General features: G+C 47.1%; 1 protein-coding gene across 1 annotated transcript; it reads left to right on the top strand.

Annotated features, from left to right (window-relative positions):
* Positions 1-21,425: 21,425 nt before the first annotated feature.
* Positions 21,426-36,599, top strand: LOC146194759 (monocarboxylate transporter 12-like). The gene is made up of 4 exons (XM_084596114.1): positions 21,426-21,606; positions 30,938-31,081; positions 35,325-36,161; positions 36,245-36,599. The coding sequence occupies exons 1-4, from the start codon at positions 21,435-21,437 to the stop codon at positions 36,436-36,438; spliced, it is 1,347 nt and encodes a 448-aa protein (XP_084452240.1). The 5' UTR covers positions 21,426-21,434; the 3' UTR covers positions 36,439-36,599.
* Positions 36,600-67,776: the final 31,177 nt, after the last annotated feature.

Genomic DNA, 67,776 nt, shown 5'->3' with positions numbered 1-67,776 from the left:
AGTGAGTTCAACGTGGAAGCTCGGCCGGCCTACGTCGTGGTGCAGCTGCAGAGTTATTCACGGACCGTGCCTGGAGAGTGACGTCTCTCCGCGCTTTGCGACGACGGTCGTTCGATGGCATACACAGGGTAAGCGGTTTTGGTTCTTTTCAAAGCATCGCGCTTCGATAAGCATAGGGAAGGTTCTTTGTTTTAAGTAAGGGTTGACCTTGGATTGCTTATTTGAGCATATCTAGTGCCCAGTGTGTATAAAATTGCTATGGAAAACAAAAATATAATCATGGGACGTCCAGTACTATACTTACCAGAACGCACCCGTTTCATTATTGATATGTGGTTTACGGAAAGCCAGGTGTAAGCAGCCACTTTCTTTCTAATCGACTGGGGCGAACTGAACAGCTGGCAGCGTTTATCGCGAACAGCTTCCAAATAGTCGCGTCTGGTACCGAAGTGGAAAATTAAAAACCGCAGCAGACACAGAAAAGAGGGGAGTGACGACACAGGGCAGCACGTGAAACGTTTGAGCTACCAGATTTCTTTGTGAAATTTGTTCGCAATTTTTATGCTTTAAAACAGGCAAGATGCTCTCTCTTCTGCCGGAGCCTTGTTGCCGGAGCCCGCTCTATTCACAAACCCTAGAAAATTAACGATTTCCACCGACGGTTACAAGCTGTACTTGGGAGAGTGCTGCAACAATGCCTCCACTTTTGCTACTGAGGCGTTACCGAGTAAAGTGACTGGGACAACGCCCACCTCATCCTTCTTGCCTTTACTAACGAGCTAATGATGTAGGCTATTTCAGGGTTATTCAGTCGACTGCTGCATTGTACGCCAAGGCCAAGGCATCCAACCAGACAATCCAAGACCGAAGCATTGAAAGCATACAATTAAAAGTCAGGCGCCGAAGAATCGCACTTGCCCCCTTCTGCTGCGAGGGTTGCGATTGCGCACGTGACCGATTTCTTTCATTGCAATGCCAGGGAAATGGTGCTAACACACGTCTTCCGCCTCGTGAATTTGAAATGCTAGTATCAATCAGTTGATGTTCCTTTTTTTTAGCTGGCCCGTGCATCAGAGATGTAGCATCATATACAGCGCCTGGCAGAATTACAGGAGCGCCACAAAATAATTCTTTTCAGCTAAACTGTGGGATCCTTGCAGCTTAAATTTTGCATAAAAATTGCGTTTAGTAGGCAGTTTTTTTATGACTATATTTGTTTGGGATGCTAGTCTGAATCAATTAGAAGACGAATAAATCTGATACTCCTATCGTATGCGGCGACTGGGAAGCAAGAAAAGCCGGTGTGCGTTGGCACTGGATAAGCCAACTTGTGTTATCTCCACGAGCTCTGTCAACGAAAAAGGACATGCTACTGAAGGTTGTTGCAAAAGGCATTAGATGGCGCCACATATGCCAGCGCAGGGGCAGCGGTTTTTCTCGCTTCGCCGCCGCCAGATATGATAAAAATATACAGCTTCTTCTGACTGAATAAGGCAAGTACCTCAAACAAATTTGGTGTTAAAAAATTCTGCCGATCTAATGCCATTGCAGTGCGAAATTAAAGATGTGAGGATTAAGCTATTTAGCGGAGAGCAGCTTTCTACGGCGTGCATGTAATTGTGCAACGCGTAATATTATGAAATAATATTTGCAACTTTTGCAGCATTTAATCCGTCCCCCCTCCCCTCCCCCCGGTCAGTAATGCAGCGGCCATTTACGATGCTCTCTTGTGCAGTCATTGACGCATCTTCCTTTTCTTCGCTTCCGCCATTGAGAGACGTAGCAGATCTAGTTTGTCAAGAGCTATGAACCGTACCCCGATACCCCCCTTTTGTGCCACTTTTCTGAGGCGGTGAAATAAACGGTAAATATACGGGGTCGAGATCGCCGCTCCTACCTTTATTCAAAATGTCTTAGCTTTGTCAGAATCAAGGCCGTCAGTGAATCCCCTTATCAATACTTCGACCACTGAAGTCATCGTTTTGCGGCCGTAGTCCACCTTGGTTAAGCAGCTTGCTTGCTCTAGCAGACAGAATTCCTTGTTATGCCGGCAAGATTTTCGCAAATCCACAAATGGGCGGTTCGTCACTGTGTCACACTTCCTTAACTTCTATACCCCTAAGAAAATGGTTCCATCGAGACATGACCAACTAACCCAATTAGAAATTTTAACGATACGCTTATTGTGCTCGCGCCTCTTCCTTGGAGCTTTCCTTGCTGACAGCACTACCGATTTCTAAACCGCTGTGGTCACGTATTGAGTTTCACCCAACTTTGAAACAGCGTGTACAAGCGTTAAGGCCTGGAAACCACTGAAGAATGCAATCGTACGCAGCGTATACTACCTGGCTAAACTTGCAGTTTTCTCAACAAATTTACTGAAACGAGGCTTGTCTTGGAAGGAGATCCGTCAGACACCTTTTTCACAAGCTAAGAAGTGTAAACCTTTCTAAATTCTATGGAAGCCTGCAGTCATTTCGATGCAGGAATCAGCCTTATATTTTAAATTGAGCTGTTGATGCAATTTCGAGCGGAAGTCTTAGGCATACGTATTCCACGTGGCCGGCTTTATAGTTCCCGCCGTAGTATTTGGTGTACCAGTTACCACAGCCACGTGTCTGCAGGTGGTAGGCCGTAGGGCCGCCTGCCACCTTTCTCAGTTGGCAGGTTGCGGAGTGGAGAAATGAATCCCTAATCATAATTAGAGAAGAGAACTGACGGCGACAAGCAATCGGTCTTTTTTATTAGCACGGCCGGTTTAGCGAATGCAGTCTTGAAGTGCAGCAAAGATGGGAAACGGCTGCATCGAAATGCCGTAAAAAGAAGCACTGCCCTCGGTCCCGAGACCAGGTAGTGACTGGGCGTGTGTAGCAGCATGTGTAGCACATAACGTCGGCGAGAACAAAAGAGTTCACTTGAGCAAGAGCAGCCGAAAGAAGCCACCAGAGCAAATACATTGGCTCCTTATCGGCGTTTAGTGCAGCTGAGAGTACGACTCTAGCAAGCATACGCCACATGCGGAAAGCCGCAATTCTTGTATGCAAAAAGCCAGCCTGGAGCAGCGCATACAGCGAATTCGGGCTCGATCCGCTTCGTTTTGTGCGCCAGTCGAACTTGAGAAATTGTAGCCAAATTACAGCTAAAGAGAATGGCACTGAATTTAAAATAGGCGTCAGCAGTGCAGATATCCTGGGGCTTATGACCTCCCAGTAGCCATACGCATAAAGGCAGCACAATACCGGCTCAGATCATCACCATTGCCCGGGAGAGAGCGAGCGAGCCGGTACCCCCAACTACACTACAATATGCACTCCGCATATTCGACAAGTTCTTCGCGAACAGAATGGAGAGCGCAGGCGTGTCCTCGCGCGGAGTCCAGTTAAGATACGAGCATGTGGCGCGCTGAGTGAGTTCACTGTGGCAACACGGCCGGCCTACGTCGTGGTTGTGGCGGCCAGGTTCAGCCGCAGAGTTATTCACGGACCGTGCCTGGACAGTGGCGTCCCGCCACGCTTTGTGGCAGCCGTCGTTCGATGCCTTACACGGAGTAACTAGTGTTGGTTCGTTTCAAGCATTTCGTTCGATAAGCCTAGGGAAGCGTAGCGAAGCATTCTTTGTTTTAAGCAAGTATTGGCGTTGCCCCTTGCATATCTGAATGGAGTGGCATGTCAAATTTCATGAGAACCAGTGGCTACTTGAAATCCGTCGACTTTAGGATAGCGCAATATATAGGCTGATGTGTATACTTACCTGCCTCGTAACGCTTGGCGCGCAGTTGCTAGAGGCATATTGACAAGTTGGCGATTTCCTACAAACTCGTCGCAAATACCAGCCGAGAAGATGCAGGGTGAAAACTGAAGCAAAAACAGCCGACCGTCTCTTATTTGCGTTTGGCCTCGTGTTCTCGTTTCCTGGCGCATTTTGCTTGATGCGTTGATCGTGCGTGCCGTCTTGATCTGGTGCAAGTACCGCATTGTTGGCCCCGCTTTTGTTGTGGTCTCCTCTTCATACGGCCATTGATGCCTGTAAGACCACAATGGCGGGAATCCTTTCTTGTTATTTGTTTTTTTTTATATACTCAATTTCAGTATTTTTATATTTATTACAGCTCTTCTTGAGCTGGCATATCAGTCGTGCCACAGTGTAGTTTTTGTCTCATACAACACAATTATAGCGGCGTTGGCAAAGTATGCGATTAGTATAATTTTTATGCCTCCATTGGCCCCAGCTGGGTACCGCATAGCTGGAGCTGCCTTCTCAGGGCCGAAAAAATTGCGCTTGTCTGATGTGACTAACCCTAGTGTAAAGAGCGACACTTGTTTCGCCTAGTTTATCTTGACAGATGTTAAGGACAGATGTTGGTATCCCCCCTCACCCCGATGTTGCTTTTTCCTCCGGTCCAAGTCGCTTCGCTTGGAATGGCGTATATCGGTCTCCGACAACTGCCCAGAAAGACCAGGATCGCAATCCGTTTAAAAGCAAAATAATTCACCCGCCTCATATTGCGAATTACTACGCTTAAACCGCATGACATACATCAACTCTAACGCCACAGGCATGTTTATTACGACAGGATCGAGTGATTTGTTTTGTCTGCCCTGTGTACTAAGCGAGCTGCAGCACGTTTAACGCCGAAAAATAAGTAAAAAATAATTTGCTCTACAGGACGAGCCTCTCATCTTAAACACCGTTCCGCAGCTGGCACGATATAATAATCATTGCAGGCATATGGTAGGAGCCATAGTATACAGTGTGGGTGTATGCACCGAAAATGAGGAATACATACAGCATACAAGCTTGCTCAGTTAACTGGTACAATAGAAGTCATAAGCAGTCTTGCCTTATTCAGGATTGCTTAAAAACTATCAGTAGGAAAACGTAAGCACGGAATTTGATTTGGCAGAAACCACCATAGCAACGTATGTCAGTGGCAGATAGCTTCAGACACCACATCATCCAAGCACTACGCATTAAAAAGTACAGTCTTGTGACTACAAGTCTGAAGGAAAGTTCTAACTAAATTATTGTAAATTGCCAACCAAATATAGACAAAGGCTGACTGAACACATGAGCTTATGTGCTAAGTGGACTGCACTGAACAAGAAGCGAGTGACCTCGTTCATAAATCAGGAATGAAAGCCGACACACTGCTGGGTTATTTTCGACGTCTAGCCCGAACCTACACTTCTGCGAAGTTCACGCCCCCAATAGTTCGCAGGAAGCGTTTTCATTATGCTATCACGCATGTTCCATAAAAAGTTTAAACATTCGTTGCCTTCATGTATATTTCATGCATTAGCGTGCAGCAAAACCATTCATATCAGGAAAAACAACTCACTTATTTGGATGACAATTCAGACTGACAAAGTATAACAGAGCCTATTGTCTTTAAGAGTACTTTATTATCATTGTTTAGTGGTTCCTTGCCATATCAAAGCATGTGCATACCTAGTAATGCCTTCTTAGCCATGCAGCTAACGTGGCTGTTCAAAGGAAGTTGTATAATTAGTTCTTGTTCTTATTTCAATATGAACACTGTCAGGGGGCTATATTTTTGCTAGAGACCTTTTTGCCGCAGTTAGCTTGAGCGAGGTGTGTGAGAATGATTTCGTAGGTAATGTTGTCGAATGCTCCCTTCAAATCCAAGGCGAGTACAACCTCGTCATTATGGGGGCATTCGACGGGATCGAGGACAGTGCGATGGAGTTGAAGCAAGACATCCTGTGCAGATCTGTGTGGGCGAAATCCGTACATGGTGTACGTGAAGATATGTTGGGATTCCATGAACTCGGACAACCTATCGCGTACCATCGTCTCCAATAAGTTTGCCCATACAGGAAGTCAGAGAGATGGGACGAAGGTTGTCCGTGTTGATGGCCTTGCCAGCTTTAGGAATGAAGGTGACCAGGACGGTCCTCCATTCGATGGGAAGTGGCAATTCTCCAAGCCATATTGAATTAATGTAATCCAATAAAGATACGTATGCAGGATCGGGAAGGTTGGCTAACAATATCACTAATTTTATCGCGACCCGGAGCAGTGCCATGTTTCATTTTCGCCAGGGCTGCCCTCAGGTCGTGGAGCCGGAACGGTTGATCCAGCTCAACATTCTGAGAACCTGCATAAGAGTACGCCGGCACGCTGGGGTTTTGGCTGGTGCACAAGTACTGGTCTCGGAGCTTGTGCGCCAACTCAGTTACGTTGCCCTGAAAGCTGTGTATTGCTCTTTGGAAGTGTGTTTGAGTTTCCGTTCGTGTTTGCGTAGGGCGCGGATGAGTCGCCAGGTGTTGCGACTAGACATATGCCGCGCGGCCGTATTGTATCGGCCCACCCAGTTGGAGTCGGCGAGTTGGGCCGCATAGTCGGCTGCTCGTTGGGTAAGCTCGGCGATGCGAGCTTTAAGCTTCCGGTTCTGCTTTTGCCGGCGCCACCGACGGATAAGGCCAACCTCCCACAGGTGGAGGAGGTGATTTTCCACATGTGAGGCCGCCTATGAGAACTGAATTTGAGTTTCGGAGGAGCGAAGGCTGGAGACTAACTGCTCGGACCAAGATTGGTAGCCTTGCTCATGTATGGGTGCCTCAGTCTTACATTTTTGCCTGAATTTGGTCCAAACTGGGAGTCGGGCTTGTGTTGTGGGTTGCGCGCAAAGACGGGTTCTAATCGTGGTGTTGAGGAGGCACTGGTCGCTGCTGAGGGTTTCCTCGGTGTTGACCCAGTCTGCATACGGAATGTTGCGGGTGAAGGTCAAGTTCGCACACGTATCCCGAGTCACGGAGTGGCCTATACGAGTTAGGTGGACTGGGTCACTGTGTAGAGTGAGGCCCAGCGTTGACGCAAGCTCCGCCAACTTTCGTCTCCGCTTCCCATCTCGACGGTAGCCCCACACCCGACTGGGAGCGTTGCAATCGCCCACAATCAGGAGGGAGTCGCCACCCGCAACTCTCAGCGCGTGGCTAAAAAGGTCTGCGAATGAAACGTTCGGCAATTTTGGAATGCAGTACACATTAGGTATGCGTAACGGTGGGTGCTGCCTGCGGAGCGGGAGGAGAGTCACCAATACGGAGTATTCAAGTTACAGGTCTAAGTCGACCTGGTTGGCTGTAAAATTTATATGGGCGCATAAACAAGTCGAGAGGTCCTGCTGCAACGTGGTATAATTTGTTAGCGTGGCGCCTCTCCCTGCCTCTTGGAGGGCGACCACAGCTGGCAAATGCTCGAAAGTTGAAAGGAGAAGCCGGGGGTGTGCCCACTTTAAACGGGACCAAAGCCTCCGACAGTTATATTGAGTAATCATAATGGGGAAAGCCGACCTGGAAGGGGGGAGCGCCTACACCGAGGGTGTCCCGCCATGCTCACACTTAGAGGTGACAGGTGCAAGTGCGGCTCCCTCCGAGCCAGTGTCCAGGGCCAGAAGCTCAGCGGCTCGATGAGGGCAGCTGTCGTCTTCATCGTCGATGTCAGTGCCTCGGCGGAAAAATTTGGAAAGGTGACCAGATACAGCCTTCAGGGGACCGGCTTTACGAGAACGACGAGGGTTATTCGCGACGTCTTGAGCGATCATAGAGGGGATAGCCTCCATGATTTGAGCGATGAGGCGTTCCATCGTTGTCCCAAGCAGGGCATCAAATCTGGCATTGAGACGGGATTCGATTTCGGCTAGGGAAGGTTCCGGTGCCGCTGCCGTCTCACTCTCCATAGCCTCCGCGGTAGAGGTACTAGGAGTAGGGAGAGTTGTCTTAGCCTCTAAGGCTTCAATTTTCGCTAGTAGCATCTCGTTTTGTGCCCGGAGAGAAGCTACAAGGTTGTGGAACTCAGCGTCAGCCGCCGAGCGAGGGGGAGGTGAGAAGGAGTGGCAGGAGGAGGCAACCTTGTCCGGACCGCTCACCTGTTTGCCATTTATGACTGTGTTGGCCCAGCCACCGGCCGCGCCATTCTTGTCTTGGAAGAGAGCTAGCATTTCCTGGCCGCACGCGGTCTGGAAAAACACAGTTCAACTTTTCGGCAGCGACCACTTTGTTCTGGCTCTCACCCTCAGCAAGGAAGTCAAAACGCGTCGCTTCAAAAATCCCGAAATCCCTCATTGGGACAGGTTTGGGAAAATCAAGGAAAGCAGCGAATCGGGAGACGAAATCCAAAACATAGACAAATGGCGGAGACACTTAAGAAAGAAGTTGAGAAAGCAACCCCTACCCTACGAGAGGACAATGCGCCGGTGACGGTTGACAGCAAAATCCTTCATATGTGGGAAGTGAATTGCGGCATGGAGAGGCGTCTCTGGTCGCAAATATGGAACAGGAACCTTAGGCGAAGGATAGCAAGATATAAAAAGATACTGAAGGTTACGAAGTAACACTTTGCGAACAAAACTGATGTAATAGGTGCGATGAGATGGAAGGGAGCATGAGCCTTGCCAATACGTGGAGCCTACTCAGACACCTACTTAATCCTGACAATTCGAAAACCAAATCCGGCGTAAGACTGACGAAATCCAGACACGCGTTCGAGGGCACGGCCGAGGAACTCATGGTGAAACCAGTTAACATGTACGTGGGCGACACAAACACCTTCCCCCTACCGAATTAGGAAGGGCCCTCAAACGAGGCCCTAGACGCGCCTATCACGAAGGCGGAGGTTTGCGCCGAAATATTAGGCCCAAAAAGAAAATCGGCTCCAGGCCCAGACGGAATCACAAACACGATTCTCAGGTATTTGGATGATAACTCCATCCGCACGCTCACGAAATACATGCGCGTCGTATGGGACAGAGACCACCTCCCAACGCAGTGGAAGACGGCAAACGTAATTTTGATACCGAAACCAGACAAACCCCCAAAACTAGAGAACTTACGCAATCTCTCTAACTTCATATATAGGGAAATTGATGAAACATGTTGTCCAAACGCGACTAACGCGTTTCATGAAGCTTAACGACCTGTGGCCGCACGAAATTGTTGGGTTCCGACCCGGCCTGTGCACACAGGACGTCACGCTCCGCTTGAGACACGACATCATAAAATGCGAACCCAGGGATGCGAGGGTACTACTAGGTCTGGACCTGACAAAAGCATTCGATAACGTAAAACACGCGGCGGTCCTTTCTGGCCTCCAAGAATTGCTGGTCGAAAAAAACACATACGACTACGTAAAAGACTTCCTGTGGGGTACAACGATAAAGATAAAGTTTCAAGACATTGAAACCTCCACCTTCAAACTAGGAAGGAGGGGTACAACGCAAGGTTCGGTGCTGTCCCCGTTACTCTTTAATGTTGCCATGCGAAATCTCTCGGCAGAACAGGGGAAGGCAAAAAACTTGAAATTCAGCATGTACGCGGACGACGTCAACCTCTGGGCCACCCAGGAAAGTGACGCAAGCATCGAGGAGCGCTTGTAGGCGGCGGCGGACACCGTGGTGTCCTACGCGGCCGAAAGGGGCCCCTCGTGCAAAAATCGGAACTGTTTATCTACAACCCGGAGTTGCTCAGGTGCAAACGCCAGATAAACATCAACTTAACAGTAGACGGCCAAACAGTGCCGAAAGTCGAACAAATTAGGATCCTGGGTCTGTTTCTACAAGCAGATGGGTACAGCAATACAGCGGTAAAAAAAACTGAACGAGTACGCCACGCAAGCCAAGGGTCTGTTCAGGAGAGTCACGCTCAAGGGTCGGGGCCTTAGAAGCCTCCTGAAACTAATGCAGGCTTACATCACTAGCCGAATATGTTACGCCATACTATTCCTATACATCAGATCAGACGAAAAGCAGAGAATAGACGCACTCATCAGATGATGTGGGAAGAGGGCTTTGGAACTACCCATCTGGACCTCGACTGAACGCCTCCTCAAAATGGGAGTGCACAACAATTGGACGGAGCTAGCGGAGGCTGTGCGCATGGTGTATCTAGAAAGATTGAGCAGAATCATCACAGGCAGAGCCATCCTCGGCTAGGTGGTACTGCAGTCAGATAAAGGACCAGGCGACAAAGTGGACATGCCAAGAAAACGCCGCGAATATATAATACGCCGCGAATATATAATAGTGCCTCCCCCCTCTACCTAAAAACATGCACCCTACGTACAACAAGGAGAGGAGACAAAAGAAGGCCGAGACACTCGCAAAGAAAGTGGGAATAATGAAGCCGAGGGAGGTCGCCTACGTGGATGCGGCTAGTGGCAGGCCAGGGCGGTGGTGGCTGCGGTCGTCAACGGCCGCAGCGTACCCACCGCCGCCGCATCCGTTAGAAGCCGAAATGTAGACACGACTGAAGAAGTTGCGGTAGCACTCGCTTGCGTTGGAACGGAAGTCAACATAGTTATAAATGAGAGTGAGAGAGTGAGTGAGTGAGAAGACTTTATTTACACCGACATGGACCTCGGGGCAGGGGCTCAGCCAGGGGAAGGTCTCCTTGCCAGCTCTCCTGCGCCATGGCCGCAGCGAAGGTCTTAGAGTAAGCCTCCACCGCCCGGCGTACGACATCTTTTATTCATCCACATTTTGGCTGTGGATGTAGGACTCCCAGGTAATTTGATCAAGGGGATCAGTTTCTTTAGCTCCCGGAGAATCGGGGTATTGCCAGATTATGTGATTTTGACTCAGAGGTAGGTTGCAGAGATTGCAAGCCTCTGGGTCCCCCGTCAACTCATTATGCAGAGTAACATGAGGAAAGAAACGATTGGTCAGAATATTTCTCCAGGCCCTGCATTTTGAGGGTATTAGGGACCTATCTGGTGGTGGATAGATCCTTCTGTTTAGTCTGGGAGTCTCATATCTCCTTGTAGGTGATAAGCGGTCTTTGTCTCCGGGTAGCGGGGTCTCTATGGCTGCTCGGGTGTATACATCTCGAGCGAGGCGATGGGCAGCCTCATTGCCTGGTAGACTCTCGTGAGCTGGAACCCAGATGACTGAAACCTCCCGGTTTAGCGGGTGCTTTCTCAGTAGACTGGCCGCCTGCTTGAAAATTAGGCCTTTGCCGGAGTTCCTAACAGCCGCCTTATTATCTGAAATGATAGTTCTGGCTTTAGTGCATGTACATGCTAGCACTATCGCAGCCTTTTCAGCAATAAAGCGTTACGAGTATTAATAGATCCAATTACTTTCTGGGAGTGGTTCCCATCTGACACTGCTATGACCGCGGCCTCTTCTAGCCCGCAGGCAGCATCGCAATAGGCTGATTCCTCAGGCGCGTTTTTGATTAGTTTGCTTTGAATAAATTTTGCTTTATGCTGTCTTCGTTCCTTGTCATGAATCGGGTGCATACTTTTAGAGATCGGTGAAATTTTGAATAGTTTCCGAGTCTGAAGCTCCAGGAGTTCAGCGGCTCACCTGACTGAAGCTGTAGTTCTAATGAGAGGAGGGGGAGGAGGAGGAAACAACTTTATTTAACGCATTCCATTAAGCGTTAAGAATGTCCTAGGCCAGGGTCACCAAGGCCAACTGATCTTGCAGCTGGTCAGACGCTAACCAAGCCCGCCACGTTGGGGGAGGAGGGTGTGGAAAGTGAGGAGATCGGAGGGCGACAGGGCATGGAAAGATGCAATGCTCCAAGTTTGCATAGTGTTCTGGGCAATTTGGGCATCCAGGGGAATGTATGAGTCTGCATAGAAAAGATCGGGCAGGAGTAGGCAGCGTATTTAGTGGTATGCGTCTAAGAATGCGGATTTGCGTGGTAGTGAGAGATTTATCAGGAAGAGGAAGTGTACGGAGAGTTTCTCTAATGTTGTCATAGTGAAGGTTGATTTCTTTTTTGTAGTGAAGAGTAGTGTCCCACGTTGGTGGATAAGGCCAGGGAATCCCAGGCGCCCGGTGTTGAAGTTCGCGGGCGAGGCGATGCACTACCTCATTGCCTGGTATTCCAGCGTGACCAGGAATCCACCTCAGTGTTACAGTGTGGGGACGTAGTTTGGTAAGAGCTCTGTGTAGATCATCGTGTAGTTCTTCAGGAATGCGACCCGTGTGAATGGCGCGTATAGCTTGTATTGAATCAGTGTATATGGTATATCCTAAAGGGTTAGGGGGTGCTTGTGCGAGGTCTTGAATACTGGTAACTATTGGTAGGGTCTCGAGAGTCGCTGTAGGAGGAGGATCTATGTAAGGACCGAGGGTATGCATCACTACATCGCTACAGCTCTGAATTGAGTAAGCAGCCGCTCCGACATTAGTTCATGGTGCATCTGTGTAGATGATCGTGGAATCTGTTGGGTGAACATGGTTGGAAACGCGAGCGGAACGTCTGCCTGTGTTAGTGTCGGGTGCAACGTTTTTTTGGAATGGGGATTATTCTGAGGTTATCCAGGAGCAAAAAAGGAAGGGTAATTATAGGGAGGTCTATAGGTTTGAGTGCAACCTGCTGTAGTATCCAATGTCCTTGTTTGGTGCTAGAAAGACGTGCCATTTGCCGGTCGCGATGGTGTTGTATGAGGTCTGCCAGGGGCAAGAACAGCCTCGTAGAGTATAGGCGCTCCGTGGACGTATGTACAGGGACGTTAAGGGCGGCCTTGTACAATATGTGAAGCGCAACCTCAATCTGATGTCTTTGGCGACAAGTTAGTGTAAGGTAGGGAATCGTATATAAAATTTTGCTAAGTGCTAATGCGTGGACAAGCTGCCTGACTTGACCCTCGCGTAGCCCGGCGTGCTTATTGACTATGCGGCGAACTAGATGCGTAAGCTGACTGCAAACTTTAACGGTTGTAGATACATTGGCCTGATTGGTTGACTCATGGATATGAAGTCCGAGGATCCGGCAGGATGATACACGAGGGATGGGGTGACCTGCCATTGTGAGATTGATCAGCTGGTTATGTTGGGGTTGATAGCGAGTTTTTGCAATGAGCAGCAATTCGGATTTTTCAGGTGCGGGAGATAGCCCTGCTTTATCAAGGTAACTAACGACTGCATCGATACCTTGCTGTAGGGTCTCCTCTACTGCTCCAGGAGACCCAGAAGTGCACCAAAGAGTAAGGTCGTCTGCATAGAATGTGTGTTTTAGGTTTGGGATAGACGCTAAAGTACGAGATAGGAGAGCCATTCCAAAGTTAAAAAGGGTGGGTGGCAGAATAGCGCCCTGACGAGTACCACGTGTGAGGGGGAAAGGATCAGATATCGAATCGGGGAGACGGAACTTGGCCGTACGGTCGCGGAGAATTGCTGTGAGGTAGCCATACATCTTTGGACCACAGCCAGTAGAGGCAAAGATGTTTAATAGAGGACCGTGGGCGAGGTTATCAAAAGCTTTTCGCACATCAAGGGCCACTATGGCTTGGATCTGGGAAGTGGGCGGAGGGTCAAATTTGTGCATGAGGAGAAAAAATAGGTCCTGAGTAGACACACCTTTTCGGAAGCCAATTTGTTGAGGGGGAAAGAAATCTATGGATTCAAGATGACTCTCGAGCCGATTGAGCTCCATGGTTTTTCCCAGGCATGATGTTAAAGAAACTGGGCGGAGGTTTTGAAGCGCAGTTTTTTTTGCCTGGCTTTGGAAGTAGGGCATAACAGCTGTCTGGAACTTTCGAAAAGGGAGAGTCTCGAAGGAGGCAGCCAAAATTTTAGAGAAAGGAAAAGGACCCCTGTGCACGAATCCGTCCCCGGCAAAGAAGCAGCGCATGAGCTAGACCGAGCTCTCTACATCCGGGCAGTCGTAGAGCCGCCTGATTGCGATGGGATGGACGAGAGGTTGCAAACGTATAAGTAAATCTTAGAACACTGCAGACTTAACAGAAGGTCCTTGTCGCCACCGGACCGAACGCTAAATAACAAGGAGGCCGTTGCTTGGCGGCGCCTGCAAGCTGGGAATTATCCAAGTCCCGTCTTGCTTTTCCATACGCAACTGGAGGAAAAGGTGGACGATAAATGTAAAACCTTCGAAGAAAGGGGTACTCTGGATCATATAATCTGGAAACGCCTTGATTCCTCTAGCGCCAAGGAAAACATAAATAGTAGAAGGTCTCGGAACTGTTACTGCGGAGCGTGTCACCGGCCAACCAGCAGCAAGCTATCCGCCTGACGGCTGAAGCCGCGAAGAAACACTGTCGCTTCGCCTGTCTTTAGTCGCGGAGGCCCGGCCTCCGTCCCATAGGCCTTCGTGCCGGGGGCAGAGAGTAGGAGGTCCTACATGGGTGGAAAAAGTACGTTCTTAACAACAACAACATGCATATACGAAGCTGTCTTCGCTGGGCGTCCGATTCAGGCGTCAGTGCGGCGCCTTTCATTTGCCGCTTCTTTGAAAGCCGCACCACACAGCAAGCAGAAGCAGACCCAGATGTCAAGATTTTAATACAGAAGGCGTCAGTGGCGTTTCGAATTGATTTATAGGATAGAAAAGGCGCGTATCTGTCAAAATTCTCCGTGGAGACATGTACCACACCGTAACGGAAGGGAAGAAGGTGGAAGTGAAAGAAGAGAGGGAGATAGAAGTGCCTTAGTGGCGGGCTATGATCCACCGCACTATGGTGGCTTTCGCCTCATCGCAATTTAGTGGCCCAAAGTGCCCTCAAGAATTTTTTCACATAAAAGCCTGCAGAATGGTTAATTTTTAAAGCGTAATTTCAACAACGTACAATCAACTATAAAGCAGCTCCTCTATGTAAATTACATAAACCAAGTCTTCAATATGCAAGCCCTCTATAGGATCCACAGTTTGCTTACTTACCTGACATGATCTATACCAACCATAAGCATTAGCGAGCGTAGTTCCTCTCGTTGGTTTAATTTTACGCTTAGGCGTCTTAAAAATAACAATAATCGAAAATTCCGTGCAGCCAAACACACTAACAGTCCATAAGCATAGCAGAAAGACTGAGATACATCCAAACTATATAAATCAGAGGTTACTTAATCTAAACGTTCTTTTTATGAATTCACCCTGCCTAACGTATACTTCGTAAAAATCAAAAGCAATTCTGGGATGTCATTAACGCCAAAAAGAAAGGTAAGCCTTTATCCTTATTGGATAAGGAAAGCAAGCCTGTCCCCATTGACAAGGTAGCGGAAATACTCAATCTAACCTTTTCTTCTCCTGTGTCCAAGGAAGCGGGATCGAATCCTGGCCTCGGCGGTTGCGTTTCGATGGAGGTGAAACGGAGTGGCGTCCGTGTGCTGTGCGATGTCAGTGCACGTTAAAGAACCCCAGGTGGTCGAAATTTTCGGAGTCCTCTCCTACGGCGTCTCTCATAGCCTGTGTCGCCCTGGGACGTCAAACCCCACAACCCAATCAACCTAACCTTTTCTCCCGTTTTCCCAAGAGAGTCAGACGATAAAATCCCGCTTGTTTCCACATCTAATCATCACATCATGCCAGATATCCCATTTGCATCCAAAGGAATCTTGAAACCAAACAAATCTTTAAAATTGACGTAATCAGCTGGCATCGACGGCATCAGTGCTAAAGTCCTCAAAAGCAGAAAGAAAATCACCAGTGTTATTATGTCCCAAATATTTCAGCAGTCATTGTAATCAGCATCGTTCCTCATGATTGGAAAGTGGATAAGATTACTAAGTTCCTCAGACAGTTCAGTTCAGTTCAGTCGTTCAGTCGTGTCCGACTCTTCGTGACTCTATCGACCATGTCACGCCACGCTTTCCGGTCTCTCGCTATCTTCCTAACATCATATAACTTCATCTGCAGTGCCTCGAGGATGCCATCTAACCATCTCATTCGCTGCGTACCCCTTCTCCGGCGACCCTCAACCTTTCCCAACATCAAATCTTTCTCCAGCGACTCCTCTCTTCTCATCAGATGACCAAAGTAGCTGAGCTTTAACTTTAGAATTTGACCCTCCAATGAGCAGTCAGGGTTTACTGATTTGATCTTCTGGCAGTCCAATGAACTTTCAAGAGTCTTCGCAGCACCACAATTCAAACGCGTCAATTCTGCGGCGGTCAGCCTTTTTCACAGTCCAACTCTCGCATCCATACATCACAACTGGAAAGACCATAGCACGAGTTATAAGGATCTTGGTTGGCAGACTAATGTCTTTGCTCTTTACTAGGCGGTCAAGGCTAACCTTTGCTCTCTTTCCCAGAAGCAGGCCTCTCCTAATTTCATGGCTGCAGTCGCCTTCCGAGGTAATCTTGGAGCCCAACAAGAGAAAGTCTGTCACAGCTTCCACTTCTTGTCCATTCATGCTCCAGGACTTGATAGGGCAAGACGCCATGATCTTTGTCTTTTTAATGTTCAGTTTAAGCCCAAACTTGTCACTCTCTTCTTGTACGCGCATCAGAAGTCTCTTGAGTTCCACTTCACTTTCTGCCATTAAAGTGGTATCATCCGCATATATAAGGTTGTTGATACGTTTTCCAGCAATCTTCACTCCAGCTGAAACCTCTTCCAGACCGGCCTTCCTCATGATGCACTCTGTATAAAGGTTAATTAGGCAGGGCGACAGTATGCAGCCTTGCCTCACTCCTTTCTCAATCGGAAACCAATCAGAAAGACCATGCCCAGTTCTGACTGTGGCCTCTTGCCCTTCATGCAGTTTCCTGAGGAGACAGATGAGGTGATTTGGAACTCCCATCTCTTGGAGAGCTTGCCACAATCTCCTCTGATCTACGCAGTAAAACGCTTTCGCATAATCAATACAGCAGAAGTAGATGGGTTTCTGGAACTCTTTTGCTTTTTCCATGATCCAGCGAAGGTTGGCAATTTGGTCTCTAGTTCCTCTGCCCTTGCGAAACCCAGCTTGCACGTCCGGAAGCTCTCGATCCACATACTGCTGTAGCCTATCTTGGAGGATTTTCAACATCACCTTGCTAGCATGCGAAATAAGCGCGATCGTGCGGTGGTTGGAACAATCTTTGGCACTGCCTTTCTTTGGAATGGGGATGTAAACTGACCTCCTCTAATCCTGTGGCAACTGCAGGGTTGTCCAAATCTTCTGAGATAATGTATGCAGAATTTTAACAGCGTCAAGGTTGAGGTGTTGAAGCAACGCAGCTGGAATGCCATCAATTCCGCTAGCTTTGTTCTTAGCAAGGCTGGCTAAGGCCCATTCAACTTCACTCTTCAGGATGCCCGGCTCGATATCAGTAATCACAACCGTCTTATGTTCAATTTTCACATTCGGATACATCTTGTACAGTTCTTCTGTGCATTCCTGCCACCTCTTCTTTATCTCTGAGGCTTCAGTGAGGTCCTTGCCTCGTTTGTCCTTTATCACGCCCAGCTTAGAACAGAAGCTTCCTTTACTATCTTTGATTGTCTTGAACAGAGCTCTAGTGTTCCTTAATTGGCTGCTGTCCTCAACTGCTTGGCACTGTATGTTCACGAAGGCATTCTTATCTCTCCTTGCTATTTTCTGAAAATCCGCATTGAGAACCTTGTATCTTTCTCTTTCCGCCATAACTTTTGCCATCCTCCTTTCATCAGCTATTTGCAAAGCCTCTTCAGATAACCAGTTTGCTTTCTTGCATTTCTTTTGCTTTGGACTACCTTAGTTTGGTTGGTTTCCGATTGAGAAAGGAGTGAGGCAACGCTGCGTACTGTCACCCTGCCTATTTAACCTATATGCAGAGTGCATCATGAGGAAGGCCGGTCTAGACGAGTCTTCAGCTGGAAAACGTATCACCAACCTTAGATATGCGGATGATACCACTTTAATGACAGAAAGTGAAGTGGAACTCGAGAGACTTCTGATGCGCGTACAGGAAGAGAGTGAGAAGTTTGGGCTTAAACTGAACATTAAAAAGACAAAGATCATGGCGTCTTGCCCTATCAAGTCCTGGAGCATCAATGGACAAGAAGTGGAAGCTGTGACAGATTTTCTCTTCTTGGGCTCCAAGATTACCTCAGAAGGAGACTGCAGCCATGAAATTAGGAGACGCCTGCTTCTGGGAAAGAAAGCAATGGTTAGCCTTGACCGCCTAGTAAAGAGCAGAGACATTAGTCTGCCAACCAAGATCCGTATAACTCGTGCTATGGTCTTTCCAGTTGTGATGTATGGATGCGAGAGTTGGACTGTGAAAAAGGCTGACCACCGAAGAATTGACGCGTTTGAATTGTGGTGCTGGCGAAGACTCTTGAGATTTCTTTGGACTGCCAGAAGATCAAATCAGTCGTTATTGTCGACCATAAACCCTAGTGGTCATTAGAGGGTCAAATTCTAAAGTTAAAGCTCAGCTACTTTGGTCATCTGATGAGAAGAGAGGAGTCGCTGGAGAAAGATTTGATGTTGGGAAAGGTTGAGGGTTGCCGGAGAAGGGATAGGCAGCGAACGCGGTGGTTAGATGGCATCCTCGAGGCACTGCAGATGAAGTTATGTGATGTTAGGAAGATAGTAAGAGACCGGAAAGCGTGGCGTGACATGGTCCATAGGGTCACGAAGAGTCGGACACGACTGAACGACTGAAATTAACTGAACCTTACTAGCAACTTCCTGTATTATATCACGAACATCAGTCCACATCTCTTCGGGCTCTCTCTCTTCTAGATCTAATTCTTGAAATCGATTCCTCACTTCCACAGCATATTCTAATGGAATTTGATCCAGATCATACCTGAAAGGCCTTCTAGTTTTCTGCGTTTTCCTCAATCGAAGCTGAATTTCGGCAACAAGAAGCTGATAATCGGTGCCATACTCGGCCCCAGGCCTTGTTTTTACTGCTTGTATAGCGCTTCTCCATCTCTGCCGGCAAAGAATATAATCGATCTGATTCCTGTACAGACCGTCCGGTGAAGTCCATGTGTACAGGCGCCTCTTGTGCTGTTGAAAATGAGTATTCGCTATGGTCAGGTTGCTTTCTTTACAAAACTCTACTAGCCTCTGCCCAGCTTCATTTGGCTCGCCAAGACCGAACTTGCCTATAATTCCGGATATTTCTTCACTTCCTACCTTACCATTCCAGTCTCCTATGAGAAAAACGACGTCTAATGATGAGGTGTGGCCTAAAGGCATATTAGGTCCGCATGAAATATCTCAACGTCAGCTTCTTCAGCAGTAGTGGTCGGTGCATAGACTTGGATAACTGTTATGTTAAAAGGTTGACATTGGATCCGAAGTGAAATCATTGGGTCGTTTTTGGCGTTGTACCCTAGCACTGCGTTCCCCATTCTTCTGTTTACTATGAGAGCGACCCCATTCCTTCTCTTGGATTCGTGCCCACAATAAAAGACATAATGGTCGCCGGAGTTAAATTTTCCCATTCCGGTCCAATTGAGCTCGCTGATACCTAAGATATCAATGTTCAATCTGTCCATTTCTCGTTTGACGACATCCAGTTTACCTTGCATCATAGATCTCACATTCCATGTTGCTATGTGATATATCTCAGGTCCTAAGACAGGTCCCACTAACTATCGGCCTATATCGCTAACCAGCGTCTGTTCAAAAATCATGTAACACATTATTTATTCGCACTTCACAACTTTTCTTACATGTGTCAAGTTATTGCATCCTAACCAGCACGGATTTCAAAACCAACTTTCATGCGACACCCAACTTGCACTATTTATTCACGACATAAGTATTAATGTAGTCCTTAACATACCGGTTGACGCCCTCCTCATCGACTTTGAGAAGGTTTTTCATGAAGTCCCTCGCAAACAGCTACTACCTAAACTTTCGCAACTAAGCCTCAACCCGCTCGTCTTCAACTGGTATCAGGATTTTCTCACTAACCGTCAGCAATCTGTACAGGCCAATCATACATCTTCTACTTTCTCTAACGTACTCTCTGGTGTGCTGAAAGGCACAGCCCTTGGCCCTCTCCTTTTCTTGATTTACATCAATGCTTAACCTAATAATATTTCATCAAACGCTAACGATTGCATGATTTACCTATCTATTTATAGCGGTACAGATAACGATATTCTTCAGTCTGATCTACAAAGTTTCGAAGAGTGGTGCCATAGATGGCTGACGGTCTTAAACACTAAAAACAGTGCGCTTTTTTATTTCCACAGACGGCAAAATTACCCTGCCCAAATTATATTCCGAACGATTCTAGTGTCTCATTCTGCAACTGCATTAAGTATCATGGGGTTGATATCTCGGATACCCTTAATTAGTCCACACGCATTACCCACATAATTACCAATCCTAACAGAACTTTCGGCTATATTCGTCGTAATTTACGCTTGCCTTCTCCAGCGGTTAAAGTACTAGCTTATAAAACATTAATTCGGCCTGTTAGAGTACGCATCTGCTCAACTTAACCTAACTAAATCGATTTAACCTGCTCAAAACCGCGGCGTTCGATTTATCTACTCAAATTACTTGTAATCCACCAATGCTACTCGTCTAAAACATCGTGCGTGCCTACCTAACCTCCACCAACGCCGTCTTTTTGCAAGACTATGTTAGTAGTATAAAAAGCTTCATAATTTTCCTTATAACTGCCCTATTCAGCCTGTTTATCGTTCTTCAGTCCGCACAAGCCGCCATAAGTCCGTTTACCCACCTCCTTTTTGCACCGCCACCCATCTTCACTCCTTCTTTGTCTAAACAGCTCATGACTGGAACACCCTTCCCACAAGTGCTATCACTCATACAATCCCGGACCATTTCAAGAGTCACAGAGACATTGTTTCATTAACACCAGGTTGTGTTTGCGCACACCTCATGTAAAGGCCTCACGTAAGGCCCCTGAGGTATCTGAAATAAATAAATAAATAATTATGCCTGAAGGCATCCAAAATAATGCGGCCAGGTTTGCGTCTAGCAATTATAAATTTTCATCTAGCGTCACGTTTCTTAAACACCATCTCGGTGTGGAATCTTTAGCTCACCGCAGAAAATGTTTCAGAATACAGACCATGTATGGCACCTATTCTGGAAAGCTGAGCATTAACAAAGACCGGTACCTGCTTGAACCTCACTTTTTCTAGGCTACTTGATCATTGGAAGATTTGAGAAATAAAATACCGGAGAGATGTCTATAAAACCTAATTCATTCCACTGACGATCAATGACTAAAACAGGCTGCCAGCTGCCACCACTTAGCACTGCACGGAAAGTTTATTTCCGGATTTCTTATCAGATATGTGGCATGGCGCGTAGTTCTCTTGCTCTAGTTTCCTTTCTAATTTTTTCGTTGCGTGTGTCCATCTCTATATGCGGCGCGAAGTTGCCCCCTTCAGAGCATGTTTCTCATACTTCAATATCTCTTGTGATATTTTTTTTATTTTATGTTTGTTTATATTTTATTTTATATTTTATATTGATATTATTTGTCATGCCCCCTACCTGCGCAGTAATGTTTCCGGGCGCTGCAGGACCCTGTAATAAATTAATAAATAAATAAATAAATACGTAAGATCGCAACGAACTTTTTTCCACCACGTAGTCAGTAAAACAGTCCGCCAAAAAACGTAACAGCACTTCTTTTTATATATTGCTCTGCTTGTTCACTTTCCCAATCTTCTATATTCAGCCAATCAGCCGATATGAAACGACTTGACGAACAGCTTGCCGCGGCGTCACCCCCTCGTCAACAAGTAGAAATGGACACTTGCTGGGGCGTGCCCATTGCCGCAGCAGCCTCGGCGTTTCTGCTGGTAATGGCTAGCTCGTGTTATGGATACTTCTACGTGCTCTTCATGGAAACATACGCAGTCAATCACGAGCAAGCGGCCTGGCCATCGAGTGCGTTGGTGATTGCAGGCAGCTGCACAGGTAAGGCATGTTTCCAAAGAAACCAATTCCCACGCTGCAAAAAACAAAACCCCTATTTTCACAGCACAAACTCTGCGCTACTTTTTTCGACATGACTCAGCTAAGGAATAGAAATTTATGTCTTGTTTTGAAGCGAAAGCTTCCCTACCCGTATCAGACCGCAGCTTCGCGTGACTCCAGATAGCCTAATTCTGCGCATGTGCGTGACGTAACAGCCAAAGCCAGCTGCGCAGCCACCTTGCCAACCTCTGCCAGCGTTTCCTAGCAACACCTAAGAGGTGTGCCACTCCTCCTCTCCATCGGGAATCAAACCTCCATCTCTTAGATCCCCAGCCGAGCGCTTCGTCGCATGCCACGCCACGGATCTTTTCTTTCTCTTTTATTGCATGGGAAAACTTCCATTAAAAAAGGAAGAACTCCACTTACTTAAACTTGTCCATGTCTGGTTACCGGGCTGCTTAATACGAGCAAGCCATATCCCTAGCCCGACAATTCACCATAATCAAAATATCAAAATCTGGGAGGCACACACATGCATCTAGGTACGGCAACCAGTTTGGAGGTTCTTCGCGTGCAGCATATACACTCCTCACCAAAGCACCAAAGCACCGAAACACGGATTTGGACGCTCTCGGTGACTCGGCATGCCTATCCATCATACGGCTCTTCCAAAGGCTGAACAATACCATAAACACAAACATATCATAGGGCACGACACAGTTTTTGTCTAGAGGCAAAATCTAATAGTATATGGTGCAATTTCAATGTCCTTTTTAAGAGTTCTTTGTAGTACGTCCCAAAAGAACTTAAAATCAAGTCACACAATAACGCAATGATCAATTATCTCTGGCACGTTGCAGAGACGGCAATTCACCGTCCAGGGCACAAGCATCTCCTTATCATGAAGAAATGTCTTGACAGGCAAAGTCGCTGTGCGTAGTTTGAAAAACAAAAACGTTTTTGCGGCCGCCTAAATGCACCTTTGCTTAACACGTTTTTAGAACAGTGGTGTCCAAAAACCCCAGATAAGGCTGCCGATACAACGGTGTAGGGAACAAACACTCAGTGAGAACCTGGGTCATCTGCTTTCTCGAGAGGCTATACAGGTAATCTATAGAGAAAGGTCATGCGTAGCGGAACGTGCTGCCAGGTGCTCGCATGTATGGTACCCTTCGTACTGGCCGGTAACCAGCACCCAAATGACCCTTCGGCCTTTTTTTTTACACTGCGACTTTGAGCAGTGCGAAAGGAATTTTAGCCTGCCTGCAGATGCGACAAAAGAGAGCCCGAAGAAGCATTCAGGAGTTGACTCGGGTATTGTACTCAGAGCGGGCAAGCCAGAAGCTCCCCTTTAATCCGGCGCCAGGCCTGCAGAATGGCGGCTGGTGTATCTTTCCCTTTCCATGTCGTTTCTCGTAGTGGTAAACACGGGTGGCGCGGGCAATGTACTGTGGAAAGGATTCAGCCAGCAGCGGCAGCGTGGATGGGGCGGCGGTGTGCGGTATACAAGTGGGAAGAAAGCCTCCCGAGCCTCCCATATAGCATATTTCCTATTGGACAGTTGATGTGTGGGGCTGGCCTCTGAAAATGACCGCCCCTATTCTTTGTTTCGTGAATATGTAAAATGAGACGTGATCCAAGAGAGTTGAGTCCAGTCTGAGCTGGGGCTCCATGCGTAGCATGTAACGCGGCAGTTCTGCTTAGGCTCTAACCAATTAGGTCGAAGAGTAAAGTAGCGCAGAGTGTTGTTTTTGTAAATTCATTTCATGCTCCAGTTTTACTCTGTATATATATATATATATATATATATATATATATATATATATATATATATATATATATATATATGTATAGCGAAGTATACGCTTCATTAAAGGAAACATTTTTTATTTGACTCGACGTTTCGATCGGAGACCGATCTTTCTCAAGAAGATCGGTCCCCGATCGAAACGTCGAGTCAAATAAAAAATGTTTCCTTTAATGAAGCGTATACTTCGCTATATACCCTTTTAGCAGTCCAGTACGTTATGTTCTCGCAACCTATATATATATATATATATATATATATATATGTCATGAACCTTCCGAAAAGGAACCAACGACATAAATCCTACTGCCGGGTTTATCTATTCCCCTCCCTCTTGGCTACCTACAATCCAAGGCTTCATAGGGAAGGAGTTTTATTCAACACCGGGCTTGCAATGCCAGTGCATTAAAAAGCTTTTCGAAGGCCTGTAGGCAAGGTACATGCCGATAAAATGACAACTAGCGAGACAGGCTATACATTTATTTTTCCCATATATGAAGCACTGCTAAGTTGTTTCACTTACGTAGGCAGAGTACAATCTATTTCACAGTGCCCCTTTGCGTCTGGCACGCTCTCGCTGCACAGTTATCGTGCAGGAAGCTTTTAATCAAGGACAACCTAGCCAGGCATCAGGGTTCGAAACTGGCTTTTGCTCCCGAGAGGGCTCAGTGAGGTTTGTGAAGCCTATTCCAAGCGCACACCACGGGGAAAGCCGGGCTCCGGGCAGGAATGCATTTGACCCGATTTTACCAGTAGGTGTACGGCTGTGACCACCGGTAGGGCACCGGGGGAACGTACTGCCAAGGCAGGACGGGCGCCCAAACCGCTAGGACACGATTGCGGTTTTCAGCCGCACGAGGCGAACGTATGGTTACTGATTATCCGATAGGGGTAGGATACACTCACCCATCGGAGCAAACTGATTGGTCGATGACCTCTTTCCCAAGCATTTCGCCCCATAAGAGCCAAGAGCCACGCTGGGGGAAATCGTACCGTTGAAAACACCGTGGCAACCCGATGGTACCGGCGATTGAACCTAGTACCTCTCAAATGCGAGGCGGGTGCTTCCGGGCGGCAGAGTACTAAAATTTCCGTGACGTAGTGCTGTGGAGGACGCGCTTTCGGTACGCCTCTAACAATCTTACGAATGTGATCAGCCTAAGCTTTACAGATGCGCCTTTTTCGTCTTGATCCCTTCTGAGCGAACAAAAGGTGACAGCAGACAGTTGTTGTGATGTCACAGTCTTTGGTTGACAAGCTTTCTTCTGTGCGTGCTGCACACCTTCCCACCTTCAATATAACAATGAAAAACCTATTTTATAGCAGTGGTGGTTACAACTGCTATATAGTTAGAGCGATAATATCTGCCCCATGCAGCTATTTGCTGTCCCCTGTTAGCTGTTTAGTTGACGCTCCGAACAGTTAAGTTGGACTCACCCCTGCGAACTGCGGGGAGGATCTCTGGGAGTTTATGATATTGGTGAACGCCTAGAACCCCTACTTCGGTGTCGTGCTTGTGAAGCCGGTGCTAAAAACAATCGGCTGCTTGGCAACAGCAGACATTTTAGGTAGGACTCGACTGTCGGGAACGTGCAGGGCACCTCTAAAAGCCTAAACGACATATCGCCCTACACAACGCAGTCGGCAGCATCTGTGGACCTTCCTAGAGTGCAATTTTAGCCCTTTTCTGAACGAGTTGTATCGACAGCATTGCGTAGCCTCGTGCTCCGTGAATTTTCTTTTTCTGGCCAAAAATTTCAGTGTGCTTTTTTGATGGAATGAATGTCTATATCAACATTTGTTTTGATAAATTATACATTGGCAACAATTTTGCAAAATATTTTTGTGTACCATATATGATACACAATACAAATAAAATGGCATATATGATACACCATGCAGTAGTAATTTTCTGAAAATATAAAATTGCCCATAAGCAGCTCTAAATAACCGAGAATTAAATTATGGATTGCTCAATGACAATCTAACAGCAGAAACATTTTTAGAGATACATACAGACCGGATATAAAGAAATCATGACTTTAACACTTGGCGCCCATCTCGAAGTGTGGTATTTCATGCAACACTTTCTCAATGCAAGCCCTTCGCGATTTTGCTTCCTCATAGCAACCAGAGAATGTCGTCTTTTTTCTTGGCAGTCAGTGCACTGCATAGTGGTATCTAGTACACTTTCGCTGTGGCCACCAAAGAATGTCAAAAGAGCGCAGAGCACAACTTTCGTGTCTGTGATATAAAGTAATATTCCTACATTGATTAGCATCAGTAACAAAAAAGGAAGAGGGAGTGATCTGAACGCGCAAATGTATGTAAAATCATTCAAGTGCACTGAGTTTATTACCAGCTAATGAAATTATAAACGCCATAACGAGACAAGAACTCCCTCTAAAGCTGGAACCGTATGGCGCGATTTAAGGCGCGACTGATGCGCGGATGGTGGGACCCGCGCGTCAGTCTGACGCGTGCCCAGCACGATATCGCTCCACCGGGTTGTTCTACACGAAGTAAAAACAAAAAACGCTTCGCGCAGCGCGTCCATAGAGAAAGAGATTGGTAAAGAGGGGACACTCGGCGAAAACTGGCCCCAGGATATGAAGCGCCACTTGTTGCGCTGCCGCCGATTGATGGATCGCGGCACCAGCGCGACGGATCTGGCTGCAGCGGTAGCCCGCCAGAGCAGACAACAAAGTTGTCGAAGGGGCTAGTTATCTGCGCGTGCCTCGCCTGTGCGGCAGAGACCGCATATTTTTATCTCTTGTGTGCTGCTACGCGCAACGACTGCGGTTTCGAACGACGTCAAGGTGAGCAACGTTTTTTGCTGAACTACGCTGCATTTGAAGCAGTTTACCATGACCACGCCGGCCGGTGCCAATTAATTTCGCAGCTCGTGAACAGGCGCGCCGTCTGTTCAGGCGCAATTCGTGACGCTCCGGCAGTTTCCAACCGCGGCGAGGTTTAATATGTTGTGTTCCTGCGAAACTGAGCTGCATTTCGAACACTTTATCTCAGCACGCTGGACAAAGTGGCATGTGAAGGCACCAAGGCACGCCGTTGCGCCAACATGGCGTATTAGCCGGGCGGTGCGGCCAGGCCTGACGTGGTTCGCCAGGGCGGACGCCATTTGCCGAAGGGCGTTTTGCTTAGGGTTGCGTTTAACAGGGCAACCGTAAGGTGAGAAATATTCATCCTTGTCAAACTGAGCGGCATTTCAGGCACTTTAGCTCAGCACGGTGGTCTGCGCTTCACAAAGTCGCGTATAAAGGTCAAGCCAACATGACGTACTTGCCGGCCGCCCCAAGTAGCACACATTGTGTGGCCCACCTGGGGCCCGTACGGGCAAGTTGGGCTTAGGCAACCACGATGACACCCATGAGGGCTCCCTTTAGGGATCAAGCGGGGAAGCCCAAATTGGGCTTGCCCCTGCTTTTGTCATCTGAGCATCAAATAGGCGTGGAAAGGGCTGAGTACATATTCCCACATCTGGCCCTTAACGGTCCCGCTTGGGGAATTTTAGGGCCGATTGAAAGAAAATTTGGGCTTTGTGTAGAAAAGCCTGGGCTAATCTAATTGGGGCTGCCCACTCAAAAGCGCAACAGGTCTCGCATGGGCCGCGGTGGGGCTAAATGGCTAAAGAACCCTTGAGGGGTTCTCGAGGGAAGATCAAACGGAATGTAGGCTTCATGCAGAAAATTCCTGGGCTGCCCCAAATTGGGCTGCCCACCAAAAACATAGACAATTTCCGCATGGCCTGTAGTGGGGCAGGAAAGTGCTCCTTCCCCCTTCTGCCCGCATCGGTCTCCTTTTGGGCACTTCAGGGCACATCCGATGCAAATGTGGGCCTAAAGCGAATAGTAGAAAGGCTAGCCTAAATGAGACTGCCCACTCAAAAACTGAATAGGTCCCGAATGGTTTGCATCCGGGCTGAAAAGCGGTCATGCCTCCATGCTGCCCAAATTTGTATTTCTTGGGTTGATTTCGTACATATTCGTACTCCATGCGGTAAAAATAAGAGAAGAGAAGCTGCCCATGAAAAGCCGCATTGGGCCCCAAATTGGGCGTATGCGGGCTTACCGCTCTGAAACGCCCTCACCCTATCTTTCCGGCACCATTTTATTCATGTAATTCATCTCATACCGGCCGCTAATTGCATCTTCTGGATTTTTTACATAACTATTTTATGCATATTCATGCCATGAATAAATACTATCTAGCTCACTCTAAAATCTACGGTAATTATGCAGTAGTGGCAGAAAATATGCAGCAGTAACTGTTCCGCTTTACCAGTATGTTCTGACCTACCTCAAAATGTTTCCGGCGCCATTATTATTCTACACACACCACTAAAATAAATATTCAGATCAAGATTTGAGGCGTTATGTGGGCCAGCCCACACTATTGTAGTGTTGGGAATAATTTTTTTTTGTTACTTAGTGTCAAATGCAAGGTAATGAAATAGTGCTCAATGTTTCACACTTGAAGATCGCTGTAGTTTGGGCAGCCCCGAAAATGCCAGATTCAACCCAAGATGTCACCACTTGGGCCAGTCCGAAACGAACTGGCCTCAGCAAAGCCCGCGCCGGTACAATGCAGGTATTGGAAGGATTAATCGACTTAAAAATTAAAACCGTGATCAATGGGGCGGCACTGCCTTCATAAATGTAGGACCCTTTAATGATTCCGGTATGCTGCCCGCATTCGGCTATCTGGGCTGAATGCGGGCAGTCCTATTTGGGCTGCCCACACGGGGACAGATTGAGGCCAATTGCGGCAAAATTGGGCAGCCTACGCGGGGCCTCTCTGGGTACGTATTGCAAATCCCGCATGGGGCCCGTATGGGCTGCCCCCAAGGGCCCAACACAGGCTCCCACGTCATAGCCCACTTTGTGCTACCTGGGGCGGTGACAGTGACATGGCGTGAGGCCAGCCTGACGTGGTTTTGCGAACGGCTAGTTTTGCGTGGTGTCGCGTTGTATTTAACGGCCCAAAGTTCGTCAGAAATGCTTTATTATGCAGCAAGCTTCATTGCTTCAGCTGTTCAGTGCTTTTGAGGAACATTGTTAGTTTAGTGGCTGCTGTGAAAAATAATTTTCAGATAGGTTCGGTTAGCCTGCGTTTCCTGACTTGTACGTTGCAAGAGTAGCTTTTGTACCAGTTTTACGAATGACAGCTTTCCTGTTCTGGACCATAACTACTGCTCTCCAAGCTTCAGTATGCACCCATATGCACAGATGTGCGCGCAGTGCAGTGGCATTACATTTCATTGCAACCTTCTGCATCATGTTCATTCCTTTTTCAACAGCGCTGCATGAACCCACGGAACAGAAGTCGATGAACGGCAGATGCGACGAGTGAACGGTGTGGCCTTCCCCCAAGCGTCAGGGCTGCTCTCTGCCCTGACCAATACAAGTTACCCTTTCTAAGGTAGCCGTGACTGTGACTTTGTAGTCTATGCATAATGCCTGTTTTGTTACATATCATTTGCCAATTATTCGGCAATCAACATCATGCTCTTTTTCGTCTCTACTTAAGCGTTGTTTCTCGTCTTCTGTATTCTTATCTTCCTCTTCTGTGCACATCACCAAATGTGTGCCTGGTTTTGTCAGTGCCTCCGTCTACATCTGTTGCATCTCTTATGTGTTTTTTGTGTGGCAAAATAAATGTTCATTTCACAAAGCACTTGGTATTTCTTCTGCAATACTGTTTTGCAAAGGCTGTGGCGCAGCTGCGTTGATGGCCAGTTTAGAGCACTGCGAATCTATTTTTCATGTTGTTATGCATGCTGAAAATAAATACAAACACTAGCAGAGCATGTAAAACTAAAATAATGCGCGAAAAGAGCAGGGTGGAGCGCATGCTAGCATTGAAATCGCGTGCTTTTCACCAAGACCAGAAGTGGTTGCCGCCGGCCGCTTGGTGCGCTACAGTCAAATGTGCCGCTGGGCCCTATGGGAGTGTCCGCTCTTTACCAATCTCTTTGTCTATGGCGCCTCCACTGACGTCACGGCCGGCGTCCACCGATCAGCGTGCAGGCACGTGTTATTTTGGCTTGTTTTTTGTTTGCCAACAGATGGGGCTGTGTTCCTCGCGCATCTTGGCGGAACCTTTCTGGCAGAACTTTGTTGTTTCCTCAGCAAAGCTGGTGCGCGCGTCCAACGAGACACGTGCATTCACGCATCGTGTTAGTTCGCGCATAGTGTTCGGCCAAAATGGACAAGACAACCTTTAACGAGGCCCTAATCACCGAAGTGGAAAAGCATCGAGTCTTGTAGGACGTATGCGAACGAAGCTACTAAGAACAACATAACCCTAAAAACGCAGCAATAGAGCGCCGCTCCCCTTTTCTCGTGCGGGTGCTAGCGTCGGCGGCAACGCGGCCGTTCGACGCTCGTCGAGTTTTTCGCAGGCGAAAAATGCTCCATGCGGTTCCGGCTTAATTGTATTGTGCATCATAGTCCATACATGAGTAGTTACCGTTATCATTCTGTATTCTGAAAGAGTATTGCGCAAATGATGTTGTAAAAAGACAAAATATATCTCAGTGACGTCATATCAATTTGTTCAAAGTGCTGCTTCCATTCAGAATAAAAAAAATGTACCCTCTACCTTTCGAATTTCAGCAACAACAAAAACATTTCTACCTGCCTGCACGTTTGCAATTAAACAAATCACTCAATAATTCTGAATATTAAGTTACTGCACAAATAGATTGTAGAGCTCACTCACTGTGGTACTAAAGACATTTTTTTTTTTGCTGTGAACAATTATGGCTAAAAGGAAAATTTACTGCATCATATACAGTGCACTATGCGGCAAGGGCTATGCTTCCTTTGTATCGCATAAATGGCCCTGATATGTAGCTGCGCTGTCTTCCTAATAAACAAGATCCTGCCTTCCAGGACAACAGCCGCAGTTACCATTTGCAGATTATGTGTACAGTAGACAACGTATTATCAACAGCAATTCCTGTGCACGGAAACTGATTGAATGAAGGAATGTGGGGTCTAAAATGTTGTACCCGCATTTTTGCCAAAACTTAAATTGTGTTTTTATGACAATCACCCGCTGAAACGTTGATATATCTCTGCTCCAATGATATAGGCTTCAAATATTCAATATTTTCTTGTATCACTGTCGCACTCATGCGGCCGTTCACGCTCCGCAAGAAAAGCTGCAATAATCGATAGTGGCGAATATACACATGGCTGGAGTAAAGCGTGTTCAGTGCTTAAATAATAATGCGTTGGGTGTAGGTTAAGGTCCTGAACCTTTCTATCATCCTCCTCATTAAAATCAGCCTAGGTGCTGCGCAGCGTAGAGACCTCTCTCATGTTGCGTCAACCCTGTAATCTAATTCTGCTATCCTCCGCTATACGGTGACCTTCCCGTGACGTTAACCTGTATCAGTCATCTTTCCATTGCATTACATGCCCTGTCCATGGCTCTTTCTTGTCTATGCGCCGTCAGCTAACAGAAAAAAAAGCGTTTACATTTTCCACTGCGTTGCAGGACTTGTCGTCAGTCAGATCCAGTACAAGGTGTCCGTGTACCACATCACTCTGGCAGGAGGCTTCCTGGCTTCTATTGGACTCGTAGCCTCTGCCTTTGCGCCGAGCATCATCTGGATGACAGTCACGTTTGGCGTACTCCACGGTAAGGGCAGCAATGTACGGTTAAAGTCACCTTCGCTGCCAAGTCAGGCTACAACTGCTTTTAATTAGATAGCGTACAGCAAAATAGTTTGCGTTCAATGTCATTGTTTATGGCTGGTACTGACCTACATATTCATGTTTAAGATAAACTAAGACATTGCTTTAGCACCTAAATCACAAAAGCTGACCCTATGAAACCATCCTCCTCATCTCATCATCATCATCATCAGCCTGATTATACCCACTGCAGGGCGAAGGCCTCTCCCATATTTCTCCATTGAACCCGGTTCTGTGCTAGCTGCATCCACCTGACCCCTGCGAACTTCTTAATTTCATCCGCCCCCCTAACTTTCTGCCGCCCCCTGCTACGCTTTCCTTCCCTTGGAATCCAGTTTGTTATCCTCTCTTCGCACTACATGTCCTGCCCATGCCCATTTCTTCTTCTTAATTTGCACTAGTATGTCGGTAACTTGGGTTATTTCTCTGACCCACTCTGCCCGTTTCCTATCTCTTAATGTTACCCCTACCATTTTTCGTTCCATAGCCCTCTGGGTTGTCCTCAACTTAAGTAGTACTCTCTTGGTTAGCCTTCACGTTGTTGCCCCATAGGTGAGTACAGGCAAGATGCATCTGTTGTATACTTTCCTCTTGAGCGATAATGGTTAGCTGCTAGTCATAATCTGCGAGTGCTTGCCAAATGTGCTCCACCCCAATCTTATTCTTCTTGTTATTTCCTTTTCATGGTCCGGATCTGCGGTTACTACCTGTCCTAAGTAGACATATTCGCCTACTACTACCAGTAGTTCGCTACCTAATGTAAACTGCTGTTCCTTCCCAAGGCTGTTGAACATTACCTTAGTGTTCTGCATATTGATTTTCAAGCCTACCTTTCTACTTTTCCTGTCTAGGTCATTAATTATTATTTGCAGTTCATCCCCCGAGTTGCTTAGCAAGGCAATGTCATCAGCAAATTGCAAATTACTGAGGTATTCTCCATCTACCCTTATCCCTAACTGCTCCCATTCCAAGTCTCTGAATACTTCCTCTAAACAAGCTGTGAATAGTACTGGGGAGATTGTGTCTCCTTGCCTAACACCTTTCTTTATGGGAATTTTGTTACTTTCTTTCTGCAGAACTATGGTTGCTGTGCAGCCACTATATATATATATCTTCCAGCACTTTCACGTACGGCTCGTCTACCCCCTGATTTCGCAATGCCTGCATCACCGCCGAGGTTTCAACTGAGTCAAATGCTTTTTCATAATCAATGAATGCTATGTATAAGGGCTGGTTAAGTTCCGAGCGTTTTTCTATCACCTGATTGATGGTATGGATATGATCGATAGTAGAGGACCGTTTCCGAACCCCTGCTTGATCCTTTGCTTGATTTCAGTCGAAGGTTGTCCTGATTCTATTAGCGATTACCTTAGTAAATACCTTATACGCAACATACAGTAAGCTGATTGGTCTGTAATTTTTAAGATCCTTAGAGTCTCCTCTCTTGTGAATGAGGATAATGTTTGCATTCTTCCATGGTTCTGGTACCGTCGATGACACCAGGCACTGCGTATACAGGGTGGCCATAGCACCATATCCCCCCCCGTCCTTCAGCAAATCTGTAGTTATCTGATTCTCCCCAGCTGATTTCCCCCTTTTCATTGTTTCTAGTGCTTTCTTGACCGCGTCCTTCGTCACTGGTGGAACGTCTGGCTGTTTTTCCCTACCGCCAATCTCATTACGGTCCTGACTACTTTGGGTACTGTAGAGATCTGTATAGAACTCCTCGGCTAATTTGACTATCTTGTCCATATTAATGATGACGTTGTCCGCCTTGTCCCTTATCGCATACATCTGGTTTTTGCCTATGCCCAATTTCTTCTTTACCGCTTTAAGGCTTCCCCCGTTCTTTACAGCATGCTCAATTTTCTCCATGTTATACTTCCTTATATCGGCCACCTTGCGCTTATTGATTAGCTTTGATATCTCGGCCAATTCGATCTGGTCTGTTCGATTAGAAGCTTTCATACACTGGCGTTTCTTAATCATATCTTTCCTCTCCTTGGATAGCTTATCGGTATCCTCTCTAACTATCCTACCGCCTACTTCTGCAGCGCACTCAGTAATGATATCTCTGAAATTATTGTTCATTGCTTCTAGGGTAATGTCGCCATCCTCGGTTAGAGCTGAATATTAATTCTGTAGCGAGATCCTGAACTCTTCTGCCCTCCCTCTCACCGCTAATTCGTTGATGGGTTTCTTTCTTACTAATCTGTTGCGTTCGTTCTTCAGATTTAGGCTAATTCGGGACCTCACCATCCTGTGGTCACTGCATCGCACTTTCCCGATTACCTCTACATCTTGCATAATGGCGGGGGTAGAACACATTATGAAGTCGATTTCATTTTTAGTCTCTCCGTTAGGACTTTTATGTCGATTTCCGGTTCTTCCGTTTGCTGAAGAAGGTATTCATGATTCGTAAGTTATAGCGTTCTGCAAACTCAACTAGTAACTCCCCCTGCTATTCCTAGAACCAATGCCATAGTCACCTACTGCCTTGTCTCCTGCCTGCTTTTTCCCTACCTTGGCATTGAAGTCGCCCATTAGTACAGTATACTGCGTCTTTACTTTTCGCATTGCCGATTCTACATCTTCATAGAAGCTTTCAACTGCCTGGTCATCATAACTACATGTAGGTGCATAGGCCTGTACAACCTTCAGTTTATAGCGCTTATTAAGCCTAATTACGATGCCTGCAACCCTCTCAATAATACTATAGAATTCATCTATATTACCCGCTATATACTTATTGACAAGGAAACCTACTCCTAGTTGTCGCCTCTCTGGTAAACCTCGATAACACAGTACATGCCAACCTTCCGTACAGTATATGCCTCATTCAGCCTCCTAACCTCACTAAGCCCTATGACACCCCATTTCATGCCCTCTAGTTCCTCTAACAGCACTGCTAAACTAGCTAGGGTTCTAGCATTAAACGTTGCCAGGGTCAGTTTAAAATGGCGGCCTGTCCAGCGGAGCCTGGCTTTCTTAGCACCTCCTGCTTCGTCGCAGGTCTAACCGCCACCGTGGTCAGTTGTTCCGCAGCCGCTGGTGACTGAGGGCCGGGGTTTTAATGGAGCTTATCATAGGAGGTTGCGGCCAATTACTGCGCCAGGGTGGCCAACTCCTGTTCTGGTGAGGGAGTGCGTTGCCGGAGGTGTTCACCGGCATCAGGTCGCACCCCAAACCTGTGTATGCAATTCCTTCGACACGCGGATTTTTTTTTTTGTTTTTTTTTCATCCGGTGGAGAATTGCGCGGCACCGGGATTTGAACCCCGGTCCTCTTGCATGCGAGGCGGATGTTCTACCTCTACGCCATCGCTGCACCTTCCTCCTCATCTCGGTTTACTCAAATTTCTCATAGCATATTTATTGTCCTGCGCACGTTAAAGATCCCCAGGTGGTCGAAATTATTCCGCAGCATTCCTCTACGGCTCTCCTTTCTCGCTTTTTACTTTCGCTCCCACCTTCCTCCCTACCCTCACGGCGCGGTTCAGTGTCCACAGAGCAAGTATGGCAAATACTGCACCTTTCCCCTTCCTATGAATATTAATATTATTATTTTTTCGTTAGACAGACGCTTTGCTCCATCTAGCGAGATTGGCGCAAAACGCCACAGCCCAACATATCGTGGGGCATGGCGCAATAGATGAGCCTGGATCCTCACATTAGCCGTAATTTGTAGCGAGAAATGGTTGTCAGAAATGGCAAAGTGATAAACAAAAGACCATGCCGCTATGTAATCGGCAACAGTAAGAGAAATGGTAGCCCATTACGGCACCCACGCAGAATTAGGTTCATCCCTGCAATAAAGCAAGGAAGGTTTTCAAATTTTCAGCTCTTAAGCAGTCTTAACAGCAATCCAGTAAATATTCGGCCTCTTCGCATCTTTTGCTTCTTGCTTCGCTAACCGTTACTTTGGTTACTGTCCCCTGCTCAGTGGCAGCGTTGAATGATTTCCTCGGCTGCATCAAATACGCCATTACAAGGCGGCGCTGAAAGACAAACACACATTAATTTGGACTGCTACGGATACAGCTGCATATACTATGGTGAGGCAGGCCAAAAGTAAATAAAAATATGTGCCTCTGCCCGTGCCACTGCGTATAACGGGCTTAGTTGTAAAACCAAAAATCTTAGTCTTACGAAATGCCTGCCATACTCAGTTCTTCCTATTATATTTCAGGAGCAGGAATAGGAACCGCCCTTCTTGGACTTTCCTTGTACATCCTTACTTACTTCGACAAGTACAGCCGCACAGCGTTCGCCTTCATGTGGACATTGAGGGCGACGGTGGGAATGGCTGGAATGCCTTTTCTATCGCACTTGACAGCCACCTACGTGCTTGAAGGATGCCTGCTCATAACAGGTGGTCTGATGTTGCACGTGTTGCCATTCGTAATGCTTATCAAGTCACCTCAGCCTCTCTACCTGCCATTCAAAATTTTTCAAAACACCAGAAGTGGACCTTCCTTCAATTCGTTCCAGCAATTGGCGCATTCGGTCAAGCCTTCGCCTTCCCTGTACTCAGAGAAGATAGCAAAGAACGCAGTGGTCGATGCGCTTGCTAGTTTTAAAAACATTTGTTTCTACCCTCTAGTATTCTATAGCATTGCATCGGACTACATATTTGTCACTTTTACGGCCACTGTGGTTGCCTACGCTAGAGACAAGGGATGCAAGCTGGACATCGCCAAGGAGATCGTGATATACAATGCCGTTGGTCTGTTGGTTGGTCGAGCCGTCGTGCCTTTTGCTTGCGATAAGATTCGTCATAGTCGCTGTCCGATGGTTGTTGCGAGCTTTTTGGCTGCTTCTGCCTGTCTTCTGTCCATGACACATGTACCGACTTTCATCGGCCTCGCCACTCTAGCATCCCTGATGGGGATGGCACAAGGCTACATCCTGTGCATCAAGTCCGTGATCATCTCCGACTACATGGGTGCGAACGGTCTCAGTTTCTGCGCCGGGCTAGGAGGTCTGCTATCGGTTCCGTTGTGGTTGTCCGGACCACGTATAATTGGTGAGTATTTCAAGAGGGGCCCTACGCAGCTAAAACATTGTTTGACTGAAGTACTAACTTGGAGTTCTTTTGTTTCTCTGCAGGCTTTTTCCGTGACGCAAAGGGATCGTATGACCAACTGTATTTAATGCTGGCGGCGCTAAGCGTCCTTACTGGCGTGCAGCTGGCATTTATTGCGTGGTGGGACAAACGAAAACGAACTAAGGTTAGAGAACAACCACATGACTTCCCTTATACTTCAGAAATGGAGCCCATGAAGACATCTATTAATGCTTGATCATCAAATAAATACTATATAAGTTTATACGCCTTCTAAAAACAAAAACAAGGAATAAGCAGCATCTGTGCGTTATGCACACTGTTGCCTCCGCGAAGGTAGCCAACCCTACGTATACTAAGAAACAAAGACGTTGTCAGCATGCGCAATAAAACATGATATGGCCAAAAACTTATTCTCTGTCACAATGAAGCCACGTAACTATATTTAGTGCTCCAAATATAACACAGAGGTGATAGAAGATTTAACAAAAAAAAAACGAACCAAACACTGTCTTCAGCCCGTGATATCCAGGAAGGCATGCCCTTACCATGTCTTGCGGTAGCCCACAAGATTGTTGATTTGTCTTATACAGCCCTTTTCGTGTGCCTAATCAGCAAAAGTATAAGGCAGAGAATTCTCATGTGTGCCAAAACATGCTGTGCAAATGAAGCCTACATTCTGGTAAGAAGAACGGCTGATTGGGCGAGTTGGTGAACCATGATGGACAGTAAAATACGTGCGCAAAAAGACGAGACAAAGGGGAGAAGTGGACAACGACGGCGCACGTATTAACTGCGCCGTCGTTGTCCACTTCTCCTCTTTGTCTCGTCTTTTTGCGCACGTATTTTACTGTCCATTCTGGTAAGGTCTCGTTCTTGTCCATTGGTCCTCATTTATTGTAAGGTGGCGCCATCGACTAATGAGATCTTATTTTTTCGGAAGAATGATCACTGAGCGCAAGTTAAACATAAACCAGGCGCCTTGAAACGCGTATGAAATTTACAAAAAAGAATTACTTCGTGTAGCGTCACCGTTGATAGCAACATGTCATCCAATCAATATTTCGCGGAAGGACGCTTCTGCGAAACTCTGGTTAGAACACCAGATAAGCCCCATTCGTGTCCAAGAGTGTTGCGGAACTTGCAACAGTCGCAGTACGGCACGTCTTCCTGCAGACATAACGCGTTTCATACACAGAATTCCACAGGCAGACAAAAAACCTGCCAAAAATTAAGGGTGTCTTAGGTTCGGGCTTTAAATGTACCAAGCTAATGGTTCCCGTTCTGCGGGTGGCCTTGCCGATGCTTATTCGCGCAGTGCATTTTGCTATTCAGTAGTGCAAGAGTGTAAACCAAGCTTGAAAAAAAGGCGGTGATACTCGTACTATTTGATCTATTATCATCGTCTCACAATAACGTTAGCCGTTGTATATCTAGCATCAAAGTTATGGAGGATTAAAAGCAGCTCTCTCGCTTTCGATCTCAACATGTGCACCGGGTCGAGTAAAAAAAAAGTGAAGGAAACAAAGCGATAGCGTTCTCCCCCACGAACATGTCATCAAAATTCACTCCGCCGACTTTGAGCTGAGCGGAGGTGCGCTCGATGGTCTCCATTGACTACGGCCGCTCGACCACAAGTTGGATCCGACGAATTGTGAATATTGGACGAACGGACGCCGAGGATATCAATTCTTCTAAGGTGGGCCTTTCACGTCTTGTTACAATTTTTGGGACTTTGATGTGCTCGACGAGTTACGTGGTGAGCTAAGTCTGACTTTAGGCACGGCAGTGACAAGCCACCGGTGGCGGAGGCTCCGCTCGGAGACTGCCTTATCCTTGAAAGAGACCGTAGAAGGTACGGAGATAGATCCAGTATAATTGAACGTGCCGGGACAATGGTACGTTAGTAAGAAGAAAGGGAAAGCGGTCGCCCCAGTGAACGACGAGGTATGCAATGTGGAACGCCAGCGAGCCGCCAAGAAGCACGCAGGCAGGAAGATGGCGGTAAAGTCGGTTGAAAGGCAATTTGCCCATATTCCAGACGGTGCCGAGAAAATAGTCATAAGGCCGTGCAGCGGTCTCGTACGTATGATGAAATACGGAAGCGCGTATTTGGGTGACGTAATAGTTAAGGCGGCTGGCTTGAGCCCAGACGCGCCCGGGGAAGATGTCATCTCATTGAATGTGAAGCAACATTTCATTCTTGTCGCCACCGTCAGCGCGGAAAGGAAAAGAAAGTACGCCGACTTGAAGCTCCTCGTGTTTGAAGGGGAAAAAATCGAACTGACTACATACATCGCTATGCCGGAGGACTGCGAGATAGGCGTCATACATGAAGTCCCTTTGTCCTTCTCGGAAGAACATATTTTGAAAAGGCTGCAAATCTTAGGGAATCCTCCGGTCCTGGGAGTACGAAGGCTGGGAAGAAACTCGAGAACAGTTTTAATTCTGTTTGAAGACAAAGTGGTGCCGCGGTGGGTGAAACTCACGCCCGTGGCGCAACGCTGCGTTCTTTACCGTAAGAATTATTTTGAAGTTTGCAACGCCTGTGGCAGACTCGGACACAGCGAAGGCGTCTGCCAGGACCCCGGAAATGTGAAATGCCGTGTCTGTGGCATGGAACAACCACCACAAGACCAAATCTGTGAGTGGAAGTGTCAACGGTGCGGGAAAGGACACCCGCTTGGTGACAAAAAAATGTCGAGAACTCTACCGGGTTTCATACGAGGTGAAGAAGAGGAAATGGGAACGCAAGGCCTACATGCAACAGCAGCAGCAATAGCAAGTCGAAGCGACCGTCGAGGAAAATTGCAGAGGTCATTCCAAAGTCAAGCGTGGAAACGAGAATTTTTGCGCCAGAAACGACTCCTTATCGAGGCTGGAGAAGATTACCGAAGGGCGACAGCAACGCGGCCGGTCGTGTTCCCGCTCCAGGAGGCGTTTCGGATCCAGACGCAGCTGCAGATCGAGTTCCAGAGACCCGGAGGACCAGTGCACAAAGAAGCGAAACCCGAGCAGGGACCGTAAAAATGTAAGCTTTGGGAGTGGGGTTGCCCAGGCATATGATAAGAAGGACGAGGAGATCTATAAATATAATAAAGAAGTTGGGGAGCCTACACATATCAATAATGAGCTCACTCAAGTGTTGCATAGACCAAAAAGGCAAGCGCGTACTGGGTTTCTCTCCCCTCATAGAGCGCAACCTAAATTAGTATCGAAACCAGCTGCCCTGGCCCCTAAGGCTGCGACTCCCACGCCGCCTGCGGCACCGGAGGAGGAAAAGATGATTGTAGAATCGGCTAGACCACCCCCAATGAAACGCAAAGGGGAAGACGCTGATCCATTGGCGGCGCTAGAGAAAAGGTTAGATGCCAAAATCAAAGCTAAATTCGAATCTTTCATGACCCAAATTATGGAAGCAGTAAATCAAATTCAAAGCCAGATCCAAACCCTTACGGGCGAAGCACAACTGCAAAAGGCAGAATTAGTTGCAATCGGAGAATGGCAGCAAAAAGCTGAGAAAAAATTTCATCACCTTCATAATGGCCAGAGGCGCACCAAGTGAGTCTTTGTTCTAGCAGTGAAACTGTCGCGGCTATTAACGCAAGCGGGCGTTAGTGCAATAGTACTTGACGCTATTAGATGAGAAAATATTAGCTATAGCTGTGCACGATACGGGTAAAGCAGCAAAACTCTCGGGATACCAATCTTTTTCAAGTGACAGAGGTGAGAAATCTCGCGTCACAACATTGGTTATGAGGAACATTGCTGCAATCATGCACGAAATCAGCTCGAAAGAAATTGAGGCAGTGATATTAGAAATTCTTACGGGACCAAAAGAACAACCAAGCGTGTTCCTCTTAAATTTGTATTGTACTCCACAGCAGAGAAAGGTGAGATTCAGGGCCCTTTTGCAAAGCGATAATCACAGCCGGGAGTAACCCCTTGCTAATAGTCGGTGACTTCAATGCGGCGCACCCGGAATGGGGTAACGCTAAACAAGATCCCAAAGGCAGACAGTTATGGGAAGACGCACAAGAGCTAGGACTCACCTTGCACACGGACCCTAGTTTTACATCCAGGGTGGGTAACAGCGTCTGCGTAGACACTTCATCTGATTTTACCTTCTCAAAAATGTGACAGATCTGAACTGGCAAAATTCGAAGCAATATTTTGGCAGCGACCATTTCACTATGGCCTTGATCCTTAAAAAAGGAGTAAAGACGCACCGTGTGTGTCAACCGAGGGTTACGCGATGGGAACTTTTAGGCAAAAGCGAGAGGAGGCTGCCGCACGGAAGAATACAAACATAGAAAAATATACGGAGGCCCTCATGCGTCACGTTAGAGAGGCGAAGATGTCTGCCCAGATCCCAATAACGCCAAGTGATGAGGATGCGGAGAAGAGAGCCCCAGTCAGGGATACACCTGCAAAATAAAATGTCAGCTGTGCGGTAAAGATTATCCGCTTGGCGACAAGAAGTGCAGAGAGCTCTACAGGACTCCCTATCAGACCAAAAAAACGTCAATGGGATCAGAAAACCGCCGAACAGCAGCAGCACAACGAACAGCAGCAATATCCCGACACCACACCTGACAATGACCACAGAGGACGCTCGAAATTCAGAAGAGACCACCGTGACCAACGCGAATATTTTCAAGACAGGGGAGGAGGCTTCCGGGCGCACAGCGAGGATTTGAAGCAGTTGCAGGAAGCCGCCAATCGACGTCACCGTTCGAGCTCCCGCAGCATCAGGGAGGGGGCCGGATCCGAGTCCAGGCCGGGCTCCAAATCCAGAGCCACGACCAACTCCAGAGACTCGAGGAACCCGTCGGCCACCCAAAAAAGAAGCCCGAGCGGCGACAGTAAAACCGTGAGTTTCAGCAGTGGGGTACCCCAGGCTAAAGGTGAGAAAAACAAAGAAAAAGATAACGAAATAGAAAAGTTAAGAAAGGAAGTCAAGGAAGTGAGGGAGATAGTTAGGAAACTCACCCAGGACCTCCACCAATCCAACTCACGGCAAAATTCCGGATCTCCCCCGCCTCCACAGGCTCCCCCCGAAAAACAAATAGCCAAACTGACACCTCCACCTGCGACGCCAAAGGTCCTAACACCATCCGCGGCGCCAGACACGGAGGAGGAGGCAATGACCACTGAACAGTGCAGACCACCTCCCCCGCAGAACCGGAGAGGCGGAGAAATGGATCCGCTGGCGGCAACAGAACGTAGACTAGACGCCAAATACGGGGCGAGACTCGAGCGGCTCAAGACAGGCATGACCAACATCATAGGCGCCCTAAACCGAATTCAGTAAGAATCTAAACAAACAAACGCGGCTCTTGCTGCTATGGCAGAAAGGCAAACAGTGAGAGAAGGGATACTTGACCAATTTCAACATGGGCAAAACGCAACCAAAGAATAATTCGACGGTATGGCATTGGAACTGCCGAGAATTCCGGCGCAAGCGAGCGTTAGTGCAACAACATCTCGAGCAAACAGTTGAAAAACCTCTAGCCGTAGCCCTACAGGAAACTGGTAAAGGAGTGATTAAATTATCAGAATATCAAGCGTTTGCAAGTGGCTGGGGAGAAAAATCCCGGGTCACTACATTCGTCAAAAGGAACCTAGCGGTGATCAGACATGAAATTAGTTCTCGCGACATTGAGGCGCTTTTTCGTTAAAATCATCACTGGCAAAAAGAAGGAACCCAGTATTTTCGTCCTAAACATATATAGCTCTCCCGAGCAGCGCCAAGTTAGGCTCAAGACATTATTTTACAAAGCAATGAAGGCAGCCGGAGCCAACCACCTGCTGATTGTAGGAGACTTCAACGCCTGCCACCAAGAGTGGGGATATAATAGGCAAGATCCGAAGCCGGCAGTTATGGGAAGATTTTCAAGAATTAAACCTCACCCTGCAGACAGACTCTGGCTGCCCGACAAGGGTGGGAAACAGTGTGAGCAAAAACACAACTCCAGACTTAACATTCATCAAGAACATAGAGGAGCTTAGGTGAAAGAACACAGAGCTCAACTTTGGAAACGATCGTTACGTCCTCGAAATAACGCTTAAACGAGGAGTCAAAGTAAGACGAGAAAAGATAATCAGCGCAATCGAATAGGAGAAATTCAGACAAATTAGGGAATCCGCAAACATGGACGAAAATATTCAAAACATCGACGATGGGTAGAAACCCTCATGCACCACGTTAAATCCGCTACCATTACCCTAGATGGGGATGATGCACCGAAAACAGTCGACAGGAAACTCCTACACATGTGGGAAGCAAAAAAAAGGTATGGAAAGACGCCTCTGGTGTCAGGGATGGATCCGAAACCTAAGGTGAAAAATAGCCAGGCACAATAAGGAAATTGAGGATTTTGCAATTAAAGTCTGCGAACAAAACTGGTGTAACAGGTGCGATGAAATGGAGGGCAACATGGGCCTTTTAAGGACGTGAAGCCTGCTACGATAGCTTCTTGATCCCCACAGCTCGAAAACAAAATCAAACACAACAATAGCAAAGGTAACACAACAATAGCAAAGGCAAGAGACGCCTTCGAAGGGAATGACGCGGAACTATAATACCTAAACTTGTAGACACATATGTCAGAAATACATAATCCCTCCCTCTGACGCAATACGCGGGCCCTCTGAACGAGGCCCTCGACGCGGCCATCTCAGAAGCGGAAGTCAGAGCCAAAATACTGAGCTTAAAGACGCGATCAGCTCCCGGCCCCGATAGAATAACAAATAAAATGCTACGAAACCTAGACGACGCTTCCATAACGGCACTCACCAACTACATGCAAGAAGTATGGAGTAGCTGTTGTATTCCCCAGCAGTGTAAAACTGCAAACGTTGTGCTTATTCCAAAATCTGGCAAGCCACCGAAATTGGAAAACCTCAGACCTATTTTTCTAACCTCGTGCATTGGAAAGCTTATAGAATGCGTAATTCAAACAAGGCTAACTAATTTCATGAACCTGACCATCTGTGGTCACACGAGATGGTCAGGTTCCGACCGGGCCTGTGCACAGAGGACGTAATGCTCCGATTACAACATGACGTAATTGACTCGAAATCCAGAGACGCGAAGGTAATTCTAGCACTAGATCTAACAAAAGCATCTGACAACGTAAAACACCAGGCAATTATCGCGGGACTGCAGGAATTAGGAGTCGGCGAGAGGACATATAATTACGTAATGAATTCCCTGACAAACAGGACAGTGAAAGTAGTTTTAGGACCTAGAATCCCGCACTGTCCACCTGGGAATTAAAGGAACGCCGCAAGGCTCGGTGCTCTCCCCCTTCCTTTTTAACGTGGTGATGAGAGGCCTTCCCACCGCTCCTAAAGTCATAAAAGATCTAAAGTTCAGCATTTACGCGGACGACGTTAATCTCTGGATGAACAATGTCAGCATAGAGAAACGCCTACAGGCGGCGGCGGACACCATTGTGTCCTACGCGGCCGCAAGGGGCCTTGCGTGCTCTCCGCAAAAATCCAAACTTTTCATATATAACCCAAAATGAATGATGTGCAAAGGCGACTTTAACGTAGAAATTAAGGTCGATGGCAAAACCGTACCAAAAGTCCAGCAAATCAGAATCCTCGGACTTTTTATTCAAGAGGACGGGTATAACGACGGAACGATAAAAAAAACCTAACTACCTACGCGACTCAAGTAACAGGGATATTTAGGATTGCATTCAAAGGCAGAGGCCTCAAAGAGAGAAGCGTCTTGAGACTGATGCAAGCGTACATAATAAGCCGAATATGCTATGCCACATCATTCCTATACATCAGGATTAATGAAAAAGGTAAGATAGACGCACTCATCAGGCGTTGCGTCAAGAGGGCGCTGGGTCTACCCATCTCCTCTTCTACGGAATGCCTGATAGAAATGGGAGTGCATAATAGCTGGACGAAACTTGCTGAAGCGGTGAGAATCGCCCAACATAAGAGATTAAGTAGGTCGAGCACGGGTCGAACCATCTTAGAACAGGTTGGTCGAAATATAGATAGGGGCACAGCCGACAACGTTGCCCTACCGCCACAATGTCGCGAGAATATCATTGTCCGTCATCTCCTCCGCAACATGCACCCAGAATACCACAAGGAGAGACGTAAGAAGAGATCAGAAGCACTGGTTAAAAGAGCAAAAGAATTCAGAGTAAAGGAAATTGCCTACGTAGACGCTGAAAGCAGCCGTTCAGGGGCTACAGTCGCCGCGGTAGTCGATGGTAACGGCGCACCAGTCGTCTCCGCCACCATCCGAAGCAGAAACAGACACCGCTGAAGAGGTCGCAAATAGCGCTCGCTTGCGTCGGAACGAAGGCTAGATTGGTCTTTAGCGACAGTAAAACCGCTCTCTGGAATATCGGACAAGGCACGGTCTCGCAAGAAGCCGCCCGAATTCTAACAGCTGTAGCTAAAATCGATCGCAAAATCACCCTAATTTGGGTCCCAGCACACACGTCCGTCCCTGGCAACAAGGCGGCCTATGATTTATCCCAAGATCTCTACTTCCGGGCAAACGCGGAGCTGCCCCGACTGTCAAGCGATGGACGCACGTTTGCAAACCTATAAAGAAATAATCGAAAATTATAGATTAGGAAGACGTCTGATGCCGCCACCGGATCCTAGCTTACATAATAAAGAGGCCCGGCGGCGATTACAAGCCGGAAATTTCCTAAACCCTGTCTGGTTGTTTCACACCCAGATAGATGAGAGAAAAAGATGATAAATGTAAAGCCTGCGAAGCGAGGGGGACCCTCGACCATATACTTTGGGAATGCCCTACGTCTCCGTGCGCAGGGACAACATGAAAAGTAGAGAAGCCTGGGTAACCCTGCTGCGAAGCGACTCCCCGCTGACCAGCAAAAAGCCGTCCGCCTGGCAGGCGCACAACCAATATATATTCGCAGTCCTTAATCACTGAGGTTCCAGCCCCCATTCCTCAGGCCTGCGTGCCAGGAGCGGGGAATAAGGGGCCTCCTAAATCGGTGGCAATTAAAGTTTTAATCAGTCAATCAGTCAGCAACAAGAACCCTAGAAGGAGACCATGCCCCGGAGATAGCTGATAGCAAACCGCTTCACATGTGGGAGGCAAAACATAGTATGGAGCGCAGACTAAAAAAGCAAAACTGGAACCGTAATGTCAGATGGAGGATAGCTAGACATAACAAAGAAACTGAAAATTATGCGGTCAACTTATGCGAACATAATTGGTGCAGTCCATGCGACGAGATGGAAGGGGGCATGAGCCTTTTCAGAACGTGGGGCCTGGTGAGACACCTATAACTAATAAAATTTCAAGAAACCTGGATGATGACTCCATCAGCGCTCTTACTGAGTATATGCAAGAAATTTGGACTAAAGGCAACCTGCCTCGGCAGCGGAAGTCGACAAACGTAATTCTAATCCCAAAGCCGGGCAAACCCCCAAAACTAGAAAATCTAAGACCTATTTCTCTGACCTCATGCGTGGGGAAATTGATGGAGCATGTAGTCCAGACACGACTGACGCGCTTTATGGAGAACAACCTGTGGCCTCACGAGATGGTCGGCTTCCGACCGGGTTTGAGCACGCTGGACATAATGCTCTGACTCAAATACGACATAATCGCCTCACGTTCCAGAGACGTCAAAGTGATTCTCGGCTTGGACTGGGCAAAGGCTTTTGATAAAGTTAAACACGAAGCAATTCTCCACGATCTCCAAGAAATCGGAGTATAGGTGCACGAAAGTACGAGTACATCAAGGACTTGTTTGTCAAAAAGAACTTCCTGCATGAAGTTTCAAGACATTCAGTCCCCCATTGTAAGTTAGGGAGCAGGGTCACGCCGCAGGGCTCGGTTCGCTCCCCGTTCCTTTTCAGTGTGGCGATGAGGGGCCTCCCAGAAGTCTGAGGAGCATAAAGGGGCTAAATTTCTGTATTTATGCGGATGACATCAATCTCTCGATTAACCAGGGTAGTGATGCGAGCATTTATGAGCGCCTGCAGGCTGCGGCGGACACTGTCATAGACTCGGTGCCAGTAGCGTCTATGATGCTCGCCACAAAAATCGGAATTATTCATCTATAACCCAAAGTCCCTCCAACGCAACAGCAGCTGGGAATTTGACATTAAAGTAGAAGGGAAACCAGTTTCAAAGGTAGATCAAATAAAATCTTCAGACTATTTCTTCAGGAGAATGGATATAATGATGGAACGATCAAAACGCTAGAGGGATTCGCAACGCAACGGCCATTGGAATATTTAGAAGGATCGCGTTGAAAGAATGAGGCCTGAAGGAAAGAAGCTTGCTTAAACTAACCCAAGCTTACGTAATAAGTCGCGTGAGCTATGCCACGCCGTTCTTAAATATCAGGTCGGAGGAGATGAATGGATTAGACTCTCTCATTCGGCGGTTCATTATGAGGGCCCTGGGCTTACCAATTAACACATCCAACGAGAAGCTCATTTCTATGGGAGTGTACAATAGCTGGGACGAAACAGCAGAGTCTGTCAGAGTTTCGCAGCAGCTAAGATTAAATCGAACGACCACGGGCAGAAGTATAATCGAAATGGTAGGCCTGCAGACGACTACGAGAAAAATCAAGTATCCCACAGGACGCCCGAGAAATTGTAATCATTCGCCCCCTCGCTCGTAACATGCATCCCATATTCAACACAGAAAGAAGGGGAAGAGAGCAGAAGCACTAATCAGACGCTTCGATTCGATGGACAGCAAGTTGGTTGCGTACTTGAATGCGGCAAGTGGCAGCACGGGGGCGGCGGTCGTTTCGGTGGTCGACGGCCGAGGTGCCCCGGTATCAGCCGCCACCATTAGAAGCTGCAACGCCGAAACGGCTGAAGAAGGTGCAAGAGCGCTTGCTTGCGTCGGAACGCAATGCATGAACAGGCGAGCAAGGTCCACTTCACCAGACTTTAAGGGAAGGAACATGTCACGCTTCACATGGGCTCCCGTTGAGAGCGCCACACGAATGTTGCAAATATTCTGTCTATTACTTGCACCTTCCTACTCGCGCAGTGCAGGCCTTGAAGGACATACGCAAGCTATGCAAACAAAAATATTGTACAGACCTGTGCCCTGGCAAAACCTCAGATTTTCCTACCCATCCAAGCCTGTGTTTGTCGCCGCATAGATAGTATTTGTGAAACCCAGTAGGTTGCACTGTTGCGAATGTGGTGCAGGGGAGCCCCTAAGTACTGAAGAGGACGACCGTCTCAGCATATGCAACCAAACTGGCTTGGCCTAGTGCCCCAATAACCCAATCAAAAGCCCTTGCATTTACCTAATTTCTGTGCCGCACCACACCCTGGATCATGAAACACGCATCATAATTTTCCTAGTCTACGGTGAAGGGGACAGTAGCGATGACAATGACGTTGCAGTTAGTCATAAAGACAATGATGGCATCAGCAATGATAATGATGATGCATTCCCTAACCCATACTTTTTTTTATTCCTTAATACAGAAATTAGCCCGACCTTTCACTTCTTCGCTAAAATAGCACCATTGACACTTTTAGGCGGGAATCCAGGCACTGGTAGCGAGCAGAACCGGAGCAGTGGTAGCTTAACTTGTAGACAGCTAGTCCGCAAAAGCACTTCCTTTTTCTCAGCGGCCTGTCCGCATAATCGTAACTTCTTTTTTAGTATCTGACCCCCGCAGAAAGAGCTAGGAGCCATCCTGGCGACTCAAGGAGATGAACGAATAGCAGTATCGTAATAAGGCTTCAAACGGTTGACGTGAACGATCTCACGCCCACGGCGGCGAAGGTCGGTGCAAACAGCTAGCGGTTCAATTAGGTAACTGACGGGAGATGTCTGTTCGACCCCTAGACAGGGTCCGTGGTGCTTGGCAGTAAACTTGCTAGTCAAACCTGGTAGTGACAGGCCCTAACTCCAACTAAGTTTATTGAAAGATTCATGTGCACATATATAACCCGAAGACAGTGAACGCTTGCGCATGTCCCTTTGGTGACTCGAGCCGTACAGCTACCGAGCGGTTCGATGTTCTAAGCTGCGGCTGTGCACAAAGAATCCCCAGGGTACGGCAGAACAACTTTTCGTAGCAATAGCCACACTCCAACGTATTAGCCGACACAACAGCACCAGTATCCACAAGCGCAAGGGTACATACATTTTCTATGGTAAGTTCCATTAAATTGTTCTGTGGTGAAGAAAGGCTTTCACTGGTCGACGAAAGCACAGTTCGTGCCGGCAGAACAGCATGTAGTGGTTTTCCGGCGTTCGCGAGGTAGAATGACGACACATCGGCAACGGCGAGCGACTGTGCGGAGAGTGGTTGTCACGCGAGAAGTGGTCAAACTGGGACGAGGGCTGAGGCGGCGCACGGGGAGTCAACGGCGGCTACGCGTAGGTGGCCGGGCTCTGATCGAAGATGTACAGGACCGGGCGACGGTGGCACAGGCGTGCAACATGTCCAGGGAGACCACATCTAAAGTAAATCAGCCGGTTATCAAATGTGCACTCAAAGGGTGTAGAATAGGAGGCGCATGGCGCTGAAGGAAAAATGCCCGCTGAGGCCAACCGTATACGATGGAAAAGGCGTAAGAGGGGATGGTCTTGCGGCAACCTCAGCATAAGACTTTGGAGTGGGTCCAGGCGTCGGGACAGCGTCGGCATCAGTAAGCGGAGTTGTCAGCGGAACGGCATAAAGAGCTGGTTGTCGAGGGGGCGGAATTGCTTCGACAAGTTCCTGAATAACCTGGCCTATGGTCGGAGCCAAGTGTGAGCCGGATTGCGGAAGGTTTGCAATTACTGATAATTGCCGTGCAACCTCTTCCTGTATGAAGTCTGATTTCTTGAATAAGGATGGAGCTGAGAGTGGCATCAGGTTGCCGAGGGACGAAGCGTTGGCGACGAAGGCCGTCTTAGCTTTGACACATCGCGCCAACGTCACTTAATAAACTTCGATCCTGAGTGGTGAAGTTGGCTTGTGTCGCCCGGGATCTTCATGGTCATGGTTTGCAACACACAGAGCTCCAGCAGCATTTAAATAATAAAGGAGGGTACAGCTCTTTATTTGGAGATATATAGTGAAGACATTCCTGCGTGGAGACAGGGCCATCCTTTAAAGTACTTCCGCTAAGGCTAGAAATGGTAATATCTACTGCGCACTCTTTCGATCGATTTCTTTAAAGCGAAAGCCATTTAGGCATTAAAGAACCTCCCACCATAATTTAAGGCCTTTAAAGTGGTTAAACCTACACTATATGCTGATGATGTCACAGTATGGACACAAACAGGCAACGATGGAGAAATAGAAGAAAATCTGCAACAGGCGATCGACATTGTTGAAAAATGCGCGAAATGCGCAAGGCTGAAATGCTCAACAAGCAAATACTAACTTCTGCTAATCCGGAGGACAAAAGAAGTATCAATGCAGAATACATCGTTGTAAAATTACATGACGCACCGGTAACAACAGCGGACAAAATCAGGGTCCTGGAACTGATACTCCAAGAAAATAGAAAGAACACAGAAACAAGGAAAAGGCTCAAGTCAACAATTAACATGACAACCAGGTTGGTAAGGCGAATAGTCTACAAAGGACGGAAGCCAAATAAAAAGATTTGTGCCGAATTGTTCAGACTTTTGTAATAAGCAGAATAGTGTAAACCATCCCCTATCTTAAGCTAGGCGTGTCAGAAACGAACAAAATCAAAACAATCATAAGACAGGCATATAAAGCAGCACTGGGGCTGCTCACTGCACCCCTACGGAAGGATTTCTAAAACTGGAGGTCTACAATAACATCACGGAACTATGCGAGGCACATATAACAATACAGTTAAGGAGGCTCGCCACCACATCCAAGGGCTGGAAGATCTTGGGTAACATAGGACTACGCGATAGAATCCCGAAAAGAAATGCACAAGTAAATTCTCCAACCGAAGTGATGAACGCACTCACGGTTAATCCACTACCTAAAAACATGCAGCCTGCTTTTCATGAAGGCCAGAGAAAAGCAAGAGCAAAGGCCCTTGAGGCCAAGTTAGAAGTCTCTGAATACACTGTTCATGTAGACGCGGAGCAATACAAAGGAGACACCTCTTTTGCGGTCGTGAGCTTGAACGACTCAGGTTAAACATTAATGGCAGGTTAGATAAATCGAAACAAATCAGGAACGGCGGAGGAGGCGGCTATCGACATGGCGATTGTCAGCAACAAAGCTGTTGCCATAATTAGCCACTCCAAAGCCACTATAAACAGTCATGCAAGGGGCATGACTTCCAATGAAACAGAGTTAATTTTGAGATATCAAGACTGGAACCAAAAAGAAGGGCGAAATAATATGGGTGCCGGCACACTCGGGGAACGAGAAAAAACTAGTTGGTTCACAATATAGTTCGAGTTTATGTCAGCCGAGCAGTGAGCCAGACTTCGCTCCTTGCAGCGGATGCTCCTTGCCACCGCTGTATCTTTAACAGAAGTGGCCGCCTTCTGTACACTCGCCACCGCTTCTTTTCCTGAAGAAGGCTGTTGCGACGCACGTACGTGATTCTTTTAGAAACGAAAGCTTCGCTACGCTAGCTAAAGCCAAGGTCACCTCAGCCAGGCATTAGAAACTTTTAGTACTGCGTAGTGAGCGCTACGTACGCACAGCCTACGTACTTTGCGGAACACTACGGCATGGTCGCGTACATGCTACAGAAAGACTTTTAGTAGGGCGGAAGCGCATACGTACGCAGGAGTCCGGAGGCTAACGCGGCAAATGCAGTGGCCTGTGTAGTGCCATCTCGCAGCCATCCAAAAACTGAATTTTCCAGCGCAGGAACTCCTGCTTCTTTGTTTTTCTGACAGGCGAGAGATGGAACCCATGCTGCAAAGGTGCTGCTTTGGTTCGTCGTTTTTGCAGAGGATGAGAATATAAGGATTAACTTTGACTGAATCGGGACACTACTCTTGCAAACGTAGTAGAAAGCAAAAATTAACAGAACAATCCCGTGCAAAATTGAAATTAGAAGCAAACCGTTTTTCCAAGAGAAACGATGCCATGTCAAGGCAGTTTATTGAGTTCATAGCGCGCCTATGATGTCATCATTCAGTAAAAAGTAACTATAACATCGGAGAACACACCGCGAAACTAACCCAGTCTCATTAGAGAGACGGAGTATATTTAAAACGCCACAAAACGTATGCCGTAGTCTGGAGCATGGCCCATGGAAACATGCAAAAAAAACTCAGCAAAATAATTTTCCGGTTTAGGCCAGCCCCAATGATCAAGACAGATGGTTAAAAGTTAGCGAATGTTTTGAAGAAAAAGTATGACAAAATATACCATGGCTTTTTTGGAGCCAAGCAATAATAAATGCGCCTCGATGAAGCTGCGTTGTAAAGACCAACATAAGCGTGAAAACTAGCTGTCCGCTCTTCCCAGAGCTTCAATGTTTCCTAATAAATGCAGCCGCTGGAATTGTAGAAGCTTTTAAGCTGAAGATAGTCATCACTCGGCACGAGAACGAACCGTGCACAGCAGCAGACGACCAACAGTCCGTCTGCTCACACGAATGTCGTTTAGTGGTCGCCGACGTCGTCTGCGATCGAATAGAGTGTCGGCTGCGCCGCTGTCTGCTACAATGGACCGTTCCCCTCCGAAGTTTAAAAATGCCTTTTGAATGTAGTTTTGTCTATGGGCTGCTTACTTTGAATGACAGATATTACGAAAATTTAGTACATGCGGCAGCTGCATACGAGAAGCTTCCGCAATTGGGAGAAGCACCCAGCGCATAGCGAGCGTGTGTGCGGTACGTGTGGCTTCACAACACACATTTTAGCGGTGTTTATAAATAGATTACCCGTGGAATGACTTAGCATACTTTATCACACATTTATTCAAAGCACCCGCCAACTTTTAATTATAGGCAGCCTCCATTGGTACTACACTAAACGAGAACAATACTGCGGTAAGTTGTGTTTACATGTTTTTTAAGGGCCCTACCAACTCGTACCCCTATAGGTCTAGCAGCGTCATATAGATACCCCGCCTTTGAAATGACATTTCATATTTTCCCAGTCTTTTCTAGAATGCTTGTAGTTGCTCTATACAAAAAAAAAGCATCATAGGTGCCCCGTAAAGACATAAAATGGCTTTGAAATCTTTCGCTTGCACATATTCTCATGGGTGGTAAGCCTACACGTTTCACCCAAAGTCTGCGGCAGGATCGAGAGCGCCCCATTTGTTTGTAAACACGGCGTTTGTCTTTAGGTGTGAAGCCCACGGGAAACTTGGTATTTGCTGCTACAGGTTTCAGCGATCCTGGCGACGAAATACACCCGCTAGAAGTTGGAGCGTTCGCACAGCGCATTCATAGAAAACAATTTGGGCGTCGCATAAGGCACAATTTGCAATACGTGCCCTCTACCGTGGCGCAACAAATGAATTAGAAGTTTTTACTTCTCGCGAAACGTCAAATCATCTGCAATAAAAAGAAAAGAAACGAACGTGCTGCGTGTTTGCTGCTTATCATGCGCGACAATATAGCCAAACGTGTCTGTCGAGCTTCCTCACACACGAGAGCAACCCGCAGAGTGATCAGGGAACGCACGCAGATGTAGGGATTTCTGCGTATGCAAGCAACGTATACTCAGTACGCAAGAATCGTGCTGCGTATGACGCATGCGCAGTAAGCAGCACGCAGGCCGCCTACGTACGCAAGGGGTCTGCGTATGCTTACGTACGCAGTACTAAAACTCTCTATTAACCCTTGAGTGGCCTTGACCTGATTAAGTGGACATGTGTATGTCCATGATTGCGTTCTGTCCAGTCAAAGCATACTGTGCCTTTCTTTTACTAAAACCTAACTTCAAGAAAAAGTATGTTTACCGCCAGGCTTTAAACCCAACCGTCGTCGGCTGCGTTTTGATGGGGGGCGAAACGAAGAGGCGTCCGTGTTCTTTACGATGTCAATGTGCGTAAAAATTTCACAGGTGGTCAAAATTACTGCGGAGCCCATCACTACGGCGCCTATTTCGCTATCTCAACCTTCAATTCTATCTTCCTCTTTTTTTCTATGGCGCAGTTGATGTGTTTAAATTGTTCCTTGCCGAGAAATTTTGATACGTGCTTCAAGTGTTGTGCATGAAGAGAGTAAACGGGCAGAAGATACACAGATTTTTCGTGGACATTGGCAGTCTACGTGTCAGCGAACTAGTCGGACCAATTTGTTTTGCTTTGCGGTGTCTAGGGTTTAGGTATTTGCGATCAGAGTTATCCATTTTTAATAACAGTAATAGAGAACTTTCACCTACTTCTGTGCGGACCGTACGAAACGGCGTGAAGCAAATGTCTCTGTAGAATCCACGAATCTTCAAAATATCAATATTCTAGAATGTTTTCCTCAGAGCTAATATGTATTAATAATCAGCGCTCAGCTAATGGCGATCGGAATACTATGTACAGTACTGTGTAATTTAGAGCCCAAAGCTTAACGCATTCATTGTGCTGCCTTCGCGACGCGCTTGTTGCGTTGGTGGGGCCATACGAAAAGCTCTCACAAAAAATTACCGACGATTACGTTACTTCCTAATGCGAAATTTGAGCGCAGCGAATAAGCTGTTTCACCTTTTCGATAGATTGAGGCAAAGAAATCGAGCAACACATGTATGCGCTATCACAGAATTTTTTTTTATTTTTCACACGTATTCCTTTAACAAAGACTCCCTTCTCGACGGCGGCGATGAGCTTCTGCTTCAGCCTCACTTACACCTGGTTGCTCTCGACGGTGGCGATGAGCCTCCGCTTCGGCGGTGTGAACGGCAGGGTCTTCTCGACGGCGGCGATGAGCTTCTGCTTCAGCCTCGCTTACTGCTCTGGATTCTGGCGGCGACGGCGCTGGGCCTCTGCTCTGGCAGCTCGTTTAGCAGCAGCAGCAGCAGACGGAGGACTTCCACCGGTCGTCTCGCTCATGGCTCAGAAAGAACTGGCAGATAATTTCACAGTGGCGAACGGCAGCGGCAATTTCGGTTCGGGCGGTGCACATATACAGATCCGCCGCCACCGATCTGGCTCTCTGATTGCCACCGCACAGGGGTTCCATTGGAGGAGGAGCGAAGAAAGGAATTAAGTTCGAGCCGGCGCTTTGACAACCGGAGACTCGCAGGAAGAGGGGGGAGGGGGGCGGCGTGTACACCCAGCGGCAAACGATGGGGACAGAAGCGCGCGCAGCAAGCGGACAACGCGATAAAGGGAGGAGGGAAGAGGTAGCAGCGACTGACTGATGCTGCTGACGCCGATAGTGAGTCAACCCCAGCTGCGGAGTTGGTTTCAGGGACAACGCCGCCGATGCCGACGCAAACAATATGATACCCTAGCTTCCGCAGCGCCAAGAACCAGGTCTAGCCGTGGGAAGGTGGTCACGTATTCGTCGACGTGCCGGGGCCTGCGTGAAATAACCGGCGCGTCGGCAACTGAAGATCACCCTATCCGCCACACAGGAACAAGGGGGGGGGGGGGGGGACCCTCCCCTCCTCTTTCTGCATGGCGGCGACGGTGTTCTATGCAGTCACGTTATCTTGACTCTCTAGCGGCGTCAGCGGCATCCAGCGGTATCAGTCGCTCGCTGCTAGCGCTGGGGGGATGAAAGGGAGGCGCAGCTGGTTACGAGGCCGACGCCGACGCGAAACCCAGGAACGGACGCCAAAGAGCTGCGCTCTAAAACGTTACGAGCGACACGGTACATCCAGTAAAATACACGCTAAAAAAGAGCAGGCGCAAGTTGCCATCCTCCTCCACTTCGGCGTCGCTTTCTTTTCGATCATAGAGGCGGTTGAGGTGAGGAGTTTCCAACCCAGCTTCGACGATGGCGTTGATGAGCCATCGATTGTGGTGCCTGCGCAAGAACAAATCTAGACCTTTTGTGAGACATTTCGGCTGCCATTGATGGTGGTCATATCGAAAACATAACGGGAAGGCATATAAATTGTGCCAAATGCTAATTTTTATTTTTACCTTTACGAACAGCTACATTAGGCGGATATAGGGGAGCTGTGTTTGATACCACCGTTCCTTGACGGAGTCCTCGATAACCGAGCTCTGGCACAGTTGTGAAATACGAGCTCGTCCTAACTGTTTCGTCGGCACTGCGGAAATTGATTGTACTGCGAGTTTATTTCCACCGCCACTGCACAGTGCTCGGTGAAAAATATGTTGAGGGCTATATTAAAGAAGATGAAGCAAAGGGGAACAAAGCGAACTACATACAAGGCCTTTGGGGTATGAAGCGACATAATAAAGAGACTAAGATATAAAGTCACGTGGTCTGCGCAACGAGCATACCTTGGCCCGAAACCAATCAAGTTGTCTGAAGGTATGGGATATATTCAAAGAAGAATTTTGCACATCAGGAAATTGCAATGAAACAAAATGCAAGACAATGACGAATGCATTCGCTCCTGTTACCCACTATTGAGGCGAGCGAAAAAAAAATCAATCAGCAGGCACGCTCTTGCTACGAATTTCAATTATTTATCCGATTGTAACATAGCTACCGAAAGCAATTAAAATTGTCTGAACATTGTACCAAGACTGAGGCTCTCCTCTGATGTTCATTGTTTTCATGAGAAAGTATTCCTTGACCGGTGTCTCATCTGTAAAATTTTAGGAGGCTTTGTCTTGGCTTATTAATGCAGTGGAGAGAGGCTGTAGAAGGAGCCTGCTTACAGAAATGTCCGCGTGAAATGGCGCCTAAATAATCGTGCCTTCACTAGAAATCTCATCACCATCACTGCGATCCTCTGCCCAGTGCGCAAGACATTAATCTACTCCGGGCTTTTTGAAGCAAATGCTTCAGTGCGGTAGGTAAATAGAAAGTCGCTGTGGCCACGAGTTTTCCCTCTAAGTAGCCTTGACCTAATTAAGTGTGAGTGTCCACGATTTCTTTTACCCAAAGCCTAACCATCTAAGACCTAACTTCGAAAGTGACAGCGGCTTCGATCGGTTATGCCAGGATATACGTAGCGAGAGGTATATTTTTCTGGCTGAGAATGTTGTGGTCATGTATGCAGCAATGGAGACCATGGGTATACGCATCTTTTATTCATTTTGTTTGACACAAGCGAATACAGTCCGATGATCTGTGAAGTAGCATGCAGTGGTCTCAATTTTATCCTTACAGTGTTTTGATTTGGTAGAGTGTCGAAACGCAAAGTCTAATACATTTGATTATTCACCGGTGTCAAGTCCATTCGTGCCACAGGCTTTCGCTCACAATACACATGTGTTCAAACGAATTATTCACAAAGTCTGCTTCAAATGTCCAAGTCAAAGATGAACTTTCGGGAATTCGAATGAAGTGATCAGTCACAAGATGTCTTCACATCCCGCGGTGCGAGCGCAAGAGCGAGCGAACGTCATCGCATTGCATTGTTACGGCAACGGCGTTCCCATGGCGGCGGGGCGCCAGCTGTGGCTGAGCGACGCGACGGAGCACAGGCCGCGCTGAAGAACGCCTATAATAGCGTTGTATTGCTCTCGCAATAAAAACCAGTCCAAGATCAATCCATGCACTCCGTTATGGTAATATATGAGAAAAAAAGGCGCAGATCACAGTTGAAACCTGAACCGCACCTTAAGAGAACAGAAGACGAGAGGAAAAACTGGTCCCGCGATTTCGTTACTTCCTAATGCGAAATTTGAGCGCCGCTCATCTCCTGTTTCACTTTTACGATAGATTGAGGCAAAGATTTTGAGCTAGACAAGTATGTACAATTACAGACAACTTTTTTAATTTTTCATACGTATTCCTTCTAGAAACACTCCGCTAAACAGTTCTTGGCTGTCACGATAGAAGCTTTGTGGTCGGAGAAGTGAAAAAAAAAACTGATTTATTTATAGAAGGAGAAAGGCGCGGTAACTGTCTCAATTTTTTCTGTGAACACCTCAACCGCGCCGTAAGAAAAGGGAGAAGGGTGGGAGTGAAAGTGGAAAGAGAGAAAGAGGAGCCGTAGTGGAGGGCTACGGAGTAATTTCGACCACCTGGGGATCTTTACCATGCGCTGACATCGCACAGCACACGTACGCCTCTTCGTTTCGCCTCCATCGAAACGCAGCCGCCGAGATCGGGTTCGAACCCGGGTACTCCGGCACGGTAGTCGGGCGTCTTACTACTGCACCCCCCCCCCCCTCCCGCCGGCGGAGCAGACAGAAGAGAAAATAGAGAAGAAAGAAAAGTAAAAGGGAGAGAAAGACGCGCGCCGCACCAACAGCGGTCGCCCACCACCGGGTGCAATGACGGCCTAAACATTCTGTGGCAGGCTAGCCCCCGCCGCAAGCGGTGGTGACCCACCTGTCCCAGCCCCATCAGGGGAGGCTCCGGTTGACGAAGCGCCGGCTCGAACTGGGGGGATGAAATGGGGGTGGAGCTGGTTACGAGACTGATGTGGCCGTCGTCGACGCGAAACCCAGGAACTGGGGCCAAACAGCTGCGCTCCAAAAAAGATGGTTTGGTTGGTAGGGTTTACGTCCCCAGGTGACTCAGGCTATGCGACGCAGCAGTGGAGGACTCCGGCAATTTTGACCACTTGGGGTTCTGTAACATGCACTGACATCGTAAGCACACGGACAGCATTTTGTTTCGTCTCCATCGAAACCAAGCAGCCAGCGTGGATTCTAACACGGATACTCCGGAATAGCAGTCGGGCGTCGTAGCCACTGTAGTATCATGGCGGGCTAGGGAGGGAAAGAACAGCAGGGCAAACAATAATTTCGACCCCCCCCCCCTGGGCATTTTTATTGTCCAGTGAAAACGCAGAGCACGCGAAAGCCATGGAGTTTCACCTACATCTCAACGCGAAACGCAAAGGCGTCATTGGGCTGTGCTATGGCGTGCAGGTAAAGCGACCGTGCTTTCTTAGAAAGGCTGCTGAAACACCCGAGCTGCGAGAAGCCAGACAGGCGTTCAAACGCGTGGTTCAACATGCGAAAAGGCGTGCCAAGATCGAACCGGCTTTGCAAAACCAAGAATATAACAGAACATTCGCTCGTTATAACCACATTTAAGCAGAGTTAAATCAAAGTCATTTTTTTTCTGCGAGGCCGTTTGCTTGCACTAATAGTCTACCTAATGCGTTTTCCTTATAGCCACTCCTCCCTCTTTTTATTGAGCCTGGTAATTTTTCGCATATGTATGCACGTTAAAGAACCCCAGGTGGTCGAAATTTCCGGAATCCTCCACTACGGCGTCTCTCACAGCCTGAGTTGCTTTGGGACGTTAAACCCCACAAACCAACCAATGTTTGCAGAAAAGTAAACTAAAATCGATACTCAAGTCTTGCTGGTGATAGTTGTGGCTTCACTAGCTAAATGTTCAATGAGGTAGTTTTGTTTTTTAACTACGTGCTGTAGTGTGCTGATATAATTTGCAATAATTGAAGTCTAGACAAAAGGATTGGAAATAGCTACGTGCATTTTTACATTTCAATCTGACAGCCAACTTAGCACGTTCATGCAGAACAAACCAGAAACATTACAGAAACAAGTTCTACCGGCGCGCATTCGTGCATAGATTCGTGTCAACTTAACCACATGCATTGCCGAAATGGTGCAAGTAAATGTTAAATACTTCGGCCAGAAAGTCAATCGCGTACGTTATAGGCCGTGCTACGGACGCAGGTGGCTGATGGAGTGTATACGTACCGCAGTTTGGTCGCTTTCTTCGTTCCCTGCTCCATGTTGACGCTTTTAGTGCGGAAGCAAAGCTCTTCAGTGGTCTGTTTGCGGTATTCCCAGAGTAATCTAAGTGGTTGGTACTAACGCTGGCGCGCAGAATCGCGAGCGTCTCGGTTAAATTCGAAAACAAAGCCGTAACTTCCATTTGGCACCTCTGTATGCTCCCCGCAGAAAGCACTTGCGTAGGTAGAGGTTTAAAAAAACGAATAATCAGCAAACATTTCTTAAGCATACCCCTCATGCACTCTGGGACATACGTTATGCATTATCTTGTGCCTGCGTAGCAGCAGAACAGTTGAAAGTGCAAAGCTTCATTCATCGCCGAAAAGAACATCAAATGAGTGCGAGTTTTGGACTCTCGCTCATCGTCCTCCATTACCTAGCCAAATAAGATACGCACCACCTTTACTTAGAGAAGTTTGCTCCAAGTGTCCTAAGACCCGAGGGAAATGCACATCCATACTTGTTTTAACGGTAAATTTCGTTCATCTTTTAAGCTCTACAGTTGGAAACCAGAGTGCAGTCGTCAAGCACATGACTTCTGCTTCTGATTTGTGCCAAGTATTTTAATGAGCTTATTATGGGCGGCGCTTCGTTCATGTAGATGACCACGCCATGACAGAACGACAAATTCCTCTACGAGTGATAGCGTTCACTGGTGCATACATAAGACTAATATATCCACGTATAAGCGCATTCAAGGCTTCATTTACCATGTCCCCTCTGAAAAACAATTTCATCAGCCGTTTGGTCAAACTATATGCTTGAGCACTGCATTCGCATTCGTGAACGTAACAAACCCTAAACATATATTTTAAATATAACAGAAATGTTATTTTCACTCTTCGTTCAAGGTCATGCTATGTCCCTAATAATCTTGTATCCGGCCACCATGAGCTCTCTGTCAAACGCACTACTGGACCAGAAAATGTTTACAGCTCTTGCAGCATCCAATTCTTCTGGTGCCATTCGAATTCTGGTCTACCCACCTCAGATGCGGTCACAATTGTATTCATTTATTCAGTTGTTGCCCGTTCCAGCAAAACTTCTGAAAGGCACCTCTGAGGGGATTTATGAGGAATTCGGAGACTTCACGTTTCCAAGGAAAAACGTGGCGGTAGAGTTTGAGCCAATGAAGAAACTAGTGTTCGCACCGTGGTATTGGAATCATACTGTGGACGCCCGAAACATGCTTCTAAGATCTGCTAACAATCATCGCGTTCAGTTGTTCATTACTTCCGAATCGTCGGAATGGGCTGTCAGATATGCGGCACCATACCTCTGTCAGTTAGCCATCGTGACCGCCGACGGATTTGACGTTCCTGTTGATCGCTTCAACAACTGCCACTTCAGAGAGATGGTGCCATCATCTCAGTTGTTCGCTTATGAGAAGTATAGCACAGCTTTTGAGAGAACAAGTAATGAAGTGGTTTTTTGTGTGCCTAAGCATCTTTATTCCAGCACATTCAAGAAAGCCGTGCTCAGTGAAACAACAACTATGGAGCCCGAAATGCGCCCTGAAGCATTGGTTCTAATAGATGCATACAAGGCAAGGAACTTTACGGTTAGCGTTGTCACCGGATACTCTCCTCCTTCGTTCATTATAAACAAACAGGCTGACATTTTGCCGATGGGTTACCCTGCGCTGGTCAAGTTTGCGTCGACGTTCTTTCTCGGGGCCCAGACGGAACCGACACGGCTGTGCATCTTCAGTCGGCGTACAAAAGCCATTCGTGTGTCCTTCGCCGATTCTTGGATATCCGCCGTCTGGTTCACATTGGTCCTCACATTCCTCGGAGCTTTCCTCCTACTAACTCTATGGCTCCAGCATAGATCCGTGTCCGGGCGGCTTGGCTTCTCAACATCTCGCATCGTGCTCTTCATGGTGAGCACTTTTCTGGGTCGCAGCCCCCCCGAAGGAGCGGGATGCGATGCTACGTACGGCGCCTTTCTATTTACAATCTGGGCGTTTGGTATGCTCTTCTTAGGAAATTACGTTCAGACCTCTGTCATTGCGGTTCAAAGCGTCCCTGTTTTTAGTAGTGGCGTCCGTGACCTTTCGGCCCTGAAGCTCCAGCTCAATGAGGGGAATGTAAAGGTTTGCGTCACGGCTTTTTGGCTAGCCCTAAATTCCTCTAAGTGTGAGTACAAAGAATGCGCTCCCGAGCACAACCTGGTCACTCAGCTGCTTTCAATTGTACCAGAGAAAATCTATCCGTGGATACAAATGCCTTCTGCATGCTACGAAACATCGCGGAACGGAAGTCACGTGGCGCTCTCGCATTGCTCTGATGACGAAGTAGCTGCCGCCGGAACGTGGAACCTTGCTCCCGGAGACAGCTGCGGCCTACTTCCTCGAATGACGCTTATTCACGAGACAAATCCTGAAAGGTAAGGGCAAACTGTAAGTACTTTGCATGTGCTGGTGTGGGGCTGCGGTGGTTGCCCTATCCTGCACTTAGTTTTCAAGTGTTTCACTTAGGGCGAAACGAGCGGAAGGGGAGACCATTGTTATCACGTGCCAATCAGAAAGTTCTAAGTCAAGAGCTGTGGTCTGATCGTGGCCCAAAGCATACTTGGGAAATATAAAAATTAATAGGGCTGCCTATGACATTTGAGGTCTGCACGTCCTTTTGACTAGACACAATTTTTTTTCTCGCTCTAAATGATGTATATGATGTTGTATAATATATTTGCTACTGGTTCGTAAAAATAACAAAGAGGCGGATATACACAGTCATACCTTGCTCTAAAAAACAAGGCAGTGTCAGGTATCAAACTGCTTTGAACGTTTTTTTGTTCTCTAGTTAGCTTGCTTCGCTTAGAGCATCATACAGCCCTCATATTACGACACTGCAATAGAGCCAATCCGGATATATCGGACCAGTGTATATTGAGTTAGGCCTTATATTGAATTCTCCGAAAATGCCCTTGCAAAACCCAATGCAAACATATAGTAGTAGTATTCGCTTTTATCGGACTCCCATTCAATGGAATATTCAATATATCGAACTGGGCGCCGTGCTCCGGTAATGGGCTTTCCTGCTAATGGTTTCCTGTGTGGGTAGTTTTGGCACATGGAGCCGCTTTCGCTGCGTATCCTTGGTAGCCTGGTGGGGGCATTAATATTGTAAAACATGTGAACTAGGTGAATTTCGAGCCCAAATGAATGTCGCCTTCGGTCTGGCATCATTGCCTTCAACGAGACACTTATGCCTTCCAGGGAACAAGCAGTTTGATGCAACAGCCTTCATGAACTCAGCCCTGACGACCGATGGAAAATAATGCTGAATAATGCTGCTGAAAGAGAGTAATTCAACTGTACACTATTTAAACTGAGTTACTATTACACTTATAGTATACCAGTAACAGTTTCCTAAGCGCCCCTACAGCAGCTTTGGTGTCAATCTCAAACACAAAGGCACTTGGCAAAGCTATGGAAGATGCTAGCCTTGAAACCCTGATCTGCCCCTGTGAAACACTAACAGCACGTACTCGCGACCATATATTAGCGTGTAGAGGTTCGCCCTTTTTTTCAACGCCTGGCGCAAAGTGAGAGGCTCTCGAGGTGAGCTGCCAAAATCCCGGCGGGACGGATATTGCAGCAGGAAGCGCGCCGCTAGCTTGGGTACACCGTATAGACGCTTATGGGGCATAGTGGAGGTCATCTGATGGAATGTTTTATATAACGAATTATCGATATATCAAACTATTCCGCTGTTCACTCCGAGTTTCCTGTCCCTCTCTCTTTACACACACACATATATATATATTATATATATATATACACATATATATATATATATATATATACATATATATATATATATATATATATATATATATATATATATATATATATATATATATATATATATATATATATATATGTATATATATATATCGGTGTTATAAGGGTACGTGAGGCATTAACGTTACAAATTAAAACCCTGGTAATTAAAACCGCAATACATCTGCATGTACCCGAGCGAGACAGTGCTAGGCAAGCGACCGGCGGCAGTCATTATTGCTATCGCGTCATATACCTTTAAAGGAAGAGTTAAAGTGCTGCCCAGATGCTCCAGAATTTTTCAAATGCGAAGGATTGCACCATGGCAATCAAATTTCATAACAAATCGCTGTACTGAAGTATTCACCTACAACAATACAATCGCGCTGTTCAATACCGATGGAGTCAGTGGCTCCGTCAGCCAGCAGTTCGCCAGATATTTATTGAGTACTAAATTTTTCACCATCCACTTTCACGCCGAAATTTGCTAAACGCAACCGAATGAACACCTCTTCTATTTACAGAAATAGTAACAGCAGTGAGAGTGGAGCACCCTTTTTAGCACATTTCCTTAATCGTTTTTTATCACTGTCTTTGTATATATCAATGATTCCGATATACATACATTCCTTATAAATAACACAGCGCCGTTAGATATACCCTTGCATTCTCTGACACACATCGCCCGTAGGACTTATCTGGAATGTTTCCTAAGCTTGAAATTTTTTTGCACCGATTCTCGCAATCTGAGAAATACATTGCGCGCATGATATGTTTCTTTAAATTTGCGAGTACAAACCTTTCTAGTTCTAAAAAAAAAACAGGAAGTTTCCGTGGAAGCTACATAGCTTGTTCTCTGTCGAATGTTGGCGCAGAGATAGAGGTTATGTAATAATTCCTTTATGATTGCAAATATCTACTCTAACTTAAAGGGCTCCCTTAAGAACTTGATGGCACCTTACCCATTCAGGTTGTTAATTTACGCTCGCTCTACCACATGCTAGCCATTATCTCGGTACGGAGACTCCTCGGTAAAACAAATGCTCCGGGATTCGACGGCGGACAAGAACAAATTTTACTTCAACTGTGAATTTTCTGTAGAAACCGCACGTCCCTTTTTGCAGCCATATGGTGGTGCTTGTGTAGACGATAATGAGCAATAAATGTCTTATTACTAATTTACTCCAGACGTGTATTTATCTAATATTCATCGAGCCCCTTTTTACTTCCAGCTGTTATGCACCACCCCTTATCATGTGCTAGCTGTTAAAGATTACAATATTCCAAAATAAGGAGCGAGCAATATGCAAGTTTCCTTACGGAGACATTGAGTGGAAATAGGCCACTAAGCGAGGTAGATGAATTATTCTTAGTGTACGCAACCAGCATTATTAAGGCGAAAGCCTGTAAAGGCTCATAAGTGTACGTCCGTGGGTGCGTGCGTCCGCGCGAGATTTTGTACTGGACCGCGAGATTCGGCGGGGTCTAATGACGTCATCCCCTGTAGCGTCATCGGCCTTAACTGGACGTGACGTCATGATCGAATGTGACGCCATCATGCCGCCACATCTGGTCATACCCATTACCGGAACTGACATCATCATGACGTCACTTCCGGTCATGACCGGTAACTTCACCAGGAATTTCACGCATATTCGAAGCTGACCTCGCCGGGCGTCCGATCCAGGTATCCGCGCTGTGCGTTTAATTTGGCGCTTCCACGAACGGGGCGAAAAAACATTCAGCTACATAAGAAACCTCTTAGAAAGTCGGAAATCTTATATCTGATTGGGCAATAAAAAATTCGGGCCTATCGATATGAGAACCCGGGGAACGCCTCAAGGAGCTGTTCTCTCTCCGCTACTCTTTATAGGCCTTCCAGAGAGGCTCAACGCTGTGGATGGTGTACGACACGCCATCTATGCGGACGACATTACCGTCTGGTTGTCCCGGGCCAACCTAGGGCATATGGAAGAGGCCCTCCAAAAGGCCGCCTCGGTAGTAGAAAACTACGCTCGGGAGTGTGGCCTAGAGTCCTCTCCGAATAAATCAGAACTTTCACATATTGCAAAGCATAAACACCCAGGACAACAGATACACATTTAAGTAAACGGCAAATTTCTTTTTGTGTTGAAAGCTTGAAAGAAAGCTTTCTTCCTGATCTGCCTTATTGATTCTTCCGAGCAGCGCCAACTGGCGACAAATAGTGGATATATTGTCTAAACAAATAAGAACGCGTTTAAAGACCACCTTTCCCTTCGGTTTTGTGGCGCAATGGTCTAACACGACACAACTTTGTACTGATGCCACTTAGGCATCTGTTCGACTCCCGTGAATTTCTTTTTCAGACTGACTCGACCGTAATTATATCCTGTGTATTTTACCTTTGTGTTGCGTTCACAGACACCTTTACGAAACAATCGGTGTGACAAAAGTTACACTAAGCAATTACCTTCCCCATAATCATTTCCTGCCTCAGTGAGTGTATGTTACCTTTAGGTTGCGTTCAGAGACATCTTTCAGCAACAATCGCCGTTTACAGTGAGTGTATATTACCTTTAGGTTGCGTTTAGAGAGACCTTTTAGCAACAATCGCCGTATAACTCGCAGAGAGCGTCGTCTGCTCCAGTGCGCCTACAGGATATGGTTTGGCAACGCGCTGCCCAGTTACCAGGGGGTGCAGGGAAACGAGACCGCTCACGCTGCTGCTGAGCGTTGCTCCCCCGGGGTTCCGCACAATCCTCCGGTTCTACCGAAGCAACCATACCAATCCTGCTCATAAATTATGCGGACATTGCAAATTATTTACGCCTCTACAGGAGGGCACTTCCGGGGCCCGCCAAAAGTCTCGACGGATCTGAGGAGTGCCACCTTATACGGCTTCAAACCGGGTGTTCTCTAAATCCCGCCATATTAAAACACATGGACCCGACATTCACGGGTAGATGCAAATTCTGCGGGAAGTATGCTGACCTATACCACGTGAGATGGGCCTGCCAGCAAAATACAAAAATAAAAATTATAAAACAGCCAATTAAGGAGGGCTGGAAGGCGGCCCTGTCCAGCTCGGACCTGAAGGCCCCGCATGCCCTGGTCCAGAGAGCTCGGGCAGCGGCGACGGCCAACGACGTCCCGGAATAGGATCACAACCATACGCACCTCCCTTCCCAAATCATTTTATTGTCAATAAATGTTTGCTCCTCCTCCACCTCGAACGGCGCACCACAAAGCATGCAGAAGGAGACACAATAAAACAGGAATCAGCGACGTTTCAAATCCAATTACAGGAAAGAAAATGTGCAGTAACTTTCAACTTTCTCCTAGGGCACCTGACCCGCGCATTAAAGTTTTGAGAAAGGACACTAAAGACTCAACAACCACTGCACTATAAAGTGTTCGCCTTATTACACATTAGGGGTCCTAAGATTTGCCCTAGAATTTTAATTTGCGATAAGGTGGTTGCGCTGCTGTCAAAACCGCGAAAGATCGTCCCGAAACTCTTGTGCATTCAAAGTGCTCGCACAAAAATGAAAAGGGGGGGGGGGGGGCACTTTAACTCCTCCTTGAAGGGTATGCATGCAGCGTTAAAGACTACCATTTGCCGTCTCCTCGTTCGTGTTCATTTGCTCCGTTACCCTACACATACTCACTAGCTTACAGTCGTAATTTGCTGCAATATATGTGAATGGCCACGCGACACAGATATAAATCCCCACTTTATTCGAACGGTACCTACTTACATGCACCATGTCCGATTCCGGACAGAAGGGTGCGTAAAGGGCTGGATTCTGATTTAAGCCGGCGATCTCAATCGTGACAACCGAGCTGGCAGTGCCGGACAACACGGCCGCGTTACATGGTCTCGTGACGTCAAGCAAGTTGACGATCAATCAGTGCGCGGCCTTGTCACCTGTAAACTATCGCTTGCGCTAGGAATACCCGTCATTATTCGTCCACAACCACTCCAGAGTTTATGGAGAAGCGAATCTTTAAATCTAGCGCGTTTATTGAACTGCGGTAACAAAACTTTTTCGACCTCGTTGCAATCCGACCATTCGGAGAAGCTTCTTGGTCCCTCCCAAAGAACATAAACACGGATAGAAGCGAGAACTTGCTCAGTGGTCACGTGAATGATGAACCATGCGTTGACACTGACAGTCCATAGCCTTTCCTGCCTGACAGAAATCTTTTAACAGAGTTGAAACTTGAGTCAGTTGGTACATGTCCTTGAAAGCAATCAGTCAAAAGACGAAGGACAAAGAGGAAGACGAGGCACACACATTGACTGGACAGCAACTGTGGTTTATTCACAACAGATCAGTCTCCCAGGAAAGGTAAATGGGCACGCGCCGCTCATCCTAAAAAGCAAACACAACCAAGTTGTGGAATAAATCAGTAGTCTACCTTAACCTTACTATAGTAATCTAGCGCCACAGCGAAAGGAATCAAAATTCCTTCTGCAACAAGGGAATTGCGGTGCGTGAACTGATCGAACATAATGGTCATCTTGCCTTCCAATATGCATGCGGCGTTTCGGTTGATGTGTTCTTAGAACTGCTAACAGTGTATCTTTCATCAACCGCAGCAGATTTTAAGGGTGCTCTGTTCATACAAAAAAAAGGGATCTGTATTAGGGGCACCAGTATTGTGCCAAATATTTTTCGCAAAGTTTGACAACACGCTTCAAGGTTCTTTTCTTGACAAACGTGCGTGCAAAGTTTTCTGATATGTTGACGATTCCTTGATTATTTTAAATCTTTCACCGAATGATCCTTTGCATGTGGTCTTATACCAGGTCTTGACAGCTTTTAAAGCTTGCTCTAATGTTCTCTCTTCTACGTATGAACTCCCCTCTAACCAGTCGATTAGATTTTTAGAACTTCAAATAACATTTCGTGATGATGGCCATGTATGCTGATGCTTCCTACCTAAAAGTAAAAAGGCCTTGTTGCCGTACTCGTCGGCTCACTCAAAAGTTGTCAAAAGAGGCATAGCTATAAATTGTTTTCGGAATGCACTGCAAACGAGTTGCCACCACAGCATAAAGTCAAGTTTTGATGATCAGTTTGAAGGCTTGGTG

This window comes from Amblyomma maculatum, chromosome 3 (genome assembly GCF_055883805.1).
Source record: "Amblyomma maculatum isolate TAMU_Amacu chromosome 3, ASM5588380v1, whole genome shotgun sequence".
NCBI classification, from domain to species: Eukaryota; Metazoa; Arthropoda; class Arachnida; order Ixodida; family Ixodidae; genus Amblyomma; species Amblyomma maculatum.
The sequence above is the reverse complement of the archived record's forward strand: the minus strand, read 5'-3'. Positions and strand labels throughout refer to the sequence as shown.

Bases quoted from the DNA above. Each gene is read 5' to 3' on its own strand.
- LOC146194759 (XM_084596114.1), top strand. From the start codon at position 21,435: ATGGACACTTGCTGGGGCGTGCCCATTGCCGCAGCAGCCTCGGCGTTT. The intron at 31,082-35,324 runs GTAAGGGCAGCA...ATTATATTTCAG, and splicing joins CACGTTTGGCGTACTCCACG to GAGCAGGAATAGGAACCGCC. The intron at 36,162-36,244 runs GTGAGTATTTCA...GTTTCTCTGCAG, and splicing joins GTCCGGACCACGTATAATTG to GCTTTTTCCGTGACGCAAAG.